At 42.2% G+C, this 72089-nt stretch overlaps 3 protein-coding genes across 4 annotated transcripts in view; 1 reads left to right on the top strand and 2 right to left on the bottom strand.

Moving 5' to 3' along the window:
• Positions 1-35137: 35137 nt before the first annotated feature.
• Positions 35138-55913, bottom strand: LOC142719522 (replication termination factor 2-like). 2 transcript variants are annotated; one of them, XM_075848785.1, is made up of 9 exons: positions 55767-55913; positions 54841-54935; positions 54177-54270; positions 51972-52108; positions 51207-51285; positions 40137-40250; positions 38836-38893; positions 38442-38528; positions 35138-35863 (listed from the first exon to the last, which is right to left on the bottom strand). In XM_075848785.1, the coding sequence occupies exons 1-9, from the start codon at positions 55833-55835 to the stop codon at positions 35679-35681; spliced, it is 918 nt and encodes a 305-aa protein (XP_075704900.1). In that variant the 5' UTR covers positions 55836-55913; the 3' UTR covers positions 35138-35678. The 2 variants fall into 2 exon arrangements, with proteins under 2 accessions (XP_075704900.1, XP_075704901.1); XM_075848786.1 differs by having other exon boundaries at positions 35138-35860.
• On the top strand, positions 43203-48848 carry LOC142719524 (putative beta-1,3-galactosyl-O-glycosyl-glycoprotein beta-1,6-N-acetylglucosaminyltransferase 7). Its single transcript, XM_075848788.1, has 3 exons — positions 43203-44199; positions 46791-46886; positions 47749-48848. Exons 1-3 carry the CDS (start codon positions 43236-43238, stop codon positions 47967-47969), a joined length of 1281 nt encoding a protein of 426 aa, XP_075704903.1. The 5' UTR covers positions 43203-43235; the 3' UTR covers positions 47970-48848.
• A 9526-nt stretch (positions 55914-65439) lies between the features above and the next one.
• The window catches only part of LOC142719525 (cas scaffolding protein family member 4-like), a 9907-nt gene continuing 3257 nt past the window's right edge, over positions 65440-72089 (bottom strand). Inside the window, exons 3-7 of the mRNA XM_075848789.1 lie at positions 71814-71945; positions 70126-71451; positions 68682-68759; positions 68267-68347; positions 65440-67844 (exon numbers count right to left, since the gene is read on the bottom strand). Of these exons, the coding sequence (XP_075704904.1) occupies positions 67428-67844; positions 68267-68347; positions 68682-68759; positions 70126-71451; positions 71814-71945 (2034 nt within the window). The 3' untranslated portion in view covers positions 65440-67427. The remainder of the gene's footprint in view (positions 67845-68266; positions 68348-68681; positions 68760-70125; positions 71452-71813; positions 71946-72089) is intronic.

Below are 72089 nucleotides of genomic sequence, written 5' to 3'. Positions count from 1 at the left end.
TGACATCATTACAGTAGGTGGTCACCCAGCTTTCCCAGCTGTACACATGGGCTGGTTGTAGTAGTGCGGCAGGAAGAAGGACTGATAACGCATCAGAAAAACGTGACCAGAAACTCGATAGGTCCCCTGTTTAACAAGGCAGATTTGCCATGCAGGAGTCTGGAAAAGTTTGGTGACTGTAGCCGCCATATTGTCTGACACATTTCACGCAATGGCAACAACCGGCCGATGTCTACCAAAAAATTCTCGGTCAGGTTATTTTTTTTTTAATGCGGCCGGTCATCGACTGTCAGGGTAATTTACGTGGCTCTTATTTTGTGGTTCTCGCCGTGGCTTTTGCAGCAATTTTCATTATTGTGCCAAAACCACAACTTTTTTGTAGTAACCGCGGCGGTTTTTCCGCAATTCTGAAAATCTTTGCATAAAAAAATGCAATGAAAACTGCGTAAAAAAAAACCCAACTCCTGTAAATGTCCGCAAACTACACATGTACGGCATGATCGGCTAATATGGATGATGGCGCGGCCACAACTCCTGCGCCCACGCCATTCCTGCATGTTTCCGGCATGAGGTACTTTCCTCCTGTGCTGTAAAATGTACAGCGTGGTGCAGGAAGGGGTTAAGAAATGGCTAAATACAGGACGACTGACATAGTGGGAATCGACATAATAGTCAAATACTGCGTCATGTGACTGCTATTAAATGGCTCCGGGCGCCAAGAGGAACCTTCCCGGCGTTCAGAAAATATTAGTGAACTGTTCGTTAGATGATTTATTATACATCTATGCAAAAAAAATAAAATATATGGAACTGCCCTTTAAGCAAGATCATGGTACAATAAAGTCATGCTAGTAAAGGGGGTGGAGCTTGGACAACTTTTTATTGGAAATAAAAGTTTTGACTTTCCTCCCCTCGTGACTTATCTCTGCACTCAGCAGCTGTCGCCCTGCGGGACCCAGTGTCTCTACATTACACAGATACCCTATGTGGACAACCCCTTTAAATTTTGGACAATGTAGATTGATAGGAAAGGGCGGCGGGGTGCGGGGGCTTCACAGATGGTGCTAATATGATTGCGAGCTTGTATATAATAATGTCACAATGGGCTCCTACATGTTTAATGAACTCCACACCTGTCAGCACGTTATAAAAGTAACGGCACCCGGGGTGCGGGGTTATAAACTACGGGAAGAGATCTCCGTCCTGACCGCAACAGCGAGAAAAACTTTACTACAAATCTGTCAACCAATAGGGAGCATTCACACGGTTTTTCAGCCGCACGGCATAATGACGCGTGATTTTACCGGGATTTACAGTGGTTTGGCAGTTAGTATAGAAACCGACGCGAATCGTGGTAAAACCGCAGAACCGCATTGTGTGAATACATCCATAGAGGAGGGAAATCCAAAAATTCCCCGTAGATGGGAAATCTACGTCCCTGAGTCGTCGTCAAGTTGCTCAAACTTGGATTCAGATGTCTCTCAGTTCTATCTGCTCTTTGGAAAGCTGGGTGACAACGCGATAGGGTGACTTCACTCGTGCCGAATGGCCTCATCTTTTTGCCGTGCGGCCGATAACTGTTCTGCAAAGCCGCGCACGTTTTACCACAATTTGCGATGCGGATTTGGCTTCTACCGGGTGAAATAAGTTGCAAGAACTTGTTTTATATGGAGGCGGTTGTGCGGCCGAAATCCGCATCGCAAAACGGTGGCAGTTGGAAGTAGCGCGCACATGGTTTTGCCGAACGGTTTTTAACCACACGGCAAAAAGATGGTGCCGTTCGGCACGTGTGAGTCGCTTTATCGCGATTTTCATAATTGCGGCAAGACTGTGGCGTTTTTTAAATAATGATACTTTTTTGTTGCAATCAAAATTTCTGCAACTTTTTGATACAATTGCTGTTTCAATTTCTTACCATATTCAAAATCCATGCTTGCGGTCAGTGAATATGAACACAATAGTTTACACTCCGAATCTAAAAACCTGTCCTGATCTAATACTTCTTACAGGTGAGGGTTTGTTATATATGTGTAAGGGTATGTTCACACACACTATTTACGGACGTAATTCGGGCGTTTTTGCCCCGAATTACGTCCGAAATAGCGGCCTAATAGCGTCGGCAAACATCTGCCCATTCATTTGAATGGGTCTTACGATGTTCTGTCCAGACGGTCATTTTTTTACGCCCCGCTGTCAAAAGACGGCGCGTAAAAAAGACGCCCGCGTCAAAAAAGTGCCTGTCCCTTCTTCAGACGTAAATGGAGCCGTTTAACGTCTGTAATGGACGCAGCAAAAAGCGCCTCAACATGCCATTACGTCTGAAATGACGGTTCTGTTTTCTCCTGGAAAGAGCCTCGTAATTTCAGCCGTTACGGACGCTGCCGTGTGAACATACCCTTAGGGCGGATTCACACGAACGTGAATTGCGTCCGTGCAGGCCGCGTGGTTTTCACGTGGCTCGCATGGACCAATAGAAGTCTATGGGCCAGTACAGACAGTCCATGCTTTTTGCGCAGCGTTTGTCCGCTGCGTAAAAAGCGCGACATGGTTAATATCTCAGAGTTTTTCGCGCATCACGCACCCATTGAAGTCATGCGAACTGCCTGTTTCGCGCACCAGCTGTCAAAAGGATGAATGTAAACAGAAAAGCACCACGTGCTTTTCTGTTTACAAACATCCAAATGGCGTGTCATAATGATGGCGGCTGCGCGAAAATCACGCAGCCGCGCATCATATGCTGCTGCCTTACGGAGCAGGTAAGTGGCTGCGCGTTTTGCGTGCGCAAAAACGCCACGTTCATCTGAATCAACCCTTAAGTCTAGAAAAGCCTCTGTGAGCTAAACAGCCAGGACTCCAGACTGATACATTTACCTGCACTGATGCATTGTAACAAAATCGGGAGATTTGTGCTGCTGATGTATTTAGCTCACAGAGGATTGTCCTGACTCAGTAAATATTAGGTCAGGATGGGTTTTCAGTCTCTGGATGTAAACAAGAAAGTTCCCATTCACTGATAGCAAGCAGAGATCTTACAAATGTTGAGGAATTGAAATACTAAGTATACAGGAAAGTTTCAGAACTCCTTGTACCATGTTTAAGCTTTCTATGCATAAGACTGGATGATCCTTTAAGACAATGCGACGCCATCGTGAAACAGAAGGGATCGGGGCGAAGACGGGCGCAGAGGGAAGGGGCCACTGTCACCCTACAAGCAGCTTCCTACTGTCTACTAGATTGCATGAAGGGACCTCATATATTGTTGTACGGGGGGCCCTCTGCTGCCCGTGTCCTCCTCTGGGTGGGGGTGATGTATGGGCTCTTCAGCGGCCAGGACCCCCGCCAATGCTGAACCCACCCCTTATTGCCTACTACTCCACCTATGATGTCCAGCTCCTACAATTCCTCATGGTCAGTGCCGGATCCTTACTGACGTCCGTTGTCATGAGAAACATGGATGGAACTGTGTCCCCAGAGATAAGCGGAACCACTGCTGTCTGACAGCCGCTCCTCTCCCATCCCATTAAGTTGGCATGTTAGAGATTTGATCTTGGGCTGGTCGGCCGTCGTGTCAGCTGGCAATTCCTTTATGGAAGGTCTCTGGTGACGGAGGGATCTGCACAACTCTCAGCGTGCAGCAGCGGTCATCTGCCGCCCGTCACTTCTCCGGGCAGCTCATTATCATAGGGCCCTGGGGTTATGATGAAGCAGTTTGAATGGATTACGGCAGCTCTGCTATATATTAGATTATCCCTAAACCAGCTCCATGCCCCAGGCCTGATAGACCTCATTTATCTCTCAGCGGGCCGGCCCTTCACATCTTACTGCCCCGGCCCTTTCATGCCTCCCCTATGGCTGATTAATCTTGTCACCCCCATCATCCTGATACAGCGTCCGTATGGAAGCAGAAAGTAGTCACTTTTACGTATCCAAAAAAAAATCTCCACTTTAATCGGCACGGTAAAATTCCTTTAATCCGGCAGCCTAGTCCGAGGAGGGTGCCGGATTATCTGAGATTTACTTGACATCAAGTTTCCTCATCATTTATTGGTCCTACTGTTGCTATAAAACATATTTGACAACTTTGATACATAAGCTCCTCCCCTAAATACAGGCCACACCCCATAATGATCGCTTGGGTGTCACCATTACAGAGCTGCTTCCCCATAATAACTGACGGAGTGCCTCCATAACATAAAAAGTCCTGGCTGTCAATCTCTAAATGTAAATAAGCACGTTTCCATTCACTGACAGCAAGCAGAATTCTTATAATTGGTGAGGAATCGAAGCGCAATGTATATTAGAAAGAGGCAGAACTTTTCACAATACGATGATTAAGACGTTTGCATAAAACTGGAGGGGTCACATGCCCCTGTGATAGCCAAGTCACAACCTTCTGCAGATGCCGCATTGCACCGCAGACCATCCTATCACAGGATGTCAATAACACTGCACAGTGCAATTTCTTGTTTTATATGTTGCAGTGCAGAAATTATATTATTATAATATGCAAATTACTCTAAGCAATTAAAATCCTTTAATATTCAGCCGTTCATCTCATGTACAGATACTGAGCGTCAACCATGCAGGGCAGCCATTGGTGTCAGGTCGGTCATCCAGCTTTCCCCAGCCTCTGAATGACCTATAAATCTACATTTTACATACTGATCTTCCTGTGTGAGTGTCAGTCTACACTGTCGTTTTAGAATTCTATTCATGAACCAGAAAGCTCAGGATGAACAAAGCTATGGTTGAACTAATTCTAGAATGTATAACCGATGCAGCTCTGTGGTTGTAATTTACGGGGAGAGATCTTTCTAAATGTTTGCTCATGTTTTAAGTTTTCTTCTCCTTTGCGTTTTCTTTTAATAATCTTTTCGGGAAGAGTCACGATGAATTGGCTATGTTCACACGGAGTATTTTGGGGGAGGAATATCTGCCTCAAAATTCCGTTTGGAACTTTGAGGCAGATATTCCTCTCTCTGCACGCCGATTTTCGCGGCAATTATCGCGCCGTTTTTCGCCCGCGGCCATTGAGCGCCGCGGGCATAAAACAGCGAGATATACGCTTTCTCCTGCCTCCCATTGAAGTCAATGGGAGGTCAGAGGCGGAAGCGCCCGAAGATAGGGCATGTCGCTTCTTTTTCCCGCGAGGCAGTTTTACTGCTCGCGGGAAAAAGACGCCGATGCCTCCCATTGGAATCAATGGGAGGCGTTCTCGGGCCGTTTCTGCCGAGTTTTGCGACGCGGTTTCCGCGTCAAAAAACTCGGCAAAATACCCCGTGTGAACATAGCCTTAGGGTATGTTCACACGGCCTATTTACGGACGTAAATCGGGCGTTTTTGCCCCGAATTACGCCCGAAAATAGGGCCTCAATAGCGCTGACAAACATCTGCCCATTGAAAGCAATGGGCAGACGTTTGTCTGTTCACACGAGGCGTATATTTACGCGCCGCTGTCAAATCACGGCGCGTAAATAGACGCCCGCGTCAAAGAAGTGACCTGTCACTTCTTTGGCCGTAATTGGAGCCGCTATTCATTGACTCCAATGAATAGCAGCGCTAATTACGGCCGTAATAGACGCGGCGTTCAAGCGCCTGCACATGCCGGTACGGCTGAAATTACGGGGATGTTTTCAGGCTGAAACATCCCCGTAATTTCAGCCGTAACGGACGCCCTCGTGTGAACATACCCTTAAGTGTGAGAACAAAACCGAGCTGTCGTCCTTCCATCAAATTTAAGGTTACCCTTCATCACATGATGTATCAATCCGAGGAGCTTTGAAACAGGACACCTGTAGTAGCAAAAATAAGTCCGTGGGACGTGTCGGGTGATATACCTGAAAAAAAAAACATGCCACAGCGTTCAAGATGAGACAAGGTCTTCTGATATGAAGTGTAAAAGTGTCTGCATTTTGCTGTTTTTTAATATTTTTTCATTTAAGATTCATATAATATTTGCAGTTTACACAGAAAGGAATTTGATATTGTTACCTGGAAACAGTCAGCAAGCTGCTGCTGTCAGATTTGTCATAGTTATTATGCGTACAGAACAACAAATGGAAATTGGCGGTTAAAAAATTGAAGATACAATACAGAACTTTATAAGTGCAGGATGCAGGCAGGGACGTTACCGGAAAGTATTTTGGGGCCTGATCGCAACTGCAACCGTTACGACCTCTATAGCTGCGCCATACAAGCAAAAGAGAGCGGTTTAGTATTTTTCATACGATCGTGTGAATGAGGTTCTAATCTGAGTGCGTTGGGATATTCTTGTGTTAATGAGCGGATTCTGTGTATTCATACAAACCATAATTAGCACTAAAAAAAGTAAAGCCATTATAAGATCTGTCAACAGCAGCGTACTTGTTGGCTGCTTCCAGATACAAGATAAATGTTAATCTAAACTGCGCACAGTAAAATATGCAAACTAAAAAAGTTATAATGACCGACATTCTTACCTCTAAGCTGTTAGGGGTGTGTTAGGCAATAGGCTTGTTGAGTGCAGCTCTGGAGTATAACACAGGAAGTAACTCAGGATCAGTACAGGATAAGTAATGTCATGTATGTACACAGTGACTCCACCAGCAGAATAGTGAGTGCAGCTCTGGAGTATAATACAGGATGTAACTCAGGATCAGTACAGGATAAGTAATGTAATGTATGTACACAGTGACTCCACCAGCAGAATAGTGAGTGCAGCTCTGGAGTATAACACAGGAAGTAACTCAGGATCAGTACAGGATAAGTAATGTCATGTATGTACACAGTGACTCCACCAGCAGAATAGTGAGTGCAGCTCTGGAGTATAACACAGGAAGTAACTCAGGATCAGTACAGGATAAGTAATGTATGTACACAGTGACTACACCAGCAGAATAGTGAGTGCAGCTCTGGAGTATAATACAGGATGTAACTCAGGATCAGTACAGGATAAGTAATGTAATGTATGTACACAGTGACTCCACCAGCAGAATAGTGAGTGCAGCTCTGGAGTATAATACAGGATGTAACTCAGGATCAGTACAGGATAAGTAATGTAGTGTATGTACACAGTGACTCCACCAGCAGAATAGTGAGTACAGCTCTGGAGTATAATACAGGATGTAACTCAGGATCAGTACAGGATAAGTAATGTCATGTATGTACACAGTGACTCCACCAGCAGAATAGTGCGTGCAGCTCTGGAGTATAATACAGGATGTAACTCAGGATCAGTACAGGATAAGTAATGTCATGTATGTACACAGTGACTCCACCAGCAGAATAGTGAGGGCAGCTCTGGAGTATAATACAGGATGTAACTCAGGATAAGTACAGGATAAGTAATGTAATGTATGTACACAGTGACTCCACCAGCAGAATAGTGAGTACAGCTCTGGAGTATAATACAGGATGTAACTCAGGATCAGTACAGGATAAGTAATGTAATGTATGTACACAGTGACTCCACCAGCAGAATAGTGAGTGCAGCTCTGGAGTATAATACAGGATGTAACTCAGGATCAGTACAGGATAAGTAATGTAATGTATGTACACAGTGACTCCACCAGCAGAATAGTGAGTGCAGCTCTGGAGTATAATACAGGATGTAACTCAGGATCAGTACAGGATAAGTAATGTCATGTATGTACACAGTGACTCCACCAGCAGAATAGTGAGTGCAGCTCTGGAGTATAATACAGGATATAACTCAGGATCAGTACAGGATAAGTAATGTAATGTATGTACACAGTGACTCCACCAGCAGAATAGTGAGTGCAGCTCTGGAGTATAATACAGGATGTAACTCAGGATCAGTACAGGATAAGTAATGTAATGTATGTACACAGTGACCCCACCAGCAGAATAGTGGATTCAATGTTAATAATAAGAATTGTAGAAATTTCTATTTTATTTTGTCACTGTATAAAAATGGAACAAGAAATAATAAAATTTGACTATTGAATAAATACAGAAAATCTGAGGATTTTGGGGACAGGTTTTAGTTGTAAGGGAAACAAATAGGGGATGGGATTTTCGACATTAAAATAAATTCTTCTTAAAGGGCAATTACCCATAACATTAAATGATCACTCGTATTTATCATCCTTTTGCGTGTTTATTTAAATCTTGTGTTTCATTATTTCTGGTTGACAACCACTAATGTCAGATAATAGGCATGTGAGTGTCAGTCTTCACTGTGTTCTGGTGTTTTATTCAGGAACAAGATTGATCAGGATGGGCTGTTTGATAGGTCTAGAATAGAACATATTTTAGGACAAGATCTACATTTTACATGGACAGGCGACGATTTCTCACAACTGAACTGTGATTGCATCGCAACCTGCCCTAATAGGAGAATAACCTTTTAGGGTATGTTCACACGGCCTATTTACGGACGTAATTCGGGCGTTTTAGCCCCGAATTACGTCTGAAAATAGCGCCTCAATAGCGCTGACAAACATCTGCCCATTGAAAGCAATGGGCAGACGTTTGTCTGTTCACACGAGGCGTATATTTACGCTCCGCTGTCAAATGACGGCGCGTAAATAGACGCCCGCATCAAAGAAGTGACCTGTCACTTCTTTGGCCGTAATTGGAGCCGTTATTCATTGACTCCAATGAATAGCAGCGCTAATTACGTCCGTAATGGACGCGGCGTTCAAGCGCCTGCACATGCCGGTACGGCTGAAATTACGGGGATGTTTTCAGGCTGAAAGATGCCCGTAATTTCAGCCGTTACGGACGCCCTCGTGTGAACATACCCTTACTGTGTACTGCGACTGCAGGCTATTGCTCCCTTTTATCAGCCATCTTAGACTGGAGAGAGGCTGACTGTAGAATTCTTTAAAGTGTGATGTGTGACCATGATTGCAGAAATTCCCCTGCCCCCATGACAACTACTGTAGATCACATATCTCCAGTGGTAAGAGCCTCCTGAAACCTTTACATCCTGATATCAGCCGCTCCTCTTATAACGTTGTTGCACTATTATAATCTGGGCACTATAGGGTTACCGGCCCTTTAAAATATCCAATGAATTCCACACCTTCTGGCCATACAGCCCATGAAGTACCAGACAAGTCAACGCCACCAGGTACCCCCAGGAGAGACACTCAGCCACAGGTCATGTCTGCCACACTCAGCCCTCTGGGGTATCGTTTTTAGGTTTTTGGGTCTTTTTAAAGGGGACAACCCCACTTAAATTTGCTCCTTCCACCAATTCCACTCAGGACAGGATAAGGTGAATATTAAATCTAAACGAATGCAAATTGATAAAAAAATTATTATTTTGTAACCTGCGTTCCAATGTCACCCCTCCCCCACCCCATACAGAAGAACACTTAGGCCTTCTAATGAGCTCCTGCGATCTGCCCCGGGCAGGGCAACCATATTGCTGAGCAATGCATTGTGTGACCCGAGGCGACGGCAGAGGTTCCTATCATTCCATATCTCTCTGATGACGTCAGGACGGTTCGGCAGGTTCTAAGGAAACCCCCCAGGACTCGTCTTCAGCTGACAGACAGGCTGGGGTCGTTCGACCAGACGGGTCCTGACAATGGCACATAATTACCCATGGGGTAGAGGTAGAAGTGGTCCTGTCCTAATGGTCCTACAATAGGATAAGAAGGGACAAGTGGTGGGGGTGGGCATCCTAATAGTCTGCGCTGAGCCCTCTGGTGCGTAAGGGGTTAAGGTTTTTGCCTTTCAAGTTTGGTATTGAACAAAGTGCTGTAAAAAAGTCTCACTTTAGGGTAGGAAGTGCTGAAATCCAGGGCTAGGGGCAGTGGTGTCGCTATGGGGGGGGGGGGGGTGCACAGGTTGTAGTTGGACCCAGGACCTGAGCGGCCCAAAGGCCACATGGGGCGGAAAAGGGCAAATGATGGGGGTTGTGGCATCAGGGCCAGACACTTTATTGGGTAGGATGTTCTGATTTTCAAGTAGTGACACAATTTAGACCCAAAAACTGCATCAAAAAGTAGCTTGTTAAAGGGCCGGCGCTTCCCTATGTTACAAATCATGAGCGTTCCGCAACTTTCTAATTAACTTTGCGTTTTCATTCTTGACTTTTTTCAAGATCTGTAATTGCTGTCAGCGAATGGGAACATTCCTGTTTATATCCAGAGACTAAAAAAAATAGCTGTCCTGTGCTCGTTACCTCGTTACAGTGTATCAGAACTCTCTCATGTCCTGTCATTAAACCATTGCAATCTTAGGATGTAGGATTTCTGGGTGTTCTGTCTCCCAGCTTTCCCAGGATCCTGACTGACAAATCTGCCCTAACCATAATGGCTGCCACTTTTTTTTTTTTTCTTCAAAACCCGAGATTGTTCTTTTTCCTTCCGGTGCGAAAATAAAAAGTCTAAATGTGCCACAAAAAAGCGCCCAGGGATGCGACCTATGGTAAGCCCACTCCGAATGGAGAAAGGACCCCCAACCCTCCAAGATAAAAGACGCAGCAAGGGTCACGGACAAGGGGCTACTCCTCGCCCATGGAGACCCATCTGTGCCCTGCGTCTGCCTAGGCTGCCCCCCCCCCCCCCATCACCCCTCATGAGTCTGAGACGAGGTAGCTAGGAGGTAAGGGAGCCGAGGGTCACATATCCCCTCCCCCCCCCCAGACCATCTGGAGGGACATCCCATATGGGCACTGTACCCTAAAAAGTCCTAAAGACAGAAACCTGGAAAAAGAGAACCCAAAATAGCGGCCATATTGGTTGTCCCCCCGATAAACGTCTCTAATACAGGAGGACGACTTAATGACTTGTAGTTCGTGCTGGTGATTTTTTTTTTTAGGGGAAATGCCTGGAAATAAAAATTCTTCCGCGGTTTAGTAGCGGAGGGCCGCAGCCTTTTACAAGAGCCCTTTAAGGCCGTGGACACAATGTTTCTTGCACAACAATATACAATTACCTGCCGGAATATACAAAGAGAGCGCGCAAGCAGCAGTATCCCAGCAGGCGGCGCTGCCCTATAAAAGGCTTTTATTGGGATATGAATGGCGGCTCCTGTACGCCGGCCCCTTCTGTAAGGTCTGCACCTCTGCTAATGTCCTGGGTTCCTGTGTACAGTAAACACACAGCACAGCGGGGCGGCTCTGTCATTGTAAATGGCTTTATTTTGGGTACAGACCCTCCGACCCCCCCCCTCCCCCAGACAATGTATATTGTTACCATAAAACAAGGGGCGTCCATTACAATAACGGACTCTACAGCAAGAGCCCCGCGTGACCCTGCAGACGCCAAGCCCAGAACTTCAGGTCTCTTGTCCAGTTCTAGAATCTTATAACCAATAGTAATAATTGCTACAAAGTTGCTAAATTCTGCAACAGTTATTTGCTCCTCCCATTAAAGGAGAACAGACCAAAAAAAAAAAAACAACTGCAAAACAATCTACTGTAAAGCAATCGGCATCCGACTGGGGTTCCTCAGGCCCATGGGGGGAAATTATTCTAAGGGCCGGTGGAAAGTGATTGGTTCCAAAGTAAGCTCAAATGGGGTTGTCTTCTGCTCGAGCAAATTGTTTGGCCAGGACCTTGGCCCGTCGGGTGATATTTTTGCAGCCTAGCGATCCATTTGTGGCAGTCCCATAGCCCATAGTAGTTTCCAAAAACAGCCGATCGATTATTATGGTTATTAGTGGTGCGATTAGGTTACCAAAAACAGTCAGTAGTCCTGCTGGTGGCCATAATGGCCTCTTTAGGGCTTGTCACTTTAAATTTCTGAGGCCGTATCACTTTCATCCGCTTGGATATAGATGATACACTTGTAGTCTAATATCTCAAAATGTTTTATTTGTAGCTGGTTAAGTACCCTTTAAATACCCCGATCATGTGATTGACACCTGCGCAGTAATCATATGATCGCCATAAGTTGCCTTTTTTATGACCCCCCCCATCCTAGCACCCACTCACCCGGTAACACCCAGAAATTGTACCTCCTATGATTGCGATGGTGTTTAATGACAGGACATGAATTTTAGGGTAATTCTGTCCTCCGCAGGTGTGTGTTCAAATCCTCCGGCTCCAGGCAAAGTTATTTTTATTGTCAGCTATAATTAAGCACACAAGCTGTACGAGGCGCTGACATCAGCAATCAAAGGAGGAGTGTCAGCGTTTTATGCCCCCCCCCCCCCCCTGTTCCCGAGAACAAAGTCAAAGTGTCGGGTGCGGAGACATAAACATCCACGGACAAATAAAATACGGTGCTGGCCCTAATAATAACGTAGGTGCCCTGATAATTCAGCCATTACAACCAGTCATTAGATAGGGTTTCTATGATATGGAAATCAGCATGTAGAAGCTCCGCCCACTTCCTATGCAAAACCTCGCCCTGAATCACCCACATTTCTTTCAAGAGCCTCGCTCAATTTTTTTTTATTCATTGCCTCTTGGGACGTCATAAATCCAATGTTTTTTGGGGAATATTAAGGACATTAAACTTAAAGAGGAACTCCACTTAAATATCTTTTATAATTACAGTTCCCCTTTAAGAAAAATTTGGCTACATTAAAAAAATATACACAAGCCCCAGCTTTAAAAAAAAAAAAAATCGGACAGATCAGGGTCCCATTAGCGACGTGTTGGCACCTTTTAGGCTGAATTCACATGAACGTAGCCTATCCGTCCTGTCTGTGCGCTGCCGGGAATTTCGGGCGAAAGACTGTGGTGCAGTTTTTCACCCGGAATGTCCGCTGCGGAGAACTGCAGCACTTACTCTCATGGCAGGAGACCGCTACGGCCTGTGATTGGCTGCAGCGGTCACATGGGATGAAACTTCATCCCGGGAGGCAGCGCTGGAGGGAGGAACACAGACTAATTATAAGGGTTCTTTTTTTTTTTTTTTTGCAGAGTTGCGTTTTTTTTGCGGCAGAATCGCTGTGAACCCAATGCAAAAAATGCAACAACGGCGATTAGTTGCGGGTTGTACCTCCCCATGGAGTTCAATGGGGAAAACCCTCAACAAATAAGCAGCGATTACGCAAATACAATTCACATGCTGCGGAATAAAATTCCGCACCGCGGGTCGATTTCTGAGCGTCTTTCCGCTCCCTATTTACGCAGAATGTGGATGACATTTGTTCTCTCTCTTCCACTTCGCTGCTACTGGATTTGCTGAGGATTATCCACAGCGAATTCCGTTGCGGAAAATCTGCAGTATTTACGCAGCGTGTGAACTGACTCCAAGGGTATGTTTTCAGCCGTTTTTCGGGCCGTAAACGACCGAAAAATTGGAAGCAGAACGCCTCCAAACATCTGCCCATTGATTTCAATGGGAAAAACTGCGTTAAAACGGCCGCGTTAAAAAACACCTGCGAGAAAGGAGTGCATGTCAAATTTTTTAACCGTTTTTGGAGCCGTTTTGCATTGACTCTATAGAAAAACCGCTCCAAAAACTACCACAAATACCTGCAACATCCCTGACACTAAATTACAAATTACTTCTTGGGGCTAAAGTAAAAAAAAAAATTCAGTTCAAAAATATTTTTCGAGTTAACAGAGTCTTTTTCTAATCTTTTCTGTCTATCTGGTGGAAGCGATGAGTGAACGGTATCGTCACGTGTGGCATTTATGGACACCGCTAAATCAGGAAGAGGCCGCTTATACCTCGTGGGTGAAGAGGTTTTTTTTATCGAAATAGAAAAAGTTATATACCTGATGCAAAGGATTCTGGGAAATGTAACTAAATTAAACCAAATTCCATTAGGTTCTCTAGGGCTATATTTTTGTGTCTCCCCCTAAAGGGCTAAAAAAGTGAAAACTGCCCTGAGTGCCAATGTGTGATGCCCAGAAGGGTTGTCACTCTCTTGCCTTCATATATGTCTTTGAAGTAAGATTTTTGTCTTTGATACTTTTCAGAATTGCATCCCGGTCCCGAAGGGGTAATGGATCATGGGCCATGAAAAAGGGATTTAGGGCTTTTCTTCGTTGTCTTTACTCTAATTGACTCAAAAATCTTTATACACGGATGCTGATTGTACATACAATATAATGTCAATATGAAAAACTCTCCATACACGGAGCAATGTTTATTTCCCTATAACAAAAAAACAACTTCACTTAAGGTAGTGGGACAAATGCCCAAAATGCCCTGGACTCAATAGCTACAATGGCCGGAATCACTATAGACTGAGCATATTGTTAAATTGAGTAAAAAATATTTTTAAGCGGATGAAAATTCAAAAATAATATCGATTTTTGACTTAAAAAAGACAAGCAAACTTGGTCATCGTCTGTGTATCGCAGAAATGGCGATAAAAGGAGCTGGTTAATCCAATAAGATACCAATCACGAAAGTAGTCATCATCCTACTGCACGTAAACTTGTCATAGGAGTCCGAGAAAGTGTTGCGTGAATAGTTGTTCATCGGACACGTCCAGGAACGTAACGTTGTATATTGTCCATTGAAGTGATGCCCTCAAGATCTGCGCCACTGGTCACCGAGCCCAACCAACAATCCCAACTGATCGACGTTTTGCCAGATATCTGTCACATGGTGGCAGCCTCAATAACAATGCCACCCAGCAGTTGCCCAAAATAGTTGACATTTTTAACTGTATCTTGTCGTTTTTTGACCATGTCCTGTGGTTTCGCACTCTTGATGTTAACTAAATTTTACCGTAAGATGCAGTGTCATGCCCATGGCCGCGGGCCGTCAGGCTCACTCACCTCCTGACGCCCGCAGCCATGGATCTGCGAGCGCTGGCCCAAGTCTCCTCTTCAGGAGACGCCAGCGCTCACTTCCGCTCACATCGGCCGGGTCCCATAGGGTGCGCATGCACGCTTGTGCCTTCCCTTAAAGGGGCAACGCGCGCACCAGACTTTCATGATTAATTAGCCCATAGCACCCTGGACTATAAGAAGGGCTCAGCCCCTTCCTCCCACACCTGAGCGTTGCTGTCGTACCCGAAGTTTGTCTATGCAAATGGTCTCATAGTGGTTCCCAGTGTTCCCTGCTCCTGTTTCCCGTGCTATCCTGGTCTAGTGCCATGCTGAGCTGTAGTCGTGCTGTGCTGTATACCACGCCTGTCCTGCTTCTCCACGCCTGATGTCTACCTGCTACCTAGTCCCAGCCAAGCCTGCCTTGCTACTGTCCGAGCTGCCACAGGTACCCTATACGAACTATAGACTTTAACCTGCGCCCTGGCCAGCTGCCATGCCGCCAAGGCGGTACGGCGCAGTGGGTCCACGAACCCAACGTGACATCCTGTTTTCCAACATAAATCACTCTTCTTGGCTCCACTCTCTTTTATTAGTAAATAATATTTTTTTTCAAAAAGTAATTTCAAAAATGTTTTTGTTTCTACATATATGAAAAATTCTAAATTCTCTTACTGACCTCCAACTAAAAACATTTTAGTGTCGACTAAATGGTTACCAGACTAAAGGTAGAACTTTCCAACAAGCTTTGAAATATTTCCAAGTGAGTGTTAGGTGATTCAAAAATGTCACTACCCATACACATAGAAAAAGGGCAAGCATGCTGTGTCTATGGCCAGCTTAAAGGGGTTGTCTTCTTTGGACAAACCCTGTTAGAAGGGTCCCCTAACAATAAGACAATTTAAAAGTCTCCCCCACCTGGAAACCCCAGCGATCAGCTGTGATCTATGGGGAAACCTGGCAGTAAGTGCTCAGTTTCTCTGCAGCACCACCACAGGGGAAATGAAGTATTACACAGTGTCCATTCATGTCAATGTGTTGTCTGTGTAATACAGGACAGGTCCTCCCGAGAGAGAGACGCTCTATGTAATCACTCTGGCCAAGAGATGAGGATCCTGAACAGAGGACCCCCCTCTATTACCCAGAATTCCCTAGTAGGGTGTATAATATGGGTTTTCTAAACTAGATAACCGCAATAATGGAGACAAGATTCAGTCAAGAAAGTTGGAGATAAAGAGAAGGAACACCTGTAAAGACAAGATGTGTATGATAAGTTATGATGCCATCACCTGGGGCAAAGGTTTGTACTGTTGACCTCTGATCCCTTCCTCCTGACCTCTCCAGTTTAACAGATTAACCCCAGAGTGTCAGCGGCCAAGAAGACATGGGTTCTTGGAGGTCAGATATCAAAAGCTGTTTTTTGGAGACCCTCACTCTGAAACTATTAAATGCAAGCCATAAATCACACGATCATTTTCCATTTGTGCACGTTTAGACAATGAGACCGTATAACACATAAATCTGCGGACGTTCGTAAGTTTTCCACTTTATAAATTTTAACCATTATTCAATAAAAAAAAAATTATTTTTTTTTTGCAAATTAATGAAATTTCAAAATCTTTACCAATTTTTTCCATGACAAATTATAATTTGTGTCAACAATCGGAGATGTCTGTTTTTGTATTGTAAGATTGTCATGGTCCTGAAACAGAACTGGAGACGTTGGGACATCTTAAGATATAATATCACTGCCTCATATTTTATTTTAGTTTTTTATTTTAAATCAATGATTTTTCCACAAAAATGATATTGTCCTAATATGGAAGTTTCCGCTCAAAAATGGACAGTCGTTAATTAATTAATCTCTATGGGAGGTTGATTAGTATTTTAGGCTCTCACATGTTGGTGTGGTTTTTTTTTTATGTTTTTAGAATTGCAAAAAAAATTAGCTAGATATTCGGAAAAATTCTAGAAGTGAATTTGGATTACGTGTTGTTGAAAAAGAAACAAAAATATTTTTCCTAAATTTTTATTTTGCTATGAAAACACGTTTACACGGTGACCAATGGCAATACCCAGTTAGCAAATGGTCACGTGATTTTGAGATACACAAAAACAAAAAGTGTGGGTGTCGTAGGGAATGTGACAATCGCTCCTGACTTATTTTCATCGCAACTGATCTATAGTCACATCCAGTTTAGATGGAAGTATTTTTAGATGATTCCAAGTAGGTTACCTTCTGTGTATAGGCCCAAAAAAAATACTTGCAGTTAGATGTTTATTATTTATTTTTATTTTTTTGGGGGGGGGGGGGGGGTCACCAAAACCTTTTCAATTTGGTGTATTTTTGCTTATTTATTTTTTTACCCAATTTTTTTTTTTTTTTATTGTATTTTTTTTTTCTTTTTAGAGTTCCCAGGTGTTTTGGGGAAAAAAATATAAGTCTTTTTTTAATTCAGGGTATTTTTACTTCTGTATTTTTTTTTTTTTTTACTTTTTTATTTTAATATATTTTGGCTTATTTGTTTTTGGGCTGCATACCCCATCTATTTACACGAGCGTGAACAATTTCCGTCAACAAAAAAAAATGAACGTTTTTTTTTATCCATATTAATTTCTGTCTTCCGTTTTTTTTTCCTGCATCTCTAACAACTGATTCGTGAAAAATGGACAACACATGGATGTCATCTGTGCGCTGTCCATTTTTTTTCACACACCCATAGACTCTAATGGGCGAATCTGGTCCACAAAAACGGACTAGAATAGGACACGTTGCAAGTTTTTTCGCAACGGACAAACGCTGTGTGAAAAAACATGGATGTGTGAATAGCCCCGTTGAATTGCACAGGTCAGCGTGTTGTCCGTTATTAAAACAGACCGCACACGGACGAGAAATATGTTTGTATGAATAAGTCCTAAGGCATTGGTATTTTTTATTTATTTTTTTTAGATCTGGGTGTTGTTTTTAGGTACATAATAGGACAATAAAAAGATAAAAACTTCCATCAAAAAAATGAAATATAATTGGATAATATTTCCTCAATCACATGTTAAAAAACCTAGTATACAATTTTGGAATATTAGCTTGTCTATAATTGCTTACATTTTGTCTTCATCCCATTTATTAATTTATTTAACTATAAAAAAAAAAAGTATTTAAAAAAAAATAAAAAAATTTAGGTCAATAATTTTGTAACAATTTTGTAAAATTTTGTAAAAAGATTTAGTAAACCAGTCAGTCTGAAATCTTTCTCATCGGCCTGTCCTTGTCTAATATATGCTACAAAAACCTATTAGGGAAATTATTGGTTACTAAAGGGATTGTTTTTTACAGTTGAACTCCCAAACTGGACGATGGGTGTTGAAAGCGCACACTCTATTTTCTCAGTTATCTCCGGGGCTAATTCACCTGGGCTGTCCATCACAAAGTGATGTCACGCTGCACCTTTGTGTATAGACAATGGTTTTTCCTTTGTTGTCACAAGTAATTTTAGTTTAGACAGGTATCAACAGATTAATCACATAAAAGAACTCTGGATATTGGCATGTAAATGACCGGCCGCCTCACAAGAAAACCTTAATTAACATATAAATGTTCTGTTTTGTTTTCCCTACCTGTTTTTTTTAAGTAAAAACATAGCGTAGCAAGGCTAGATTTATGGTGGTATTGTATGGCCAAACTGGGCTTTCAAGGTAATTCGGTTACAATATTTTGGCAGCTTTGAAGGGATTAGGAAAGTTCAATTTAGTACAGTATTACACTAAAAAAGCAAAAAAAATTAAAAAATATTCCAAAAAGACTCCAGATTTCTAGATCTGAAAAGATAAAAAAACATACAAACTAAACACCGTTAGTAGACTTTAATGTATGGCTCCTGGCCCTATAGAAGAGAGGCAGGAATTTTATTTTCATAATTCAAAACAGCAGTTTTTTTTAAGAAAATTAAAATAAAAATTAGAAAAAATGGCAGAATTTATTTTTTTAGATGAAATAGAAATGTAACGTGATAAAACGATAACATCCACTCCACCAATAAGGTTTAGTAAGACGTTATTAAATTCCATAAAACCTATAGAAGAAAATATCAATTGATGGTGAAAAAATATACTGGGAATTTGGCCCATGGTTAAATATTTTATAGGTTATTTTAGTTAATTAAATATGAATTGAAATCACTTTTGATGAAAATAATAAGGCGTGGATCTAATTCATATATTTCCTATCATACTAAATTAGGATTATTTCCTAATTAGGCCCAGTTCACACTGTGAAAGTAGGTATTTTTTTTTTAAAAAAAAACATAATTTTTTGTTTGCCAAAACCAGGATTGAATTTTAACTTTCTGGATTCTAAACATAATAAAATTAGAAATAAAAAATAATTTATCACCTTTTTTTAATCCAATGCTGGTCGTCTCAATTACAAAAACTGCGCCGAAGACCAGGCCTAAAATAAATCCTTATTGCGCAAATGTGAGAATAGCTTCACAATGATCAATATGATCGCCAGTAGTTTGACCACAAGTAAATGCTGCTTACGTTTTCATTTAAAAAAATCATTCAATAAAATTTTTTTTTTTTTTATGGTTTTCAAATATATTTTATGCAGAAAATTTGTTCAATAATTTTAAAGTTCAATTGTTAGGGAAATCAGGTCCCTGATTGTTCTTGGGGTGAACAACTTTACCGACTAACGACTTCTGCTGTAACAATAGAGAATAGGGGTGGATGTGCTCATGGCTCTGTTTGTTATGTATTGCTTGGGGACGGTTGAGTTGTATCTGGTCTCTAGTCACCACACAGGCTGCATTTCAGTCTTGAGACATCCCAGTGACTCCAAACGTTTCAAGCATTCCCCAACGTGTGGATACCTGCGCTGATACAATTGTTGACAAACAGACCTGTTTCCCAATCTACGCTCATCAAGGTTACACCCAGCCGCGAGTCTATGAAATAAAATTGGAAATAAACCAAGATTAGAAATAAAGTTATTTTTATGTGATTACAGGGCAGCATTGAGTTATTTCATGTCAACGCATTATAGATTATAGGGACTTTATAATATTCTGGGAATACGCATGAGGGGAGGATCTCTGCATTGGCTTCATCTATAATCCGTAGAGAACGGTCGGAATTAATGTTGCGTATTTTTAAATTGACACATAAAATAGAACTACAATAAAAATATGTAAAATTAGTTTCATGTGTTTTTATTTTAAAAAAAATATTTTTTATATATAATCTATTATAAAATAAATAAAATATATATACATTGAAAAATAACTCTAACTGCGATATATACAAAATTTTAAAATACTATAAAAAAATTACTAGAAAATGAAATAAAAATATATACACATTTTTCTACATATATTTATTTATTTATTTAAAAAAAGTGAAAGTGGCCTTTCGGATGAGTTGCTTGCGCGCATTTCTAGCTAAAAGCCAAGTACAAGTCAAGAAAAGCGTAAAAGTTTGAAGCAAACGTTAAACTTCTGAGTTTGTTACCTAGAGCGATGATAATGGAAGGTGTGAAGCAGCAGCCTCTGGTTGAACTCTGGAATAAAGCAGGCGTGGATCTAGTTGTTTCTAATGTTTTTTAAATACCACTTCTTTTTTTTTAATTATTATTAATGCAAACGAAGACTCCTAAATGACAATCAGAGTTCAAAGCATTAACTTATACCTGGAGGAAAAGATTCCCTGACTTGCAGCATAGTATATATTCCTATTATCCTCCCTCTTCTCACCCTGCAGAGTATAGGAGATCATAGTACAGAACAATATCTGATCATTGTAGAGGAGTATTAATACTATTCATCTATAATTATTATTATTATTATGTAATATTTATTATTATTATTATTATTATTATTATTATTATTATGTAATATTTATTATTATTATTATTATGTAATATTTATTATTATTATTATGTAATATTTATTATTATTATTATTATTATTATTATGTAATATTTATTATTTTGTAATATTTATTATTATTATTATGTCATATTTATTATTATTATTATTATGTAATATTTATTATTATTATTATGTAATATTTATTATTATTATTATGTAATATTTATTATTATTATTATTATTATTATTATGTAATATTTATTATTTTGTAATATTTATTATTATTATTATGTAATATTTATTATTATTATTATGTAATATTTATTATTATTATTTTGTAATATTTATTATTATTATGTAATATTTATTATTATTATGTAATATTTATTATTTTGTAATATTTATTATTATTATTATTATTATTATTATTATGTAATATTTATTATTTTGTAATATTTATTATTATTATTATTTTGTAATATTTATTATTATTATTATTATTATTATTATTATGTAATATTTATTATTATTATGTAATATTTATTTTGTAATATTTATTATTTTGTAAGATTTATTATTATTATTATGTAATATTTATTATTTTGTAAGATTTATTATTATTATTATTATTATGTAATATTTATTATTATTATGTCATATTTATTATTATTATTATTATTATTATGTAATATTTATTATTATTATTTTATATTTTTTTATTATGTAATATTTATTATTATTTTATATTTATTATTATTTTATATTTTTTTTGTAAGATTAATTATTATTATGTAATATTTATTATTATTAGTATTATTTTAGATTTATTATTATTATTTTATATTTTTTTATTATGTAATATTTATTATTATTATTTTATATTTATTATTATTATTATTTTATATTTATTATTATTATTTTATATTTATTATTATTATTATTATTTTATATTTATTATTATTATTTTATATTTTTTTATTATGTAATATTTATTATTAGTTTTATGTAATATTTTTTACTGTTGTTGTTGTTATTGTTATTATGTACTATTTATTATTATTATTATTGTTATGTTATATTATTATGTTGTTGTTATTATTATTAGTTTAATGTCATATTTATTATTACCATTGATAAAAATAAATACATTATAATTACATTGATATTTATTTTACCACAAGAAACTTATTATTCGCTCACAAGCCTTAAATAAAATCCTAATTACAGTTTTGAGTCTAGAAAAATGTTTATTTCTCATAATCAATGTTGGATCTTTGCGGGTAACATTTCAACTGTGGCCAATTGTATCTTTTTTTTTGCACTCAGATTGACACATTGACTCTGCTGTTCACAAAGAATTTCTCCAGAAATGACAGGTAAAATGATCTCCTTACTGGCAGCTAATTACACCCTTCTTGAGTCTAAATTCTGTGAATTGTTTTAGATTATTATTTTTTTTTGTACATTTATTCTCGGCCTGCAACATTTTTGCTTTTTAAAAAAAAAAAAAAGTTAATTGAAAAATATTACATTGTATTAAGTTTTCCAGTTAAATTCTTTTCTGTCCCATTAGAGTCAGTCTATAGATTGTATTCACCCACATCAGTCCCTGCGTATTATATATAGATATATATAGATATATATATATATATATATATATATATATATATATACACTAATGGTAATTTAATAGGAAGCCAAATTACCAACCAGTAAGTTTTTTGTAAGCGGGACGAAAACTATGAGTCACCCACAAAACCTCTGTGCTAATAACCAAATTATAGAAGATCCTAAACCAGAAAAACAAACATTTACCCACTGTTAGGCCTTATTCACACCGTGCAGTTTTGGTGCGGTTTTTTAGATTGCATTATAGATGTTGTAGCCCGAGGCATGGGGGATGCTTGCCCTGGGTGCTGGGTACCTGGGGGGACACTAAGAAGCCACACTGCCCTGGCAAAGGTATAAAGAAACCAGGCTAAGTAAAGGGAATAACTTTTCTTCTGTTTAGGTTTTTATTGAAAAGAGGTAAAAACTGCACTAAAAATGCAGCATAAAATGTATAAAAAATAGTTACAAGATCATGACAAAACCTGCACATGTGAATATAGCCTTGAAGGAATTGTCCAGGGATAGAAAAACATGGCTTCCAAATCCAGCGCCACACCCGCCCGTAGGTTGTGTCTGGTATTGCAGCTCAGCTCTGCTATAGTTAATGGGGCTGAACTACAATACCACACACAAGCTGTGGACCGATGTGGCAGCCATGTCTGACGGTCTCCTGCCCATAATTCTCATCTGATCTCCTTGGACGTTTTTGATTATTTCTTTTGCGCGTGTTGAAAAATAGAATTTTTGTTTTTTTGTAAAACTTCGAAAAAATAAATCTCTTGGTTTTCCATCAGTGCCGTGGAGTAAAATAAAGTGCATTGGTGTTTAGTATTTTTTTTTTACTGTCAGCCAGGTGCTACAAATGATCAAAAGTTATGTCACCGGAGTAACTGTAAGTAAACTGCGAGCACAACACAGGAGCCGGCCCGCGGGACGGGCAACATTCCTAACTCCACGGATCTAGAAAGCTGAATTATGTCTGCCCGCGGGACTCGTGTGACAGATTCATGTTATATTCATGCCAATAACTCTCACAGATATAAAATAAATGTATATATGAGTCACTATCCACCCCCCGCACCCCAGGTCCAGGGGTCAGGGCGCAATGTCCATCTGGGCCACACAATGGGATATAATGATGGCGTTTCATCCCGTCACGGGCCGCTGCGTTGCTCCTGTTTTTGTCCTGATTGCAACAAACTGCAACCAACGCAACTTTATCTACCCTCATGACGCTCGTTTTTACGGCCCATAAACTTCCCTTTAACAGCTCTAAACACGGCTCAAGAAGGGACATGCGGGGGGATTTTTACGCGGCCGTTTTTCAAAACGGCCACGTAAAAAAACGCCCCGTCGGAACAGAACGCCGTTTTTCCCATTGAAATCAATGGGCAGATGTTAGGAGGCGTTCTGCCCCGAAAAATGGCCGAAAATAAGCTGCGTGAACATACCCTTACCCTCTGGTTATTTACCCCGCACTTTCTTATAATGCTGCTCAGACAGTGGGAAAGGGGGGGGGGGGCCCTGTGCACATTTACCCAACCTGGTCCCATCTTCCATGGGCCCCTCAGCTTACATAATCTGTACAGCCTCAAAACCCCAAAAATTAAATTTTCAATTTTGGTAGGAATAAGTTGTAAAATTTGTTTCCTTCAAGCTACTCTACGCTACATATATAAATGTGGACATATCTCCAGAGCTGGCTGTAGCCACCAGGGGTGCAACTATGAGGGGGGGGGTGCCGAGGGAGCAGTCGCACACGAGCCCTGGTGTCATGGAATTCTGATACGACCTGGTTTGTCTTCTATAGGAGCTGTATATTGGACTTTATAGAAAAATTGGTGCCATATATTTCTAATATCTAAGCTGATTCTATGAATGGAGACAACCTCGACATATCAAATTAGAAAAAAAAAAGTAACAGTCCAACTAATGATATTAATATGTTGTAGAGGGTAAAAGTTCAACTAAATTTAAAATGAATTCAAATTTTTGAAAATTAACTAAAACTTCATTCAAATTTGTATTTTTTTTAATTTTTTTTATTTTTTTTGAGAATACAGCAAAAAGAGAGAGAGAGAGAGAGAGAGAGAAAAATCAGTCCGGTCTCAGCAGTTACTCATTTTTTTTTTTTAAATAAATTCAGAATTTCCATAGAAATGACATCTGTGCAGCATAATATTTACTGCTGAACAGTGAACGTGAATGGAACACAATCCTGCAATTACCAATGGAATAGATTGGACATAAAATGTGGAATTTTAGAAGCTACGGATATATTTGGTAACGCGGCTCCGGTGATCTAAAAAGCAGCGTTATTAATGTTATCTCATCCACCCCACCCACAGCGCCCATAACACCCACAGCGCCCATAACACCCACAGCGCCCATAACACCCACAGCGCCCATAACACCCACAGCTCCCATAACACCCACAGCTCCCATAACACCCAGCAGCTCCCATAACACCCAGCAGCTCCCATAACACCCAGCAGCTCCCATAACACCCAGCAGCTCCCATAACACCCAGCAGCTCCCATAACACCCAGCAGCTCCCATAACACCCACAGCGCCCATAACACCCACAGCGCCCATAACACCCAGCAGCTCCACTTCACAGCAAGGACTTCAATGTCTTTTAAAAGTTTCCAAAAATTGACATAAATAACAATTTTGTGTAATTGCAAAATTAATTTTTTTTTTTAAAAAAAACCCTGAATATAATATAATTTAACCAGTTCAGGACCGGACTATTTTGAGCCTTCAGGACCAGACACCGGTCAGCCATTTTTAGCACGCGTTAGTTTCACGGCTATAACTATTTTCTATGTGTTGGGCTAGCGACATGATTTTTGCGATGTTTTTTTCGTAGACAATGGCGTTTTTTTTTGCTTTTTTTGTTTTATCATTTTTATACACATCCTTTTTGCTATTTTAGAATTTCTAGGCTTAAAGTTAGAAAATTAGAGTAAAAAAAAAAAAAAAGATTCTTTTTTACAATTTCGCTATTTTTTTCCGGTGATAACATCGTTTTACCCTAAAATAGACCTTTTATTTGTGATCGTCATTGTCTACCGTAAATTTTGATTTATTACATGTCTATTTTAGGGTAATTGGGTCAGGACAAGCTTTACAACAATGATTGGCGGAGGGGGTGGGAACGTTTTTTTGGGGTGGGCATTTTATGTGTATTTATTATGAACTTTTTTTGCACTTTCTTTAACTTTTATTTTTTTATTATTATGGTCTGTCCCCCAAAGGTCAGAAAATATATATATTTTTTACTTTTGCACCATGTTTTTCCACTGTAAGGGTATGTTCACACGGCCAAATTACGGACGTAATTCGGGCGTTTTATGCCTGGAATTACGTCCGAAATTACGGCTTGAAAGCGCTGACAAACATCTGCCCATTGAAAGCAATGGGCTGACGTTTGTCTGTTCACACGAGGCGTATATTTACGCGTCGCTGTCAAAAGACGGCGCGTAAAGACGCCTGCACCAAAGAAGTGTCATGTCACTTCTTCAGACGTAAATGGAGCCGTTTTCCATGGACTCCATGGAAAACCAGCTCCCATTACGTCCGTAATGGACGCGGCGTTCAAGCGCCTGCACATGCCGTTACGGCTGAAATGACGGGCCGTTTTCTCCTGGAAACACCCCCGTAATTTCGGCCGTTACGGACGCTGCCGAGTGAACATACCCTAACTGGGGAAATCAGGACTATTGTCACTAAGGGTATGTTCACACGAGGGCGTCCGTAACGGCTGAAATTACGGGCATCTTTCAGCCTGAAAACATCCCCGTAATTTCAGCTGTACCGGCATGTGCAGGCGCTTGAACGCCGCGTCCATTACGGCCGTAATTAGCGCTGCTATTCATTGGAGTCAATGAATAACGGCTCCAATTACGGCCAAAGAAGTGACAGGTCACTTCTTTGACGCGGGCGTCTATTTACGCGCCATCATTTGACAGCGGCGCGTAAATATACGCCTCGTGTGAACAGACAAACGTCTGCCCATTGCTTTCAATGGGCAGATGTTTGTCAGCGCTATTGAGGCGCTATTTTCGGACGTAATTCGGGGAAAAAACGCCCGAATTACGTCCGTAATTAGTGCGTGTGAACATACCCTAATAGTTAGACCCTCCACCTGCCTGCCACTAACGGCACCCGGCGATCATGTGACCAATCACATGATCACCGGGACCAATAGAGGCAGCGGCGCCGCCTCTATTCATATACACAGCGCTTCTCCTCAGTGTCCCCGAGAGTCACTGACTGTCGGGGACTTGACATTCAGCTGCCCGATCGCTCAGACGGCAAGCCAAAACCTGCGGGGTAACTACACCATGGCACAGGTTTTAAGGACCCCGACCGCCGGATGTATATACACAGCCGGCGCTCGGTAACTGGTTAAAAAATATGTATCCTGGTGTATTTTACATACAGGTCTGATTATATTTTATTATTATAAAAAATTCAAAAACATTATGTATCAATTTTTACAATTGGAGAAAATGGCCTCAAAGCAAAACAAATTTTATGACTTCGCTACTTCCGTTGTAATATATTGTGCAAATGTTCTTTTACCTGTGAATCCCTTATCAGATCTTTCCAGTCCATTCCAGATCCAAATTTTTCAAGAAAAATCGAAATAAATTCACTCGGGTTAAATAATCTGTAAATGAGTGATAACAATGTTTCCAAATATTCTACATTTATGAAATGTCAGGAACAGCGCGGGTTATATTTTTATGAAATTTTTTAATTACAACTTTTTGGAATATTTTCTATTGCTTTAAAATTTCAACAGAAAAATCCAATGGCAGCCGCAGAGAGCAATAAAACGCCACCTGATGGCAAGTTTAATATGTAACATTGAATTTATCTTAACGTGCGTGTATATATATATTACGTGTTTTGAGAAAGAATTTATAGATGTTATTGGCTTGTATTTGGCCTAATTTTTATTTTATTTATATATATAAATATTTTTTATTTTTTTAGCTTATTTTAATAATTATTCTAAGTATCTGAAAAAATATCAGTCTGACTGGGTCTTTAGTCACCAATGGGTCAACTTTGAAACAATATATATATGAAGCCGGCCATGGACACAAAAATGTACCCCAAAATTCTCGGCCTGATACATTTTCTAACCACCAACCAAACAGATTTGTAAGGTCAAAAGTGATTGTTTTGACACCATTGACAAATTACAGGTAAAAGATTGAAATTGGAGGCACGGGGTTGGAATATTTTTGTGTCTACAGGATAACCTCCATATTAGGAATTCTTCACTTTGGACAGTCCCTACTTGTTAGAAGGTCCCTTGAGAATTACCAGATCACAAAGTGTCGTCCTGCTGGATCCCCAGCGATCAGCTGTGATCTGTGGAGAAACCTGGCAGTAAGTGTTGGGTTTCTCTGCAGCGCCACCACAGGAGAAATGAAGTATTACACAGTGTCCATTCACATCAATGTCTTTATGTAATGCCGGACCGGACAGGACAGGACAGGACAGAACAGGACCGGACAGGACAGGACAGGACAGCTCCTCCCACAGCAAACATTTTAATTTTGCAGCCTGTATGATTTCTAACAAAAATTTGTTATTAATTAAAAAAAATGCATAAAATTCGAAAACAAATAACAAAATTCTTACTAGTTGGATTTTTTTATATTTAATTTGTGTTTTTTTTTGTTGTTTTTTTGCTCAAATATTATATGTCCTATTATTTTTATACCTTTTATTATGAAATAAAACAAACAACTAATTGAATACAAACATAACAAGAGACTGCGAATTATAAGCGTTATAATCTGTAAAAACATCGAAAGTCGAGTCCGACGTCCCGGTCCAGTCAAAAATGGCCTTTAGATTATATTGACATGCGGCATATTATTGCAGAAAGTTCATCTGCATGTGGTTTACAGAAAGGCGCCCCCCGGCTGCAGCCACAACCCCAGCCACATGTATGGAACGGTTGCAATTATTAGAATTATTCTATATATATTTCTTTCTTTTGTGCAGTGCTGATCTCTGCCGCTGATCTCTGCCGCTGATCTCTTCTTTGGAAGCCGCATGGTTATGTTTATAATTGCAGGTTACATGGAGAGAAAACTGAACATAAAATGCTAATAATGAGTTACACAAACAAGCTGAAGTGTCAGCGTGAAGATAAACACGGCTGCTTACAATAGAGCGCCCGGGGCCTACAACTCCACCATCCAGCGCTGACGGGGGGACTCCGGCTCCTAGAACAGGCGGAGCGCGAGCTGCTCCCGAGCAATGGCCGCACTCCACACGGGCAGAACACATCTCCGGCCCCGATGCCAAGCGCACCCCCTGCTCACAAGGCCGACCGAGGTCATCAATTTATTATTTCTACATTTTTCCTGTGAGACTTATTGGAATTTAAGATAAATTGTGGAACCGTGTGAAAGATGTATAGAAATCTACAGCGCTGCTGTATCTAATCCTGTCATGTGTGATACTGGCTGCTGAGCTGTGTATCTAATCCTATCATGTGTGATACTGTCTGTTGAGCTGTGTATCTAATCCTATCATGTGTGATACTGTCTGCTGAGCCGTGTATCTAATCCTATCATGTGTGATACTGTCTGCTGAGCTGTGTATCTAATCCAATCATGTGTGATACTGTGCTGCTGAGCTGTGTATCTAATCCTACCATGTGTGATACTGTCTGCTGAGCTGTGTATCTAATCCTATCATGTGTGATACTGTCTGCTGAGCTGTGTATCTAATCCGATCATGTGCGATACAGTCTGCTGAGCTGTGTATCTGATCCTATCATGTGTGATACTGTCTGCTGAGCTGTGTATCTAATCCTATCATGTGTGATATTGTCTGCTGAGCTGTGTATCTAATCCTATTATGTGTGATACTGTCTGCTGAGCTGTGTATCTAATCCTATCATGTGTGATACTGTCTGCTGAGCCATGTATCTAATCCTATCATGTGTGATACTGTCTGGTGAGCTGTGTATCTAATCCTGTTATGTGTAATACTGGCTGCTGAACTGTGTATCTAATCCCATCATGTGTGATACTGTCTGCTGAGCTGTGTATCTAATCCTATCCTGTGTGATACTGTCTGCTGAGCTGTGTATCTAATCCTATCATGTGTGATACTGTCTACTGAGCTGTGTATCTAATCCTATCATGTGTGATACTGTCTACTGAGCTGTGTATCTAATCCTGTTATGTGTAATACTGGCTACTGAGCTGTGTATCTAATCCTATCATGTGTGATACTGTCTGCTGAGCTGTGTATCTAATCCTATCATGTGTGATACTGTCTGCTGACCAGTGTATCTAATCCTATCATGTGTGATACTGTCTGCTGAGCTGTGTATCTAATCCTATCCTGTGTGATACTGTCTGCTGAGCTGTGTATCTAATCCTATCATGTGTGATACTGTCTACTGAGCTGTGTATCTAATCCTATCATGTGTGATACTGTCTGCTGAGCTGTGTATCTAATCCTATCATGTGTGATACTGTCTGCTGACCAGTGTATCTAATCCTATCATGTGTGATACTGTCTGCTGAGCTGTGTATCTAATCCTATCATGTGTGATACTGTCTGCTGAGCTGTGTATCTAATCCTATCCTGTGTGATACTGGCTGCTGAGCTGTGTATCTAATCCTATCATGTGTGATACTGTCTGCGGAGCTGTGTATCTAATCCTATGATGTGTGATGTCTGCTGAGCTGTGTATCTAATCCTACCATGTGTGATACTGTCTGCTGAGCCGCTGTATCTAATCCCATCATGTGTGATACTGTCTGCTGAGCTGTGTATCTAATCCTATGATGTGTGATACTGTCTGCTGAGCTGTGTATCTAATCCCATCATGTGTGATACTGGCTGCTGAGCTGTGTATCTAATCCTATCATGTGTGATACTGTCTGCTGAGCTGTGTATCTAATCCTATCATGTGTAATACTGTCTGCTGAGCTGTGTATCTAAATCTATCATGTGTGATACTGTCTGCTGAGCTGTGTATCTAATCCTATGATGTGTGATGTCTGCTGAGCTGTGTATCTAATCCTATCATGTGATACTGGCTGCTGAGCTGTGTATCTAATCCTATCATGTGTGATACTGTCTGCTGAGATGTGTATCTAATCCTATCATGTGTGATACTGTCTGCTGAGCTGTGTATCTAATCCTATTATGTGTGATACTGTCTGCTGAGCTGTGTATCTAATCCTATCATGTGTGATACTGTCTGCTGAGCCATGTATCTAATCCTATCATGTGTGATACTGTCTGGTGAGCTGTGTATCTAATCCTGTTATGTGTAATACTGGCTGCTGAACTGTGTATCTAATCCCATCATGTGTGATACTGTCTGCTGAGCTGTGTATCTAATCCTATCCTGTGTGATACTGTCTGCTGAGCTGTGTATCTAATCCTATCATGTGTGATACTGTCTACTGAGCTGTGTATCTAATCCTATCATGTGTGATACTGTCTGCTGAGCTGTGTATCTAATCCTGTTATGTGTAATACTGGCTACTGAGCTGTGTATCTAATCCTATCATGTGTGATACTGTCTGCTGAGCTGTGTATCTAATCCTATCATGTGTGATACTGTCTGCTGACCAGTGTATCTAATCCTATCATGTGTGATACTGTCTGCTGACCAGTGTATCTAATCCTATCATGTGTGATACTGTCTGCTGAGCTGTGTATCTAATCCTATCCTGTGTGATACTGTCTGCTGAGCTGTGTATCTAATCCTATCATGTGTGATACTGTCTGCTGAGCTGTGTATCTAATCCTATCATGTGTGATACTGTCTGCTGACCAGTGTATCTAATCCTATCATGTGTGATACTGTCTGCTGAGCTGTGTATCTAATCCTATCATGTGTGATACTGTCTGCTGAGCTGTGTATCTAATCCTATCCTGTGTGATACTGGCTGCTGAGCTGTGTATCTAATCCTATCATGTGTGATACTGTCTGCGGAGCTGTGTATCTAATCCTATGATGTGTGATGTCTGCTGAGCTGTGTATCTAATCCTACCATGTGTGATACTGTCTGCTGAGCCGCTGTATCTAATCCCATCATGTGTGATACTGTCTGCTGAGCTGTGTATCTAATCCTATGATGTGTGATACTGTCTGCTGAGCTGTGTATCTAATCCCATCATGTGTGATACTGGCTGCTGAGCTGTGTATCTAATCCTATCATGTGTGATACTGTCTGCTGAGCTGTGTATCTAATCCTATCATGTGTAATACTGTCTGCTGAGCTGTGTATCTAAATCTATCATGTGTGATACTGTCTGCTGAGCTGTGTATCTAATCCTATGATGTGTGATGTCTGCTGAGCTGTGTATCTAATCCTATCATGTGATACTGGCTGCTGAGCTGTGTATCTAATCCTATCATGTGTGATACTGTCTGCTGAGATGTGTATCTAATCCTATCATGTGTGATACTGTCTGCTGAGCCGTGTATCTAATCCTACCATGTGTGATACTGTCTGCTGAGCCGTGTATCTAATCCTACCATGTGTGATACTGTCTGCTGAGCCGTGTATCTAATCCTATCATGTGTGATACTGTCTGCTGAGCTGATTTATTATAAATTGGATGTGATCCGGTTCTTTTCTAGATTTCTCTTTGTCCGGTCGCGCCACTTTGTCCTTATCACTGCAGCTGCTGCAGAACCTCATAAGGCTGTTTCTTTCAGGACTGTTCACAAGAACCAGATAGACCAGACCTGGGCGAATGAGTCAGTGTGAAGCTTTAGTAACACCTTGTACGACGGCGGGAGGAATGGTCGCTGTTCAGACGTCTCGCTGAGTCAGTGGCTTCTTGAGACGTTCCCGCGCTCCAGTCATCGGATGACTCATCTCCAGGCGATAGAAGGAACTTCTAGAGAAATAAATCTCGCCATTGTGCGTCGGTTTTGTCCGCGATACACTGAAGCCATTTTTTTATTTATTTTTAAGGACATTGAAAAACTGCGTCCCAGAGAAGACTGGAAACGAATATAATTCTAGTGAGATGCCGCCCTCCAGTGGCCACAAGAGGAAGTGCTGGTATATATGACCAAGAACTGGTGCCACCTGCTGTGAACAGGAGTGTAGCTATAAGGGGGGGCAGAAGAAGCAGTCACACCTGGGGCCCTGATATCTGAGGGGGCCCAAGGGCTTCTCTGCCACACAAGTAGACTCCAGTTATATAAACGGCACATGGCAGGTGGGGGGTCCTGGTACAGATTTTGCATTAGGGCCTATGACATGTGAAGAATACAACTCCCAGCGGCAGGTAGGACATACTGGGAGTTGTTGTTTCTCAATATCTGGAGTACCAGTAGGGGGAGCTATCTCATCAACGCTCAAATATCAGTGCAGAATGTGCCCGTCTATGACCACCTTGCTGTACGTGAACCCCGATAAATGGTAAAGCAGCGATTATTGGCCGACGCAGCCGCAGATTTATCAAAAACATAAAAATAAGGTGTTTTTTTTATAAATAGTTAATTTTTCCGTTTTTAATCTCCCAAGCAGGTCGGTGTAAGATGCGTGATGGAGTCTGATGTCTACAACAGCTGAACCCATAGACTAAGAGATGGTGGTGGGCATCAGGGCAGCACAGCGGGTGCTCCTAACAGGGACCCGGAAAAAAAAAAAGGGGACACACACGCCCCCCGCAGCTAAACTGGAGCATGGAACGGGCCCATTACATTGTGGGAACCGTTCCCTTCTCCAAAGTAACGAACGCCGGGACCTTCTTCTTCACAAGACGGACGCGGAGGTTCTGATGATTTATGCGCCGCTGCTCTCCTGCGGAGAAGAGGCGCCCGGCAGGAAGTGGAGGCCGGAGAATCCGGGAGCAAAGTACAAAGGGGTCTGAATTAATATTATTTATTTTTTTCAGGTCAGGTCTGGTCTGGGGTGTAAATTAATTTGGGGGTCTAGTCGAGGCTGCATTAACTTAGGGGTGTGTAATCATTAAGGGCTCTTGTGAGTTTGAATTAATTTGCTGTCTACACAGGGGACGTGCGGCGAGGAGGCGGAGACTTTGTCCAGACGCGCCGCGGAACTACATCTTGGTGAGTGACTCCGCTGTGTAAAAGCCCCCCTGAGACCACTACCAGCTTGCGTCTCACCCCTCCCCTCCCGTAACTTTCCATGGTCACCCTCCGGGAAGGGGGGCTGACCCTTTCTGATGGTGGTGCCACAATCCACAAACAAGACTTTATACAGGAGAGCTGCTCCAAAAGGGAAATAAACGCCACCTAGCGTTCAAAGTGATGTACTGCAATAATCTACAACGTCACAGAAAACCAACCAGATTATTATTTGAAGTCAGATTAAAGCGTCTCTGTCACCCCATTATAAGTGGCCTATCTTGTACATGATGTGATCGGGGCTGTAATGTAGAGAACAGTGGTCCTAGTAATAAAGCGTCTCTGTCACCCCATTATAAGTGGCCTATCTTGTACATGATGTGATCGGTGCTGTAATGTAGAGAACAGTGGTCCTAGTAATAAAGAGGCTTTGTCCCCACATTATAAGTGGCCTGTCTTGTACATGATGTGATCGGCGCTGTAATGTAGATAACAGTGGTCCTAGTAATAAAGAGGCTGTCCCTACATTATAAGTGCCCTATCTTGTACATGATGTGATCGGCGCTGTAATGTAGAGAACAGTGGTCCTAGTAATAAAGAGGCTGTCCCTACATTATAAGTGCCCTATCTTGTACATGATGTGATCGGCGCTGTAATGTAGATAACAGTGGTCCTAGTAATAAAGAGGCTCTGTCACCACATTATAAGTGGCCTATCTTGTACATGATGTGATCGGCGCTGTAATGTAGAGAACAGTGGTCCTAGTAATAAAGAGGCTGTCCCTACATTATAAGTGCCCTATCTTGTACATGATGTGATCGGCGCTGTAATGTAGATTCCAGCAGTGGTTTTTATTTAGAAAAACGATCATTTTTGACGGAGTTATGACCTATATTAGCTTTATGATGAGTTTCTTAATGGACAACTGGGCGTGTTTTACTATATGACCAAGTGGGCGTTGTACAGAGGAGTGTATGACGCTGACCAATCAGTGATCAATCAGCGTCATACACTTCTCCCCATTCATTTACACTGCACATAGCGATATAACTATATCACTATGTGACAGAGCCTCTTTATTACTAGGACCACTGTTCTCTACACTACAGCACCGATCACATCATGTACAAGATAGGCCACTTATGTGATACTGTCTGCTGAGCTGTGTATCTAATCCTATCATGTGTGATACTGTCTGCTGAGCCGTGTATCTAATCCTATCCTGTGTGTTAGTGTCTGCAGAGCTGTGTATCTAATCCGATCATGTGTGATACTGTCTGCTGAGCCGTGTATCTAATCCTATCCTGTGTGTTAGTGTCTGCTGAGCTATGTATCTAATCCTATCATGTGTGATACTGTCTGCTGAGCTGTGTATCTAATCATATCATGTGTGATACTGGCTGCTGAGCTGTGTATCTAATCCTACCATGTGTGATACTGTCTGCTGAGCTGTGTATCTAATCCCATCATGTGTGATACTGTCTGCTGAGTTGTGTATCTAATCCTATCATGTGTGATACTGCCTGCTAAGCCACTGTATCTAATCCCATCATGTGTGATACTGTCTGCTGATCTGTGTATCTAATCCTATCATGTGTGATACTGCCTGCTGACGTGCTGTATCTAATCCTATCATGTGTGATACTGCCTGCTGACCTGCTGTATCTAATCCTATCCTATGTGATACTGTCTGCTGAGCGGTGTATCTAATCCTATCATGTGTGATACTGTGCTGCTGAACCTGTGTATCTAAGCACTCGCTACTGGTTGTATTGGCCACATTACCGGTGTATCCAGGGCCTGGTCTAGCTGGTATAACACGGACTGCTCAGCTCGTGGCGGTCACATGACATATTACAGGCGGATCTCACATTCGTTGTGTAATAACCGGATAAACAGCAGAACATGAGATTACGGTTTAATTTTCCCATCTAGGACATTACATCTTTACAGCACTCTCTTAAAGGGGCACTCCACCTCCTATCTTAGGGACATCATCGGGGTTTATGAGGTGGGACACTGGACTCTGGCCACTAATAATCTCCATCTCATAGTTTGTCCAGAAGCAGCACGGACTGGCCATGTGGCGGAGATTCTTAGTTACGGAAAAAGGTCGACCAGTGCTGAAGACGTGTGGACTTCTTGTTCTGGGAGTTGGTGAAGGTCCCGGGTCACACAGCCCCTCAGATGGTAAAAGTTGGAATACCCCTTTAAGAACATGGTGGGTAAATAATCTTCAAGCTGCTAAAACAAGAGATGAGCATTATATTTGTGGTAACCGCTCCTGTACAATGTATGAGGCCATAGTGTAGCCCGCGCCCCCCAGTAATATTGGGGTGATCTCACAAGCCCCAGATAAAGCATTACTCCCACAATAAGAAAAACACAACAAACTTTCTACAAACGTCCTTCCTTATAGTGGCGCTGAGGGCGCGTCCGCGTTTCCTTAGAAGTAATAAGCTGTGTGGGTGACCCAGTTGGACGATTGATCCTTGGTGCGCTTGGCAGAATTGTGAGAGGTGAAGATAGATTTATACGCCTCGGATTTCTTGTCCATGATGAGGAACGGCCTTTTGGGAGCCGATGATGATGAGGATGATTGGACAGCCTTCTCTGATGAATCGGGTTCTGCTGTAAGAAAAGACAAAAGAAGCCATTACAAACCGGTGAGGATACATCATATAACTGTACTGATCCTGAGTTACATCCTGTATTATACTCCAGAGCTGCACTCACTATTCTGCTGGTGGAGTCACTGTGTACATACATTACATTACTTATCCTGTGCTGATCCTGAGTTACATCCTGTATTATACTCCAGAGCTGCACTCACTATTCTGCTGGTGGAGTCACTGTGTACATACATTACATTACTTATCCTGTACTGATCCTGAGTTACATCCTGTATTATACTCCAGAGCTGCACTCATTATTCTGCTGGTGGAGTCACTGTGTACATACATTACATTACTTATCCTGTACTGATCCTGAGTTACATCCTGTATTATACTCCAGAGCTGCACTCACTATTCTCCTGGGGGAGTCACTGTGTACATACATTACATTACTTATCCTGTACTGATCCTGAGTTACATCCTGTATTATACTCCAGAGCTGCACTCACTATTCTCCTGGGGGAGTCACTGTGTACATACATTACATTACTGATCCTGTACTGATCCTGAGTTACATGCTGTATTATACTCCAGAGCTGCACTCACTATTCTGCTGGTGGAGTCACTGTGTACATACATTACATTACTTATCCTGTACTGAGCCTGAGTTACATCCTGTATTATACTCCAGAGCTGCACTCACTATTCTCCTGGGGGAGTCACTGTGTACATACATTACATTACTTATCCTGTACTGATCCTGAGTTACATGCTGTATTATACTCCAGAGCTGCACTCACTATTCTGCTGGTGGAGTCACTGTGTACATACATTACATTACTTATCCTGAGTTACATCCTGTATTATACTCCAGAGCTGCACTCGTTACATCCTGTCTTATACTCCAAAGCTGCACTCACTATTCTGCTGGTGGAGTCACTGTGTACATACATTACATTACTTATCCTGTGCTGATCCTGAGTTACATCCTGTATTATACTGCAGAGCTGCACTCGTTACATCCTGTCTTATACTCCAGAGCTGCACTCACTATTCTGCTGGTGGAGTCACTGTGTACATACATTATTTATCCTGTAGTGATCCTGAGTTATATCCTGTATTATGCTCCAGAGCTGCACTCACTATTCTGCTGGTGGAGTCACTGTGTACATACATTACATTACTTATCCTGTACTGATCCTGAGTTACATCCTGTATTATACTCCAGAGCTGCACTCACTATTCTACTGGTGGAGTCACTGTGTACATACATTACATTACTTATCCTGTACTGATCCTGAGTTACATACTGTATTATACTCCAGAGCTGCACTCACTATTCTCCTGGTGGAGTCACTGTGTACATACATTACATTACTTATCCTGTACTGATCCTGGGTTACATCCTGTATTATACTCCAGAGCTGCACTCACTATTCTCCTGGTGGAGTCACTGTGTACATACATTACATTACTTATCCTGTACTGATCCTGAGTTACATACTGTATTATACTCCAGAGCTGCACTCACTATTCTGCTGGTGGAGTCACTGTGTACATACATTACATTACTTATCCTGTACTGATCCTGAGTTACATCCTGTATTATACTCCAGAGCTGCACTCACTATTCTGCTGTGGAGTCACTGTGTACATACATTACATTACATTACTTATCCTGTACTGATCCGGAGTTACATCCTGTATTATACTCCAGAGCTGCACTCACTATTCTCCTGGTGGAGTCACTGTGTACATACATTACATTACTTATCCTGAGTTACATCCTGTATTATACCCCAGAGCTGCACTCACTATTCTGCTGGTGGAGTCACTGTGTACACACATTACATTACTTATCCTGTACTGATCCTGATTTACATCCTGTATTATACTCCAGAGCTGCACTCACTATTCTGCTGGTGGAGTCACTGTGTACATACATTACATTACTTATCCTGTACTGATCCTGAGTTACATCCTGTATTATACTCCAGAGCTGCACTCACTATTCTGCTGGTGGAGTCACTGTGTACATACATACATTACTTATCCTGTACTGATCCTGAGTTATATCCTGTATTATACTCCAGAGCTGCACTCACTATTCTGCTGGTGGAGTCACTGTGTACATACATTACATTACTTATCCTGTACTTATCCTGAGTTACATCCTGTATAAGGGGGAGTTCACACAGAGTTTTTTTTACGCGGAAACCGCATCGGAAAACACGGCACAAAACGGCCGAAGATGCCTCCCTTTGATTTCAATGGGAGGCAGAGGCGTTTTTTTTCCCTGCGAGGGGAAAAAACGTCTCGCTGGAAAAAGAAGGGACATGCCCTATTTTCGGGCGTTTACGCCTCTGACCTCCCATTGACATCAATGGGAGGCAGAGAAAGCATATGTCGCTGCATTTTTTTCCCACGGCACTCAATGGCCGCGGGCGAAAAAGGCAGCGAAGATTGACGTGAAGGCAGAGCAAAATCGGCCTCAAAATTCCAATTTTGAGGCAGATTTTCCGCCTGCAAAAAACTGAGTGTGAATGCGGCCTTATACACCAGAGCTGCATTTATTTTGTGCTCGGCAGATTTACCGGTGGATTCGGTGCTGGACACAAAACTGATTTTGTCCCTTGTGTTGGTTTTGCTTCCGTTTGTTGTCCCGGAGGGTCCCGCAGCAACTGAGGGGGAAAAAAACCTATTTAACCATTGAAGCGAAGAATGGAGATAAATAAAAGTCCATTAGTCCAGAAATCCTGATGATCCGACATGGGACAGAAATTGCTCCCTAGTATAATAACAGGAATATACGGGACGATCCTTGGGCCGGATCTTCCAGGAAACCAAAGGGGCGCAAAGCCCAAAACTGGCGCACCCCGAGATGATGGTCGTGCACATGACTAATATCTGCTTTGCTTCCCTTAGAACTCCTGGATGATGAGGGTGGTAGTACATCCAATGGTTTGGAACACGTCCATACAGTCTTACCTTCCTCTGTGTGATCGTTCGCAGCGACTCTCTCAGCTGGTTTGGCCTTCTTGGATTTCTAGAAGCACAGAGGATTTCAGCATTATAAGAAACAGATCACATAATACATTTCCATTTTCAGAATATGAGTGGGAGAGAAGAAACCGTAGATCTGTCCCGGAGCACGGACCGCCAGGTAAAAAGGAGGGCGAGTCGTTTAATTTGGCGTAACATGTATCAAAATGGCGCCCGCAACATAATAGATTTGGCGCAACTCATGGCCTACCAGACGCTTCTTGTCTTTCTGCCGCCTTTTAAGGGTATGTTCAAACGTTTGACGGGGAAACCGTGCAAAAAAAAAAAACGTCCGAAAACACCCCCCCCATTTCAATGGGAGGCAAAGACGTTTTTTTTCTCCTGCAAGCGAAAAAAAAAAAAAAAGCCTGCGGGAAAATGCATCATGCCCTTTCTTCAGGCGTTTCCATCTTTTACCTCCCGTTGACATCAATGGGAAGCAGAGAAAGCGTTTTTTTCCTGCGGAGCGTAACAGCCGCAAAAAACCTGACAAAAACCACGGCGAGTGTTCTGCCGGCAGGTCAAAATCGACCTCAAAATTCCTGAAGGAATTTTGAGGCCGATTTTTCCGGCTGCAAAAAAAAACCTCAGTGTGAACAGGGCCTTAGGTTGTTTTACATGTTACCAGTACTTTGTACAAAAATAGCGCTAAACCGCGATAGATTTGGCGCAAGCATTGCAAGTTAAAGCCCCGCCCTTTAAAGCGTTTGGTCTTCAAATCCGTCATATAGCAGAACTAGATTAAAAATAGCACATGTGACTTGCGCCTTTCGCCGCTCTGCAGACGCGTTTCACTTTTCGATAAATGTGCCCTGAAATGTTCCACCCCTTTATATCCCGACACGGCGCCCCGGCTGAATCAATCACTTTATAGCAGACTTTGCTTCAATCCCTCACCATTTCCAAGATCTTGGTTTGCTGTCAGTGAATGGAAACCTTCCGTGTTTACATGGAGTGGCTGCTCAGGCAGTTTTCACCGCTGCTGCGCTTGGCTCACAGAGTACTGTATACGCAGATAGTGTAACAAACCTACAGTTGTGTGAGCAGCACTAGACCACGACAGGATTTCAGCCTCTGTGAATGTATCAACGTAGCAAGCAGAGATCTTGAAAATGGTGAGGAATTGAAACGCAAACCTATTCAAAAGTTGCAGAACCTTTGGCTACACAAGGATAAGACTGGACACCGGCCCTTTAAGTCTATGTGGATACCGCCATAAATCCTACGGGCGGCTGCCGCCGCCTCACCTTCTCCATCTTGGCTCTTAATCTTCTTTCTTCCATCTTCTTCCTCAGTTCCTCGATTTCGTCTTTGTCCCCATTCAACACAATGACGTCGTCGTCCTTAAAGATCTCGCCGCACTGACGGTCAGGGAGAAAAGGAAGGGAATTTTTTATTCTTTTTGGCTTCTTTTAGCAACCGTCATATCCCGCGTGGACGTCAGACGAGACCCGTGCAGAAGATTTTACATTTGTGGCGCTCATCAGTTTTGCATAAGTAAAATATTCCTAATGCAAATTTTTTTTTTTTCTAAGCTGGGTAAATTTCCCCAAAACCTGCGACCACAGAGAAGACGAAAGGACAGAGGCGCGGAGGACGCAGAAAGATCAGGAAACAGACACGGGGTGAGACCGTGACCTCAAACCACGGCCATCTGGTCGCACATGAATGTAAAGAGAAATCCCCCTAAAATCCACCATCTAGTCTGAAGCCAATTCTGACACTTCCGATCCCTCCCATAGGGGTGACAACGAATAACGTCCGCCTTAAGGTCAGTCACCCAGCTTTCCAATGACCTGAAATAATATTATATGTCTCTTTGATTACAGCGCTAGTTATATAGAAAGTATGGCTGAAAAAGCGCTTATGTCCATCAAGTGTCAGTCTTTACTGGTATTCTGGCATGCTATTCCAGCAGGATGAGCAGGAGAACATGTATGTGACTAATGATATTCAGATTATTGTTTATTAGGGGTAAACGCTCTTTAATGTGCAGCAGCTTGTATGGAAGGATCGCGGTGATGTGAGGATTACTGCAGGCGCACGCAGCCCGCACAGCTTTCATCCCTTTTAATGAAACCCAAAAGGACGCCCGAGTGTTCCCAGGGGCCCCCAGGAGCCGTCGGAAAGGAAATGCAAACCGTGCTTGGAAACACAATCTCTGCTGTTCATGCCTGACACAACAACAGCGCCCACAACTCGTCCGAGACGTCTGCAGCACAGAAGGGTCTGGTCCGGGGGTGAGGAGATCTCAACAGGTGAGTGACCCAGTCCCGTCATTATATCATAGGAGGAGAGTGATGTCATCAGCATTATATCATAGGAGGAGAGTGATGTCATCAGCATTATACATGTCGAGTCATTATATCATAGGAGGAGAGTGATGTCATCAGCATTATATCATAGGAGGAGAGTGATGTCATCAGCATTATATCATAGGAGGAGAGTGATGTCATCAGCATTATGCATGTCCAGTCATTATATCATAGGAGGAGAGTGATGTCATCAGCATTATACATGTCGAGTCATTATATCACAGGAGGAGAGTGATGTCATCAGCATTATACATGTCCAGTCATATCATAGGAGGGGAGTGATATCATCAGCATTATACATGTCCAGTCATTATATCATAGGAGGGGAGTGATGTCATCAGCATTATGCATGTCCAGTCATTCTACCATAGGAAGAGTGATGTCATCAGCATTATACATGTCCAGTCATTATATCATAGGAGGGGAGTGATGTCATCAGCATTATGCATGTCCAGTCATTATATCATAGGAGGGGAGTGATGTCATCAGCATTATGCATGTCCAGTCATTATATCATAGGAGGGGAGTGATGTCATCAGCATTATGCATGTCCAGTCATTATATCATAGGAGGGGAGTGATGTCATCAGCATTATATCATAGGAGGGGAGTGATGTCATCAGCATTATACATGTCCAGTCATTATACCATAGGAAGAGTGATGTCATCAGCATTATACATGTCCAGTCATTATATAATGAGGAGAGTGATATCAGCATTATGCATGTCCAGTCATTATACCATAGGAAGAGTGATGTCATCAGCATTATACATGTCCAGTCATTATATCATAGGAGGGGAGTGATGTCATCAGCATTATACATGTCCAGTCATTATATCATAGGAGGAGAGTGATGTCATCAGCATTATACATGTCCAGTCATTATATCATAGGAGGAGAGTGATGTCATCAGCATTATACATGTCCAGTCATTATATCATAGGAGGGGAGTGATGTCATCAGCATTATACATGTCCCGTCATTATATCATAGGAGGAGAGTGATGTCATCAGCATTATACATGTCCAGTCATTATATCATAGGAGGGGAGTGATGTCATCAGCATTATACATGTCCAGTCATTATATCATAGGAGGAAAGTGATGTCATCAGCATTATACATGTCCAGTGCTTAGTCTCTGATAATGGATTGTCTAATCACTGGTTATAGAACACTTCAGAAATTATTATCCTTTATATATTATAAATGGTGGAGAGTAGATAGATAGATAGATAGATAGATAGATAGAAAGAACTAATAATATTACTACTTGGAGATGGTTGTGGGGCTTTAGGGGTATAAGGCTGTTTTCCTGTTAGCTCTCAGGTTGCAGGACTTTCCTTCTCACTGAACTTGGATGTTCCTTGTCTGTATAGATAATTCTGTGGTGACAGATGCAGTGTAGAAAATAGTGTAGAAAATAATACAAATTGAGATTTCTGGTCCGGACAGACATCTAAGATAACCGCATCCAATCATAACCGCCACTTCCTGTTTTCAATTAAATATATCAACTTTATGCTGAGGCATCTGTGGACAAACCCTAAACGTGGTGCGCTTGGTGGCACGCGGCTGACATCCTCAACCAGCACAATTGGTAATGCAGCTTTGGATGTAGAAAAAAAGTAATCTGTTTCCATGGACAACATGGAAAATTGTGAATACAGCTCTGGATGGTACTGGAGAATGAGAATTGTGAATGCAGCTCTGGCTGTGAGTGGAGAATGAGAATTGTGAATGTAGCTCTGGCTGTGACTGGAGAATGAGAATCTTGAATGCAGCTCTGGGTGGCACTGGAGAATAAGATGTAATGTGATTATTATGTAACATTATATTGTATACTTTTAGGCCGAGTTCACATGTTGCGGATTTGATGCAGATCTCACCCAAAAGGTTAAACGCTGCAATGAAAATCTGCGACGTGTGAACTCAGCCTTAAGGTTTCTTAACTCGAGTTATTATTTTTGGATTTCCACACAGGATTATAAAATAAAAAACCCAATGAAGCGAATACCCCGGCAGAGCGGACAATGAGCCTCCTTGGATGCGCCAAGTCAGGGTTCATAATATGCGTCGGACTCTCCATCGTCCTTTTGGCCATAAACAACATTAACCAAATCGAGAACGACCTGAACGCTGAGGCGGAGATCAAGGAATGCGGCTTCTACCCCGGAGAACTGTGCAAAGCGTTATATGAGGGGAAGCCTGCCGCCCTGGTGGTGGGAAATATATGTCAAGAAGCCCTGCCCCCGAAGAGAGAAGGGCCGATCATCCTGGAGTCCAATTGCTCGACCCTGATCTACGACCTGCACTTTATAACGGAGCCGCTGTCAGCGGAGGAGGCGGACTACCCCCTGGCGTACATCCTGACCATACATAAGCAGCTGGACATGTTTGTAAAGCTGCTCGCCGCCATCTACACCCCGCAGAACATCTACTGCGTCCACGTCGACCGAAAGTCTCCCAAGACGTACGAGCGGGCGGTGCGCGGGCTCGCCAGCTGCTTCCACAACGTGTTCCTATCCTCCCGGCAAGAGACGGTGGTCTACGCTGGGTTTTCACGACTACGCGCCGATATCAACTGTATGGAGGATCTCGTCCGCTCCGACGTAGCGTGGAAACACGTCATCAACTTATGCGGCCAAGACTTCCCCATGAAGACCAACAGGGAGATCGTACAGTATCTGAAGGGCAAGTGGAGCGGGAGTAACCTGACGCCGGGCGTGATCCAGCCGCCGCACATAAGGTACCGGACACAGGTCACGTATAAGGAGTTTGTCCATATGGGGAAGTCCTACGTCTATCCCACCAAAGAGGAGAAGGCTGGTCCGCCGCATAACATCACGCTCTACTTCGGAACCGCCTACTACGCCCTGACCAGGAATTTTGTAGAGTTTGTACTGACCGACCGAAAGGCGAAGGATCTTCTGGAGTGGTCGCAGGACACGTACAGTCCGGACGAGCATTACTGGGTGACCCTCAACAGGATGAAAGGTGAGAGATGTTCAGGGGAGCCCCAATAGCGTCTCAATTCAGCACTATTATATCCTCCAGACATTACATCATATATGTGACTGATATCAGCCGCTCCTCTTATATCACTCCAGCACTATTATATCCTCCAGAGACATTACATCATATATGTGACTGATATCAGCCGCTCCTCTTATATCACTCCAGCACTATTATATCCTCCAGAGACATTACATCATGTGTGTGACTGATATCAGCCGCTCCTCTTATATCACTCCAGTACTATTATATCCTCCAGAGACATTACATCATATGTGACTGATATCAGCCGCTCCTCTTATATCACTCCAGCACTATTATATCCTCTAGAGACATTACATCATGTGTGACTGATATCAGCCGCTCCTCTTATCACTCCAGCACTATTATATCCTCCAGAGACATTACATCATATGTGACTGATATCAGCCGCTCCTCTTATAACACTCCAGTACTATTATATCCTCCAGAGACATTACATCATATGTGTGACTGATATCAGCCGCTCCTCTTATATCCCTCCAGTACTATTATATCCTCCAGAGACATTACATCATATGTGACTGATATCAGCCGCTCCTCTTATAACACTCCAGTACTATTATATCCTCCAGACATTACATCATATGTGTGACTGATATCAGCCACTCCTCTTATATCACTCCAGTACTATTATATCCTCCAGAGACATTACATCATATGTGACTGATATCAGCCACTCCTCTTATAACACTCCAGTACTATTATATCCTCCAGAGACATTACATCATATGTGACTGATATCAGCCGCACCTCTTATAACACTCCAGTACTATTATATCCTCCAGACATTACATCATATGTGACTGATATCAGCCACTCCTCTTATAACACTCCAGCACTATTATATCCTCCAGAGACATTACATCATATGTGACTGATATCAGCCGCTCCTCTTATAACACTCCAGCACTATTATATCCTCCAGAGACATTACATCATATGTGTGACTGATATCAGCCGCTCCTCTTATATCACTCCAGTACTATTATATCCTCCAGAGACATTACATCATATGTGACTGATATCAGCCGCTCCTCTTATCACTCCTGTACTATTATATCCTCCAGAGACATTACATCATATGTGTGACTGATATCAGCCGCTCCTCTTATATCACTCCAGCACTATTATATCCTCCAGAGACATTACATCATATATGTGACTGATATCAGCCGCTCCTCTTATATCACTCCAGCACTATTATATCCTCCAGAGACATTACATCATGTGTGTGACTGATATCAGCCGCTCCTCTTATATCACTCCAGTACTATTATATCCTCCAGAGACATTACATCATATGTGACTGATATCAGCCGCTCCTCTTATATCACTCCAGCACTATTATATCCTCTAGAGACATTACATCATGTGTGACTGATATCAGCCGCTCCTCTTATATCACTCCAGCACTATTATATCCTCCAGAGACATTACATCATATGTGACTGATATCAGCCGCTCCTCTTATAACACTCCAGCACTATTATATCCTCCAGAGACATTACATCATATGTGTGACTGATATCAGCCGCTCCTCTTATAACACTCCAGTACTATTATATCCTCCAGAGACATTACATCATATGTGTGACTGATATCAGCCGCTCCTCTTATATCCCTCCAGTACTATTATATCCTCCAGAGACATTACATCATATGTGACTGATATCAGCCGCTCCTCTTATAACACTCCAGTACTATTATATCCTCCAGACATTACATCATGTGTGACTGATATCAGCCACTCCTCTTATATCACTCCAGTACTATTATATCCTCCAGAGACATTACATCATATGTGACTGATATCAGCCACTCCTCTTATAACACTCCAGTACTATTATATCCTCCAGAGACATTACATCATATGTGACTGATATCAGCCGCACCTCTTATAACACTCCAGTACTATTATATCCTCCAGACATTACATCATATGTGACTGATATCAGCCACTCCTCTTATAACACTCCAGCACTATTATATCCTCCAGAGACATTACATCATATGTGTGACTGATATCAGCCGCTCCTCTTATCACTCCTGTACTATTATATCCTCCAGAGACATTACATCATATGTGACTGATATCAGCCGCTCCTCTTATAACACTCCAGTACTATTATATCCTCCAGAGAGATTACATCATATGTGACTGATATCAGCCACTCCTCTTATAACACTCCAGTACTATTATATCCTCCAGAGACATTACATCATATGTGTGACTGATATCAGCCGCTCCTCTTATATCACTCCAGTACTATTATATCCTCCAGAGACATTACACCATATGTGACTGATATCAGCCGCTCCTCTTATATCACTCCAGTACTATTATATCCTCCAGAGACATTACATCATATGTGACTGATATCAGCAGCTCCTCTTATAACACTCCAGTACTATTATATCCTCCAGAGACATTACATCATATATGTGACTGATATCAGCAGCTCCTCTATTATAATCTTCAAACTTTAGTGTTACCGGCCCTTTAAACCGTGAACCTTATTTCTTTCTTTCAGAATTTCCAGGATCAACACCTGACGCTGGGTGGGGGGGAAACATCAGAGCTGTAAAATGGCGGGAACAGGAAGGCGTCTCCCACTCGGGCTGCAGCGGTAACCTATGTTTTATATTTTGTACCTTTTATAGGAGATAAAGTATGTGACCCCCGGCCAGAAGCCAAAACACAGGATGCGGCCGTTTTGTGATTTGAGTCACAATCTAATAGAAGTGAATGGGGAAAGCCGAGTCGCCATTCACTTCCATAGGAGCACGACTGTCACGTGATTGGTTTAAAGAAACACTCCGGGAAAAACGGCCATATTGGGGGGAGATTCACTAAGCGCCAGAATTCTGTCAAAAATTGTACCCAAAAAAAAAAAAAAAAGTACCGTACATGGCGAGTCCCAAATGTAAGTGTTTTAGACCCGTTCAGCAGCTTCCTCGACCGTTTTGAAAAGAGTTTAGAAAACGGACGCGGCTACGAGACTTAAAATGCGCCAGATTTTTTAACGTGCTCCGCAGGCCTGGGAGACGCTGAGACGGCACCCTTCCGTACATCGGCGCGATACACAGACGTCGTTGCGCCGGCCTGCACAGAGACTGTATCCCAGCGTTTGATTGGCTTCAGGACTAACGTGGCCTGTAGCCTATAATATGGCAGAGCAGGAAGCTGATAGCTCCCTGCTCCTCCATAGTATCGGTGTCCTGAAAAAACTGATACAAATAAATGTGTCAGTCGCCCGAGGATCCGGAGCACCGGGCCTAAAATCCAGGGTTTCTGCCCTAGATGCCCAATGCCACCGGTCTGGACAACTGGCGTCCACAGTCCTGGTTCAAACCACTGTCTGCCAGTTAAGGACCACTGGTCTAGACTGTATACAATTGTAACAAACCCTCAGCCGTGAGAAGTATTAGGTCAGGATGGGTTTTTCAATCCCCAGAAAACACTATTAATACCATGAAATGCTTTCCCAGGTCATTACGTCAGGGACATCTGCGTGTACGGCCTGGGAGATTTGCGCTGGTTGATCGATTCTCCGCATTTATTTGCGAACAAATTTGACCCGAGTCGTTACGGCCTGGTCACGGACTGCCTGGAAAGACGTTACAGACTCCGGGTCCTGGACGGGGTGGAGGTCCCGGTGAAGCAGAGCTGGTATTTCCAAGATGAGTACTCGACCATGAGCTGGCAGTGATGTGAGCACAGCGCCCCCAGGAGGTAAAACGCATTTCGCCATTTCAATACATGAAGAGCAGAATGCAAATAGAACGGGCGGATTTGTCGCGTTCTGGCCATTTGCATTGGAGGCTCTGGAGGATGTAACCCGATAACACCCAGAAATGGGACGCTCATCAGAATTTCAATAACTTTATTAACCCCTGATGGGTGAACATCACATGGAGATAAACAACCAATCATGGACGAGCTCATTAACATTGGATCAGTCACGGCCGGACAATCATTCAGGAGTGACGAATAAGTCTAGAAACCTGCAAGAACCCCTCAAAACTGGACTCGGATTGCAAGCTCCTGCGGCCAGAGACCTCAGTCATTACTCACATCCTTAAAGGGACAGTACGCCAGTCAACCTCCCACCCATCTGCTGTGTGGTTGAGAGAAATCTTTAAATTCCTTGTTATCAGCCAGGGTAGAAGCAGACTATAATGTAGTTACCTACTGTTTTCTGTTATCAGCCATTTCTGTCTGGAGATAGGCTGACTAGTGAAGGATAAGTGATAGGAAGTGTAGAATCCCCCCTGTGCCCTGTGATCCCTACTTCATGTCCCAGATCTCCAGTGCTGAGAACCTTCATTGACATTTACATCCTATGTGACTGATGTCTTTGTAAATCTGCTCCATTGTGCCTAATGACAAACTCAGCTCTGCTACATCTGCAAAAACACTATAAACATGTTATCACCAAATACAGCTGATCTCCGCACATCCAACGATCCCTCCAGCACCAGAGACAACCACATATGTTACAAGTGGACAATTCCGGCTATGACATGAAACCCGCACTAGGTCAGCGCGCCGGACGAGGTTATAGACCGATCTAAACAGCCATTTAGTTAGTACAATAAACCTGTTAGTTATTTGGGGTTTGTTTATTTTTAATCGACCGATTCAGAATAAATGTGGCGATAGATAAACTATAGAGCGGGGGGTGGAGCTTCACCACCGCGCTAGGAACACGGACAATTCAGCCATAGACATCTATAGGATATACGATGTCTTCTAGGTGGGGGTACCAATTCTTGGTTCCCCACCTGTTGGGAGAAAGGGGGTCCACATGAAAGAGAGAAGGATACAGGAGGAGAAGCACGTGCACTGCTCGCTCCATTACAGTCATGAGTGATAGGAACAGCCGCTACTTCCATAGACCACAATAAAGAGAGAGACGTCTAATGTAATCCTAAAGTGCAAAGACAACACTAACTGGAGTGCAAAAAATCATCGCAACCATGGACTACTAGGAGATTCAGCTGTGAAGCCTGCAGTATTGCGAGTACAGCTCTGGAGTATAATACAGGATATAACTCAGGATCAGTACAGGATAAGTAATGTAATGTATGTACACAGTGACTCCACCAGCAGAATAGTGAGTGCAGCTCTGGAGTATAATACAGGATGTAACTCAGGATCAGTACAGGATAAGTAATGTAATGTATGTACACAGTGACTCCACCAGCAGAATAGTGAGTGCAGCTCTGGAGTATAATACAGGATGTAACTCAGGATCAGTACAGGATAAGTAATGTAATGTATGTACACAGTGACTCCACCAGCAGAATAGTGAGTGCAGCTCTGGAGTATAATACAGGATATAACTCAGGATCAGTACAGGATAAGTAATGTAATGTATGTGCACAGTGACTCCACCAGCAGTATTGTGAGTACAGCTCTGGAGTATAATACAGGATGTAACTCAGGATCAGTACAGGATAAGTAATGTAATGTATGTACACAGTGACTCCACCAGCAGAATAGTGAGTGCAGCTCTGGAGTATAATACAGGATGTAACTCAGGATCAGTACAGGATTAGTAATGTATGTACACAGTGACTCCACCAGCAGAATAGTGAGTGCAGCTCTGCAGTATAATACAGGATGTAACTCAGGATCAGTACAGGATAAGTAATGTAATGTATGTACACAGTGACTCCACCAGGAGAATAGTGAGTGCAGCTCTGGAGTATAATACAGGATATAACTCAGGATCAGTACAGGATAAGTAATGTAATGTATGTACACAGTGACTCCACCAGCAGAATAGTGAGTGCAGCTCTGGAGTATAATACAGGATATAACTCAGGATCAGTACAGGATAAGTAATGTAATGTATGTACACAGTGACTCCACCAGCAGAATAGTGAGTGCAGCTCTGGAGTATAATATAGGATATAACTCAGGATCAGTACAGGATAAGTAATGTAATGTATATACACAGTGACTCCACCAGCAGAATAGTGACTGCAGCTCTGGAGTATAATACAGGATGTAACTCAGGATCAGTACAGGATAAGTAATGTAATGTATGTACAGAGTGACTCCACTAGCAGAATAGCGAGTGCAGCTCTGGAGTATAATACAGGATGTAACTCAGGATCAGTACAGGATAAGTAATGTCATGTATGTACACAGTGACTCCACCAGCAGAATAGTGAGTGCAGCTCTGGAGTATAATACAGGATCAGTATGTACACAGTGACTGCTGTGTCTGTGGATTATATCTGTATCTATATACCTCTCTGCGGTCAGATCACTACCTGTATGGTGATTCTATTTCTCGGTGTTGTTACGGAATTTTAATTGTAACGTTTAGCCACAATTGTGTTTCTGTTCGGCTTCAGTATAAACATTAATTAGGCATCAACAGACCCCGGGCAGCAGTACACGGCCATATCTGTGGCCCTCGAGGGCAGCCGTGTAATAATAATGTAACACAATCTAATCTGAGTGTCGTTTCTGGACCGTGCAGAGCAATAATGAATCCGCTGCCAGGGTGCGATGATCCCAGAGGAGGAGCCGCTAATTATGTTACAGAACATAAATAAAGGATTATTAACAAGACGCCTTAGCGACGGCCCCGGGGGGGGGGGAAATCCGACCGTTTACAGAGCGGCTAAACCACTTTGTGTTACTATAATGATCGCAGCTTGGTACAAAATGGCAAGAACAAAAACAGAAAAGCGCTCAACAACCGTCTGGTGAAATCACTGCAACTAGAGACTCCGTCACCATCCCCTAGATCAGCACACTTCTTTCCTGAAATACTCTGTGCTGCTAGAGAACCCCGTATCTTCCACTAAGTCACTCTCAGTCTGTGACCTCCCACAAGATCAGCACGCGGCTCTCCTGAAATACTCTGCAGACAGCGGCCACATTCCAATAATACACTCTATAGGGAGGGGCACTTTAAGACACTTACCTTATGGCATATGTCGGTCTTGATCTCCTTTAGCGCTCTCTCGGAGAACACGCAGCCGCACTGTCTCAGCGCACAGAAACTGGAAGAAATTAAGGCAAATTACAGGAGATACTAATGGCAACCTCGTGTAGATGCCCCTACTTAAAGGGACCCTGCATTATGACATGTCCCCTTTAAATGGGTTTTATGTAAATAAATCTTAGTCTTTGTATTTTTACATTTCTGCAACTTTCTAACATACTGGGTCTTTCAATTCTTTACCATTTTAAAAGATCTCTGCTTGCTATCAGTGAATGGGATAATTTTTATTTACAGGTTTCCGGAGGCGGACAACCTGTACTGACCTTATACTTCTCACAGCTGAGGGTTTGTTACAATTGTATCCAGTCTAGACAATCCTGTGTGGCCTTAAGGCATCAGCAATGCATCTCTCCTGTCCTGATAATGTATTACATCGTATCGCTGCAGGTCAAATGTATCAGTCGGAGGTTGTTTAGCTTATACAAGATTGTCCAGACTGGATACAATTGTAGCAAACCCTCAGCTGTGAGACCAATTCGGTGAGGATGTTTTTTGGCCTTGGAATGTATTTGAACGTAAAGAAGAATTTTTCCCATTCACTGACAGCAAGCAGATTACATTAAAACAATCAAATATTGAAACACAAAGTATATTAGAAAGTTTTTATTTTAAATATCCTGCAGTGAATCCCACAGAATGTTAGAGAGGGCGCAATACTCCAAAATGGTTTTGCTGCGCACATACCGGTGTTTGCCGTTCATTTCCAGGCCCACGACAGGACAGATGAACTGCGCTCGCTGCTCGTCATACGTGTCACCTTTTGTATTGCCTTTGTCGCCTGTCCACGCCGGGTTGTCACTGAGGTTGAGCTCAATCACGTTCTGCCGGGACACAATGTATTATGAGAAGATGCGCTATATCACAATGCTGCTTCTTTCCTGTTGGCTCTCAGGACCTCCTATGTCACTGCTGGTTTAATGTTTGCAGGAGGTGAAGTGTTTGTAGCAGGTCCTGTGCAGGAGTCGACTACATCTCCCAGGTTATGCTGCATTGAACCACACTGCATTATGGGATGTTAGCTAAGCAGTTAGGGGTGTCTATCAGTGCAGTGACGATGAGTACCAAGCAGAATTCTAAATGCAGCTCTGGATGTGACTAGAGTATAAGATACTGGGTTACTCAAAATTCTGTGTAGATTTAAAGAAAAAGAATTAAAATAAGCCTTTGCTGACTCCTTATGTGCAGTCACTTTCTCTTGTGATCTTTGCGGTTTGTGCTCCAGACTTCTCTTGCCTTCTGGGACATGAAGTAGCTGTCTGATAGCTGCTATGGAGCTGCTTAATCTGTCATCTGGTCACCCAGAGGCTCCTCCCCCGCTAGTAAATCCCTGTGTGAAGACCCTTCCCTCTTCATGAACATTGCTTGTTTGACTGAATCTCTACCTGTGAAGTGTGAGACATGATGTGCTGTAGGGATGTCACGATACCAGAATTTGGACTTTGACACCGATACTTAGTGTAGTATTGCGATACCAAAACGATACTTCGCCAACAATAATAATAAAAAAAGTTCTTCCGTTGTCTGTTGTGAGTCGCAGGGTGAGATGATGATGATGAATTTTGAAATTCCACGTGCCTCACATTAATAGTAATTAACCCCATCATGTTCCTCAGTCATAATGGACAACATTGGGTTAATGTGAGGTACATGATGGGGTTAATTACTATTAATGTCAGGCACATGGAGGTTGAAAATTCATCATCGCGCCTCGCGCCCCACATTAAACATCATAAATGACCCTATAAATTTGTTGTGCAGGTTATTACGGTCGCGACGATACCGAATGTGCGTATATTTTATGTATTGAGACTTATTTTAATCTTCATTGTAAAAAATGTGTTGTTTTTTTTAATGACTATTTTTTTAGCTTTAATGTTCTGGCATATATGTATATACTGATAGTAATGTACGGTTACATCTATATACTGATAGTAATGTACGGTTATATCTATACACTGATAGTAATGTACGGTTATATCTATATACTGATAGTAATGTATGGTTATATCTATATACTGATAGTAATGTATGGTTATATCTATACACTGATAGTAATGTACGGTTATATCTATATACTGATAGTAATGTATGGTTATATCTATACACTGATAGTAATGTACGGTTATATCTATATACTATGCACAGGCAGTTGTTAGGACAGACCTCAGTATGCCTTAACAACAGGAAATATGGTCAGAGGGCGCTGGGGTCCTTCAATGGACCCTGGGCTGTCTGCCCATATATGGTATGTGCCTCGATCGCATCACAGGGATTCCCCCTTCTCATTTTCCCCTTGTATGCTGTGGTCAGCTTTGATCTCAGCATTCAAGGGAATAGCGGCGGAGATGAGTGGTTAGAGCGGGGCTGCGGCTGTGTAATAAACCATTGCCCCGCTCCTGACAATAAGTGTGTGCGCGCGCGGTCAGCATGAGGTGATGCGGCCGGCGCTGCACTAATGAGCGTCAGAAGACAGAACAAGGGGGTGTTTTGCAGTGCGCACGCCATGTTCAGTGCCGGTGCTCGTTAGTATAGCGCCGGCCACATCACCTCATGCTGCGCCCTGTCAGGAGCGAGGCAATGGTTTATTACACAGCCGCAGCCCCGCTCTATATTCTTGTGTTACATTACTAAGCTGTGCGGCCGCATCGCATCATACTAGTGGCTACATTCATGTACTACATCACTGCCGCCGCACAGCTTAGTATCGAACCGTTTGAGGTTTAGTATCGATATTTCAATGCATCGCTCAACCCTAATGTGGTGTCCGCAATGTTGATGTCTCCTTTAGAGATGGGTCAGGAAGTAGCTAACTTCTGCTACTTTTCTGGAATTAGTATAACTGGACGACGACGACGTGAAATCACCTTCATCTGTAAAATAGAACTTTACCTTGATGCTCTTGATATGGGCGGCAGAGTCCGCATGCGGTTTGTCCGGGGATTTGTCCAGTAAGAACTCAATGACGGCCTCTTTTTTGTACAACCTGTGGGGAGACAAGACGATGGCGTGATGAGCGGATGTAATGGGCGTTTAGTAACGCATCTGTTATCAGATATAACTGCAGTAGGAGGGTATACAGCGTTTTAAAAAAAACTTAAATAGTGCCCCCTATAGGCGCCATATTTTTCCACCATTAAATTCAATAGGGAAAATGGTAATCGCAGATTGCAATAGCAGGTTTTACATGTGGTCCTGAAATTATTTCCAGAGAAACGACTTCTCACAGCTGAGGGTTTGTTGCAGTTGTATTCAGTTTAAGCAAGGCTGTGAGCGAGCTGTATTAATCTCCCTCCTGTCCAGTTTGTTACATTGTATCAGTGCAGGTAGAGTGTCTGGATTCCATATTGTTTATTTCACAGAAGATTATCTAGACTGGATAGAATTGTAGCAAACCCTCAGCTGTGAGAAGTATTAAGTGGGGATGTGTTTTTAGCCTCTGAATGTAAACAAGAATGGTCCCAATCATTGACAACTATCAGTGATCTTGAAAAGGGTGAGAAATTATACAATGATTAAACTTTATTGAGATTCAGCCCTGACAGACGGTCCGCACCTTCCCAGCTCGCAGGTCACGATCGGCCTCTTCAGCTTCTCTTGGCTCAGGGTGCAGTAATACCAGCGGGCGACCAGCTCTGCGTTCTTATCAATCTGAAACAGACAAGAAACAACGTTGAGGCACGAGACGGTCAGACGGGACGTCCAGGACGCTCCTCCATTCATGGGGCACCGACTGCAGCTCCTGTAAATGTAAAGAGGTATTTCCCCTCAGAAAGACACAAATCCCCAGAAAACAAGACGTCCTGAAGTCTAACATGACCTGACGTAATCCCACTCATAAGATCTGGTCCTGGGAAAGCTGGGTGACAACATGGATGCAATTTTAGCTCCCGCTGGGTTACCCAGCTTTCCCAGACCCCCCCCCCACCCTTCGCAGGTACATTGCTGTATAGCACAGGGCATGAAGAGGGGCAGCGAGGGCGGACGCAAAGAGGAGAAGGGGGGCAAGCGAGGGCGGACGCAAAGAGGAGAAGGGGGGCAAGCGAGGGCGGAGGCAAAGAGGAGAAGGGGGGGCAAGCGAGGGCGGACGCAAAGAGGAGAAGGGGGGCAGCGAGGGCGGAGGCAAGGAGGAGAAGGGGGGCAGCGAGGGCGGAGGCAAGGAGGAGAAGGGGAGGCAAGGAGGAGAAGGGGGGGCAGCGAGGGCGGACGCAAAGAGAAGGGGGGCAGCGAGGGCGGACGCAAGGAGGAGAAGGGGAGGCAAGGAGGAGAAGGGGGGGCAGCGAGGGCGGAGGAAACGAGAAGGGGGCAGCGAGGGCGGAGGAAACGAGAAGGGGGCAGCGAGGGCGGACGCAAGGAAAAGGGGGGCAGCAAACGACACAAGTCATATATTAGCAGCATACCACTCTTCAGCCCCTGGCATGCTGGGTCTTGTGGTGCCACCACAGCTTAGGAGCCAGGATTTGTACCCCACCCCGTCCTCACCTTCTCCACCTTCTTAGGCCCTTTCACCAGCTCGTGGCGCTTGGGGATGGTTCCTCCGTCACAACCCATCTCACGGCTCTCAGCGACCACAACAAACTCTGCCTGTAAACACAAAGACTTCCGCTTCCGGTATCATGTGACTCTAATGCAACGCCATTTCCAGTTTACGTTACTCCTCAGCTGTCTCCGGTCAGCCATCTTGCTGCACCTTCCGAAGCCAAGTCTGTGACATTTCTGAGGCGGCCCTCTTGGACTGTTCCTCCTGATATGTAAGACCTCGGAGGTTAGGTGACAATTTTGTGATTGTGTCATTAAAATAACAAAATTCAAAGTCTGGTGACACAAACAGGATGGTTTCATTGTGTCATAACACATTTCGGCTCTTCGGCTAGTGTGAACTACAGGTCCCGGCATGCTTTGCTCCATCCTCTGACTCGGATAAGCAACGTGAGTCTGGCAAGGCATGCTGGGAGCTGTAGTTCAACTACTGCTGGGCAGTCACAGGTGCCTGACAGAACCATATTATTCCCATGGTCGTTTTGTGTGGACCCCTCACTTTTTTTTAGGCTCTATTATCCGGGTTTATTACGTCAGAAATCAGCTTTTTGGGTTTAAGGTGTATCATTTCAGGAAAAAGTAGTAATAGAATCCTTCCTCTAAGAAAGTTCCAAGAACTATTACAGGTCAGTATATTATAAATGATAATATATGAAAAATCCACTATGACTGAATGGAAAATAACCATTATAATGGCGTCACCTTAAATACATCACATTAGATCATACGGGAAATTCAGAAAGGTGGATAAAGTGCCATTACATTACTTATCCTGTACTGATCCTGAGTTATATCCTGTATTATACTCCAGAGCTGCACTCACTATTCTGCTGGTGGAGTCACTGTGTACATACATTACATTACTTATCCTGTACTGATCCTGAGTTACATCATGTATTATACTCCAGAGCTGCACTCACTATTCTGCTGGTGGAGCCACTGTGTACACACATTACATTACTTATCCTGTACTGATCCTGAGTTACATCCTGTATTATACTCCAGAGCTGTACTCACTATTCTGCTGGTGGAGTCACTGTGTACATACATTACATTACTTATCCTGTACTGATCCTGAGTTACATCCTGTATTATACTCCAGAGCTGCACTCACTATTCTGCTGGTGGAGTCACTGTGTACATACATTACATTACTTCTCCTGTACTGATCCTGAGTTACACCCTGTATTATACTCCAGAGCTGCACTCACTATTCTGCTGGTGGAGTCACTATGTACATACATTACTTATCCTGTAGTGATCCTGAGTTATATCCTGTATTATACTCCAGAGCTGCACTCACTATTCTGCTGGTGGAGTCACTATGTACATACATTACTTATCCTGTAGTGATCCTGAGTTATATCCTGTATTATACTCCAGAGCTGCACTCACTATTCTGCTGGTGGAATCACTGTGTACATACATTACATTACTTATCCTGTACTGATCCTGGGTTACATCCTGTATTATACTCCAGAGCTGCACTCACTATTCTGCTGGTGGAGTCACTGTGTACATACATTACATTACTTATCCTGTACTGATCCTGGGTTACATCCTGTATTATACTCCAGAGCTGCACTCACTATTCTGCTGGTGGAGTCACTGTGTACATACATTACATTACTTATCCTGTACTGATCCTGGGTTACATCCTGTATTATACTCCAGAGCTGCACTCACTATTCTGCTGGTGGAGTCACTGTGTACATACATTACTTATCCTGTACTGATCCTGAGTTATATCCTGTATTATACTCCAGAGCTGCACTCACTATTCTGCTGGTGGAGTCACTGTGTACATACATTACATTACTTATCCTGTACTGATCCTGGGTTACATCCTGTATTATTATCCAGAGCTGCACTCACTATTCTGCTGGTGGAGTCACTGTGTACATACATTACATTACTTATCCTGTACTGATCCTGAGTTACATCCTGTATTATACTGCAGAGCTGCACTCACTATTCTGCTGGTGGAGTCACTGTGTACATACATTACATTACTTATCCCTGTACTGATCCTCAGTAACATCCTGTATTATACTCCAGAGCTGCACTCACTATTCTGCTGGTGGAGTCACTGTGTACATACATTACATTACTTATCCTGTACTGATCCTGAGTTACATCCTGTATTATACTCCAGAGCTGCACTCACTATTCTGCTGGTGGAGTCACTGTGTACATACATTACATTACTTATCCTGTACGGATCCTGAGTTACATCCTGTATTATACTCCAGAGCTGCACTCACTATTCTGCTGGTGGAGTCACTGTGTACATACATTACATTACTTATCCCTGTACTGATCCTGAGTTACATCCTGTATTATACTCCAGAGCTGCACTCACTATTCTGCTGGTGGAGTCACTGTGTACATACATTACATTACTTATCCTGTACTGATCCTGGGTTACATCCTGTATTATACTCCAGAGCTGCACTCACTATTCTGCTGGTGGAGTCACTGTGTACATACATTACATATCCCGTACTGATCCTGGGTTACATCCTGTATTATACTCCAGAGCTGCACTCACTATTCTGCTGGTGGAGTCACTGTGTACATACATTACATTACTTATCCTGTACTGATCCTGAGTTACATCCTGTATTATACTCCAGAGCTGCACTCACTATTCTGCTGGTGGAGTCACTGTGTACATACATTACATTACTTATCCTGTACTGATCCTGGGTTACATCCTGTATTATACTCCAGAGCTGCACTCACTATTCTGCTGGTGGAGTCACTGTGTACATACATTACATTACTTATCCTGTACTGATCCTGGGTTACATCCTGTATTATACTCCAGAGCTGCACTCACTATTCTGCTGGTGGAGTCACTGTGTACATACATTACATTACTTATCCTGTACTGATCCTGGGTTACATCCTGTATTATACTCCAGAGCTGCACTCACTATTCTGCTGGTGGAGTCACTGTGTACATACATTACATTACTTATCCTGTACTGATCCTGGGTTACATCCTGTATTATACTCCAGAGCTGCACTCACTATTCTGCTGGTGGAGTCACTGTGTACATACATTACATTACTTATCCTGTACTGATCCTGAGTTATATCCTGTATTATACTCCAGAGCTGCACTCACTATTCTGCTGGTGGAGTCACTGTGTACATTCAGTACATTACTTATCCTGTACTGATCCTGAGTTACATCCTGTATTATACTGCAGAGCTGCACTCACTATTCTGCTGGTGGAGTCACTGTGTACATACATTACATTACTTATCCCTGTACTGATCCTCAGTAACATCCTGTATTATACTCCAGAGCTGCACTCACTATTCTGCTGGTGGAGTCACTGTGTACATACATTACATTACTTATCCTGTACTGATCCTGAGTTACATCCTGTATCATACTCCAGAGCTGCACTCACTATTCTGCTGGTGGAGTCACTGTGTACATACATTACATTACTTATCCTGTACTGATCCTGGGTTACATCCTGTATTATACTCCAGAGCTGCACTCACTATTCTGCTGGTGGAGTCACAGTGTACATACATTACATTACTTATCCTGTACTGATCCTGAGTTACATCCTGCATTATACTCCAGAGCTGCACTCACTATTCTGCTGGTGGAGTCACTGTGTACATACATTACATTACTTATCCTGTACGGATCCTGAGTTACATCCTGTATTATACTCCAGAGCTGCACTCACTATTCTGCTGGTGGAGTCACTGTGTACATACATTACATTACTTATCCCTGTACTGATCCTCAGTAACATCCTGTATCATACTCCAGAGCTGCACTCACTATTACTGCTGGTGGAGTCACTATGTACATACATTACATTACTTATCCTGTACTGATCCTGAGACACATCCTGTATTATACTCCAGAGCTGCACTCACTATTCTGCTGGTGGAGTCACTGTGTACATACATTACATATCCTGTACTGATCCTGAGTTACATCCTGTATTATACTCCAGAGCTGCACTCACTATTCTGCTGGTGGAGTCACTGTGTACATACATTACATTACTTATCCTGTACTGATCCTGAGTTACATCCTGTATTATACTCCAGAGCTGCACTCACTATTCTGCTGGTGGAGTCACTGTGTACATACATTACATTACTTATTGAGTACTGATCCTGAGTTACATTCTGTATTATACTCCAGAGCTGTACTCACTATTCTGCTGGTGGAGTCACTGTGTACATACATTACATTACTTATCGAGTACTGATCCTGAGTTACATTCTGTATTATACTCCAGAGCTGTACTCACTATTCTGCTGGTGGAGTCACTGTGTACATATATTACATTACTTATCGAGTACTGATCCTGAGTAACATTCTGTATTATACTCCAGAGCTGTACTCACTATTCTGCTGGTGGAGTCACTGTGTAAATACATTACATAACTTATCCTGTACTGATCCTGAGTTACAGCCTGTATTATACTCCAGAGCTGCACTCACTATTATGCTGGTGGAGTCACAGTGTACATACATTACATTACTTATCCTGTACTGACCCTGAGTTACATCCTGTATTATACTCCAGAGCTGCACTCACTATTCTGCTGGTGGAGTCACAGAGTACATACATTACATTACTTATCGAGTACTGATCCTGAGTTACATCCTGTATTATACTCCAGAGCTGCACTCACTATTCTGCTGGTGTAGTCACTGTGTACATACATTACTGATCCTGAGTTACCTCCTGTATTATACTCCAGATCTGCACTCACTATTCTGCTGGTGGAGTCACTGTGTACATACATTACATTACTTATCCTGTACTGATCCTGAGTTACATCCTGTATTATACTCCAGAGCTGCACTCACTATTCTGCTGGTGGAGTCACTGTGTACATATATTACATTACTTATCCTGTACTGATCCTGAGTTACATCTTGTATTATACTCCAGAGCTGCACTCACTATTCTGCTGGTTGTTATTGGAAGCAGTCAGCAAGCTTGTGCACAGACACCCTCCCCCCCCCTCCCCTAACAGCTTCGCTGAGTTTCTACAATGCACTTACAGAGTGGATATCCATTTTGACTTATAGAGGGGGATCTTGAGCGGAGGACCCTCTCTGTGACGTTCTTATTCCATAATATGGCATATGGACAGGTGTTGTCTTTGAGACAACCCTTTCAAAATGAATTGCACGTCATAAAAAATTACATATTGCTTTTATTTATGTCAGCACTAGAGGGCAGTATACACTAGTACAAAGAATTAGAGTGCTGTATTGGTCTGTACATGGAAGAGAAATTTAACGGAAATCTCCACCATCACCTGAAAGTTGCCCAAAAGAAACTTCATAGTAAAATAGAATAACTGACTGGTTTGTTGTTGTTTTTGTTTTTTTTAAACTAGGATTTGACTTAAATGCTAATGGCAGCAACATGACAGGAGCCACGTGATCGAGTGATCAGACATTTTTAGAGAAATTCCGAGTTCAGTCACTTAATTTGCCTAACTGGTTCCGGGCACTCGGAGAACACAGGAATGTCTTTACCAGGTTGGTTTGGGAGTTGCGGCCAGGGGTGAGGCTTATGAAAAAATGTTGGTAGCGTGTCCTTCTATGCATCCTAACAGATTACTGTGGCTTCTATTGAATGGTCTATAGAATGCTTCTTTATTCCATATCAGGCTATAGAATGCTTCTTCATTCCATATCGGGCTATAGAATGCTTCTTTATTCCATATCGGGCTATAGAATGCTTCTTCATTCCATATCGGGCTATAGAATGCTTCTTTATTCCATATCGGGCTATAGAATGCTTCTTCATTCCATATCGGGCTATAGAATGCTTCTTCATTCCATATCGGGCTATAGAATGCTTCTTTATTCCATATCGGGCTATAGAATGCTTCTTTATTCCATATCGGGTTATAGAATGCTTCTTTATTCCATATCAGGCTATAGAATGCTTCTTTATTCCATATCAGGCTATAGAATGCTTCTTTATTCCATATCAGGCTATAGAATGCTTCTTTATTCCATATCAGGCTATAGAATGCTTCTTTATTCCATATCGGGATATAGAATGCTTCTTTATTCCATATTGGGCTATAGAATGCTTCTTTATTCCATATCGGGCTATATAATGCTCCTTTATGCCATATCGGGCTATAGAATGCTTCTTCACTCCATATCGGGCTATAGAATGCTTCTTTATTCCATATCGGGCTATAGAATGCTTCTTTATTCCATATCGGGCTATAGAATGCTTCTTTATTCCATATTGGGCTATAGAATGCTTCTTTATTCCATATCGGGCTATATAATGCTTCTTTATTCCATATCGGGCTATAGAATGCTTCTTTATTCCATATCGGGCTATAGAATGCTTCTTCATTCCATATCGGGCTATAGAATGCTTCTTTATTCCATATCGGGTTATAGAATGCTTCTTTATTCCATATCAGGCTATAGAATGCTTCTTTATTCCATATCAGGCTATAGAATGCTTCTTTATTCCATATCGGGATATAGAATGCTTCTTTATTCCATATTGGGCTATAGAATGCTTCTTCATTCGATATCGGGCTATAGAATGCTTCTTTATTCCATATCGGGCTATAGAATGCTTCTTCACTCCATATCAGGCTATAGAATGCTTCTTCACTCCATATCAGGCTATAGAATGCTTCTTTATTCCATATCGGGCTATAGAATGCTTCTTTATTCCATATCAGGCTATAGAATGCTTCTTTATTGTACATTGCTATATAGGAGGATCTCTTTATTGCATATTATTCTATAGAATTTTCTACATTGAAGATTGGCCTATAGAATGCTGCTTTATTGTATATCGGTCTGCAGAATGCTCCCTTTCTTGTATATTGTCTTTTAGAATGCTTTCTTTATTGTATATTGATCTATAGCAGGGGTCTGCAACCTTCAGCACTCCAGCTGTTGTGAAACATGTCATTGCATGCTGGGAGTTGTCGTTTCACGACAGCTAGAGTGCCAAAGGCTGCTTACCCCTGGTCTATAAAATGCTCCCCTTGTTGTAAATTGGTCTATAGAATGCTACCCTTATTGTATATTGGTCTATATAATGCTCTCTTTATTTGGTATTGATCTATAGAATGCTCTTTTCACTGTATATTGGTCTGTAGAATGCTCTCTTCACTGTATCTTGGTCTGTAGAATGCTCTCTTCACTGTATATTGGTCTATAGACTGCTCTCTTCACTGTATCTTGCTCTATAGAATGCTCTCTCCACTGTATCTTGCTCTATAGAATGCTCTCTTCACTGTATATTGGTCTATAGACTGCTCTCTTCACTGTATATTGGTCTATAGACTGCTCTCTTCACTGTATCTTGCTCTATAGAATGCTCTCTCCACTGTATCTTGCTCTATAGAATGCTCTCTCCACTGTATCTTGCTCTATAGAATGCTCTCTTCACTGTATCTTGGTCTGTAGAATGCTCTCTTCACTGTGTATTGATCTATAGAATGCTCTCTTCACTGTATCTTGCTATATAGAATGCTCTCTCCACTGTATATTGGTCTGTAGAATGCTCTCTCCATTGTATATTGGTCTGTAGACTGCTTTCTTCACTGTATCTTGCTCTATAGAATGCTCTCTTCACTGTATCTTGGTCTGTAGAATGCTCTCTTCACTGTATCTTGCTATACAGAATGCTCTCTCCACTGTATATTGGTCTGTAGAATACTCTCTTCACTGTATATTGGTCTGTAGACTGCTCTCTCCACTGTATATTGTTCTATATATTGGTCTGTAGAATGCTCTCTTCACTGTATCTTGCTCTATAGAATGCTCTCTCCACTGTATATTGGTCTGTAGAATACTCTCTTCACTGTATATTGGTCTGTAGACTGCTCTCTCCACTGTATATTGGTCTATATATTGGTCTGTAGAATGCTCTCTTCACTGTATCTTGCTCTATATAATGTTCTCTCTACTGTACATTGGTCTGTAGACCTCTCTCTCCACTGTATATTGATCTATAGAATGCTCTCTTCATTGTATCTTACTCTATAGAATGATCTCTCCACTGTATATTGGTCTGTAGAATGCTCTCTTCACTGTATCTTGGTCTGTAGAATCCTCTCTTCACTGTATATTGGTCTGTAGAATGCTCTCTTCACTGTATATTGGTCTGTAGACTGCTCTCTTCACTGTATCTTGGTCTGTAGAATGCTCTCTTCACTGTATATTGGTCTGTAGAATGCTCTCTTCACTGTATATTGGTCTGTAGACTGCTCTCTTCACTGTATATTGGTCTGTAGAATGCTCTATTCACTGTATTTTGCTCTGTAGACTGCTCTCTCCACTATATATTGCTCTGTAGAATGCTCTCTCCACTGAATATTGGTCTGTAGACTGCTCTCTTCACTGTATCTTGCTCTAAAGAAAGCTCTCTCCACTGTATATTGGCCTGTAGACTGCTCTCTCCACTGTATATTTATCTATAGAATGCTCTCTCCACTGTATCTTGCTCTATAGACTGCTCTCTCCACTGTATATTTATCTATAGAATGCTCTCTTCACTGTATCTTGCTCTATAGACTGCTCTCTCCACTGTATATTGCTCTGTAGAATGCTCTCTCCACTGTATATTGGTCTGTAGACTGCTCTCTTCACTGTATCTTGCTCTATAGAATGCTCTCTCCACTGTATATTCATCTGTAGAATGCTCTCTTCACTGTATCTTGCTCTATAGAATGCTCTCTCCACTGTATATTGGTCTGTAGACTGCTATCTTCACTGTATCTTGCTCTATAGACTGCTTTCTTCACTGTATCTTGCTCTATAGAATGCTCTCTCCACTGTATATTGGTCTGTAGACTGCTCTCTTCACTGTATCTTGCTCTATAGACTGCTTTCTTCACTGTATCTTGCTCTATAGAATGCTCTCTTCACTGTATATTGGTCTGTAGAATGCTCTCTTCACTGTATCTTGGTCTGTAGAATGCTCTCTTCACTGTATATTGCTCTGTAGAATGCTCTCTTTTTTTGTGTTGATCCATTAATGTTGCCAGCTAGAATGTCCCAAAGAATAGTCCAGCATGGTGGCTCAGTGCTCAGCATCAGGGGTCCTGGTTTCGAATCTGACCCAATACAACATCTGTTCTCCGTGTCCTCCTTCCTCCGGTTTCCTCGCCAAAAACATCCTCATTGGGTAATTGGCTTTCTTGAAATTGGCGCTAATGTGTATCTAAGATATGAATAAAGGATTGTTAGCCCCAGTGGGACAGGGACTGATATGAATGGCAGGATATATTGGCGCTACATGAGCAGTGCCTGCCAGAGTGCCTCCTTGAATAGTGCCAGCCCAAGTGTCCCCATTAATCGTGAAAGTCCCTAAACACATTCACTTTGTCCACAGCTTTCCTCCACAAGCTGCCGACTAGCAGAGGTAAGCGTCTTACCCCAACCCCCATTGGTTTGTAAAGGAAAGTACACAAAAAAATTACAGATAAAGAATAAACTACTTTTTAAATATTCTTTTATATTAAATACAAATTCTGTAAAAATACACAAAGATGACAGAAATTCTGTACAAATTTCCATTTAAAAATAAATTTACATTATAAGGATGTACGCAGCACCTCCATGTTGTATCCGGCCCATAGGGATGGGTTGGCCGGGGACCCGTCTTACTGGGGATCACGATAGACATTATGCCTCTCGTGTGTGTGTGTGTATATATATATATATAATCTTTATGTGAACTTGTCACCTACCCAAAGACCGCAACCTTCACGAGAATGAGGTTCCTTGTGACTCATGCCCCAGAGGTTAAAGGAAATATTTTCTTCCACTTGAGATGGATTCCTACACCGAAAATCCCCTTGATGACTCAAACCACCCGTCATATATATTAAATGAACAATATTTTAGTTATTTTTATTTAATAGCCTATTAGATTTGACCCTGCCTCTACATTTGCATATTTTTTGACTATCAAATGTGAGGAAAAGCATGTATGTTGCTCTGATCAAGTAACAAGCAACTGTTATGGAGCATATTAAGAGGGGGCACCAGTTTGACTTGGTCACATCCTCCACCATGGGTGGTGTAAACCTTCTCAGAGATCCCCATAAGAAGAGAGAACCAGACCAAGTGTCACCAAGATCTCCTACAAAGATTTTGAGGAGGATTAAAGGTACCCAGTCTTTATGTCTTGGATTAAGAGTAGGTTCTGCCTTAGGTTTGCAATATGTCCTCTTATTTTGGGTTGGGACTTTGGCCTTCTGTCTTGGGTTGGGACTTTGGCCTTCTGCCTTGGGTTGGGAGCTTGGCCTTCTGTCTTGGGTTGGAACTTTGGCCTTCTGTCTTGGGTTTGGTGCAGGGCCTTCTGTTTTTGGTTGGGGTTAGGTTCTTCTGTCTTGGTTTGGGGATAGGTCCTTCCACTTGGGGTTGGGAGTAGTCTCTTAGATCACGAGTATAGCATTCTTTCTTGGGTTGGGACTAGGGTCTTCTGTCTTGAGTTGGAAGTAGGGCCTTCTGTCTTGAGTTGGAAGTAGGGCCTTCTGTCTTGGATTGCGACTAGAGAATTTTGTCTTGGTTTGGGAGTAGGGCCTTCTGTCTTGAGTTGGAAGTAGGGCCTTCTGTCTTGGATTGCGACTAGAGCATTTTGTCTTGGTTTGGGAGTAGGGCCTTCTGTTGTGGGTTGGATGCTGGGCCTTCTGTCTTGGATAGCGAGTAGGGCCTTATGTCTTGGATTGCGAGTAGATCATTCTGTCTTGGGTTGGGAGTAGGGCCTTCTGTCTTTGGTTAAGAGTAGGGCCTTCTACTTGGGGTTGGGAGTAGGCTCTTAGATCTCGAGTAGAGCATTCTTTCTTGGGTTGGGACTAGGGACTTCTGTCTTGAGTTGGAAGTAGGCCTTCTGTCTTGGATTGCGACTAGAGCATTTTGTCTTGATTTGGCAGTAGGGCCTTCTGTCTTTGGTTAATAGTAGGGCCTTCTATTGTGGGTTAGATGCAGCGTCTTCTGTCTTGGGTTGGGAATAATGACTTCTGTCTTGGGTTGGGAATAATGACTTCTGTCTTGGGTTGGGAATAATGTCTTCTGTCTTGGGTTGGGAATAATGCCTTCTGTCTTGTGTTGGGAATAATACCTTCTGTCTTGGGTTGGGAATAATGCCTTCTGTCTTGGGTTGGGAGCAGGGCCTTCTGTCTTGGGTTGGGAGTAGGGCTTACTGTCTTGGGTCGGATGTAGGGTGTGGTGGCATGCGCCAATGCCATCAAGAAGGTCAGAGTTCTATCTTTTACTATGGACACCCCCTTTCCCCTATGTATGTTCATAGCTATAATCGAATGCCTGCCATTACCCCGTGTAGATATGTAACACCATGCAGTTGCCTCTTGAAACAAGTGTAATTGGGGCTAGTACCATTTTGAGGCACCGATGAGACATTATACTCAATGATAGCGATATGTTCTCTCGCCATTCATCCATGATTGTTCCAGAACGAATAACTCGATGCTGGCAAGAATTTTGTTAGACTCCGTCCATTTTGGCTTCATCAGTCACCTTGTGTTCCTTGGCCTTATTATCTACAATCCGTTTTGCATCTCCTTGACTTCCTTCCACCATCATTCCAGCATTGCCCGGAATAACTGTGTGTAGTTGGACAGTTCATTTGTCCTACATTGAAGTTCCAGCATGGTGGCTATGTTCGGATACTGAATGGCAGCTGTCTTGGTGGCCATGGCCAGGTTCTTGAGTAGACCACAGAGCTCGCTGCTCTTGAATAGAATGTCATTGCGGGCTTCGTTGGCCTTGACGTCTTGGCAGAGCAGGTCCACCAGTTTCTGTCCCACCATAATGATCAGTTTTCCGTGGGTGATGAAGATTTCGGGTGTCTCATTTTTTATGAGACTGTCATTAAAAACACGGATTGCCTTCTGAAGCGCGCCGAAGTAAAGGTAGCAGTGCTCGGAAAGTGCGATCTTCTTGACTGGTTCTGTGGATTGTGGAGCCTCTGGTTTGGCTGTGGGAACTGTGGGCTCCTGTAGATAGAAAAAAAAAGGAATTAATGTTCCGTTTCATGATACTTTCTTCCTTATTTTGGTTATTTTATTATAACCACATAGCAGGTCTCTAATAAAATGCTATCCATAGACATTAAAGGGACATCGGGGGAAATATCGGTCTGAGCGATGGACAACAGATCGTTGGTGGTTCTCACCAAAAATAGTTTTGTACCTTTCTGATCCTTTGTTTCTCTGAGATAAGCATCACATTATGTGTCTGGGAGCCGCTTATCTCCATTCGGGTATAAAAAAAAAAGTAACATGCCGATCCAGCTAAATGGACATGTTGATGGGGGAATCAAAGGGAAATTACTGTCGGTTGAATGATTGCTTGTTTGACAGCACACCTATGTCTGGCCACAATATAGATGATCTAATCTCATCCAAACCACGCTTACTTTTAAGAAGCCTGTGCCATTTTTCTTTTCGGGGTCATCTCTTGAAATTATCCTGGAATCAGGTTTCAGCCATCCTTTCCTCTAAAATAAAATAAAATATGGTCAAGAAAATCATGAAAAATCACAATATTTGTTAGCCACCAGGGGGAGCTGTTTCATTGAGATCTATGTATACAGTTGATTTTGCGTCAGGAAATTATCAGCACAAGCTATAGACCTACTGTCATGGTCTCTCTGGTCACTGCTCATATACGCAACACCTCCAACTGGCTATTAGCGGTACTGCAGCTTATATAACAAAGATTTCTCAGGCAAAAACCAAAAATCACGCAGCAGTGGGAATACCCGGGATTCAGTTATGGACATTGTCCCTTCATTGTGAGAATAATATCTACAAGAAGTAGCAGGCCTTTACCTTTTCTTCAGGACTTGTCTTATTTTCCAGCTGCTGAATTGGTGACAAGCTCTGCATTTTCTCAAAATCCTCTTTTTTCTATAAAATAATTTAAAAAAAATGACATCATTAAATATTATTACAATAAACTATTGTTTGTGATATACAAAAGTCCAGCTGGCCATGCACTAGAGATTTTGGAAGACTGATATTGACCGTTTTCTGTTGGCGTCTTTTCGTGACACTAATGAGCGTGGCAGACGACTGAGGGCAGATATCTGTGGAAAAGTTGATCTGCCTTTGGATTTTGTCGGTCGTTTTTGGATTCAGTCCTGAAAAGTCGTTCATGATCTCCATCCGATCAATAGAGGCACGGATCAAGGCAGAGATCGATTGGTTATTGGTCATTTAATCCTATGACATTGTCCTCTAAAACGACCTTCACAGACCAACCGTGAATGACAAGTTATGCAGAAAATCCCTAATGTATGGCCAGATTTATCGAACTGTCCAGCCTTGTATGCGCACAAAGTCATGTCAAATACTCATCACCCTACACCGAGGAGAACCTGTTTTTGAGTTCAAAGGGGTTTTCCGCTTTGGACAATCTCTACTTGTTACAAGGGTCTCTTGACAATAGGTTAATCACAAAGTGTCCCCCTGTCGGTAAACCCAGCGATCAGCTGTGATCTGCGGGGAAACCTGGCAGTAAGTGTTCAGTTTCCCTGCAGCGCCACCGCAGGTGAAATGAAGTATTACACAGTGTCCATTCATATCAGTGTTTTGTCTGTGTAATACAGGGCAGGTCCTCCCGAGACGCTCTATGTGAGCGCTCTCCACTCTGACCAAGATATGAAAATCCTGAACAGAGGACCCTCCGATATTACCCAGAATTCCTTAATAGGGTAAATGACAAAAGGGGTTTCCTAAACTGGACAACCCCTTAAACAATTGTAGTCTGTGTCTATGGATATTGGTTTAGTGCGTCTTCTTTATTGGTTTTCTCTTCATAGAAGTCTATTTCAATATCAACCAACATTATCAACCCTAAATTGGAGAATCATTTGTGCTTCAAAATGCAGCCAATCCCTTCACTAGAAACCAGTGAAATGACTGATTCTGGACCCTATAGACATACTTCAGATGTTAAACGATACTTAAAGGGTAACTAGACGTTCAACAAACTTCTGACAAGTTTTTATTGGTGGGGGTCCGAGCACTGGGTCCCCCACCAATTACTAAAACGAAGCGGCAATAGAAAGTCTATGAGCCCGTACACCACTACACCGGTTTTCCGGAAAAATCCGAACAGACACGAAGCGCTTCTGCCGCTTCGTTTTAGCGATTGGTGGGGGTCTCAGTGCTCGGACCCCCACCGATCAAAACTTCTGACATGTCACTATGATACGTCAGAAGTTTGAACGTTTAGTTACCCGTTAAAGGACGGGGTATATCAAGCATTTACCTGAAGGTAGACATATCCACTATCTTCTAGGGCTTTCTGCCTGGAGAGATGATGTTTTTCGGCCTTGGTTTTATTGACACATGACTCCTGAAGGACTCTGGTTTCTTTGCGGAGGGGGACATATGGCTTTCGGCTCACCGTATGTTCCTTCGCAGGTTTCGGCTTCTTCTCATTTTCTAGCTTTTTGAATAGAAGTTTTCCATTTGCTATGATAATAGACACAAATCGCTTCATGTCATCTGGAATTGTCCTGGCAGCCATAACAAACTGGTCAAGGTCGTCGGGTGTCGTATGAGGTTTGTTAATGACCAAAGCCTGCAACGACCAGCTGCAAAGATTTATAGCTTCCTGATTTTGAGAAAGGGTTTGGAAGGAATCTGTAAGGGTTTGTAGTTGGTTATTAATCCTCATTTGGATGTTGGTGTCCGTTAGGTGAGAAGCGTTGACCTTGACGCTCTGGGCAAAGTCTGTGAACTGTCCTAACGATGAGATAATGCTGTCTACGGCCATGTGGATGTCTTCCAGGTTGGCTTCCATGTTTTCCTGAAGCCTCCATTTGCTGCTCACAAAGATCATAAGGCTTGCTATGGAGCTAGACACCCGTTCTTGAAGTTCAGTGATCTTCTTGATGGCTACTTCTGGTTCTAGAGTCACTTGGGTGGTGCTCTCATCTGGAACGGACAAGGTGAAGGACTCACTAGAAGCATTGGATAAAGTAGATAAGGTGCTGGTGCGACTTTCTGAGCTGGACACGGACAACCTATCTTGATCAAGTCTATGTGGAGAAGGTTTGGAATTCCTTGGGATTGGTGGAGGAACGTCATATATCCTCTCAGTGTATGATTGGCTATTCATCTCAAATTTTGGTGGAGACCCAGCAGATGACCCTCTCGGGATATCGTAAACATTTTCCTTGGACTCTACATGCTCCAACGTTTGTATCCCGAAAGTAGATGAGACTTTCCTTAAACTTCCATTTTGATGTGGAGCAGAAATATCCCGGGACGCTGGGACATCATAGAGACTTTGATTAGCCATTGGTGATGGTTTACTTTGCTGTGGTGGGACGTCATATATTTGACTTGATGTACAGTTAGAATGGACTGGTCCATACCGCGTCGGAGGCACGTCATACACCATACCTCTGTCTATAGATATCTTTCTACAGCCGCCTTTTAAAATATTTCTCTCAGGGGATAGTGGGATGTCATAGATCCAATCTGACTTCCGGGGGTTTGGTAGAGTATTGTAATGAGGACTCGCAGGTGGCGTTTCACTTCTGTTCTTCTGATGAGCCAAGTTACTCGTTGGGGGGATGTCATACACCTGTAATAGGTACAAAGTGTTCATTATATGAGAGAGAATACATCACCATGGCCAATAAATGGCAAAACACTCAGCCTTCCCTCTAGTCCAAGTTCTGACAAATTTATGAAGTGCCTTGGAGGGATAGACAAAGCAATGTAGAACTTAGTAGCCAATTTTTTTTTTCATTTTCGGGGCCATAAGAACTTACATAGACATCAATAGAAAACAACCCAAAAGGTTGAGTGCCAAACAGTTGCAATGAGAACTTGGCTCGTAAGAGTTGTCCAGCCCTGGTGTCACGCAACATTTGGCAGCATTGCAACGAAGACGGACAAGTCATGCAGACAATGTTTTACATAGTTTGTAGGTAGCAGACATACATTTGAAGCTTTAGGAGTTTTGACGTTGCCTCTTCCTGGAGTGTCCGGGCTGGATGGGATATCGTAGATTTGCTGCTCAGACAGGTTGAGAAATGGAGACCGTCCATTGACCGGAGATGGCGTGGTACCTCGCTAAAAAACAATACAAGTACAAACAAGTTAATAAAATAATAGAACTCCACAAAGTATCTCATTAGCAACATCATCTACCGACCATACACATATCAAATCAGTGTCATGGGATGAAGGTGGAGCACCGTCTGATGAACCTCTTAT

Source organism: Rhinoderma darwinii, unplaced genomic scaffold (genome assembly GCF_050947455.1).
Source record: "Rhinoderma darwinii isolate aRhiDar2 unplaced genomic scaffold, aRhiDar2.hap1 Scaffold_484, whole genome shotgun sequence".
In the NCBI taxonomy this organism is placed as follows: domain Eukaryota; kingdom Metazoa; phylum Chordata; class Amphibia; order Anura; family Rhinodermatidae; genus Rhinoderma; species Rhinoderma darwinii.
Note: the sequence above shows the minus strand (reverse complement) of the source record. Positions and strands in the feature narration are given on the sequence as shown.

What these genes read in the sequence shown, in the direction of transcription:
- LOC142719524 (XM_075848788.1), top strand. Translation starts at nt 43,236, where the DNA reads ATGAGCCTCCTTGGATGCGCCAAGTCAGGGTTCATAATATGCGTCGGA. An exon ending in GACCCTCAACAGGATGAAAG is followed by an intron (nt 44,200 to 46,790) that starts GTGAGAGATGTT and finishes TCTTTCTTTCAG; the next exon opens with AATTTCCAGGATCAACACCT. An exon ending in CTCCCACTCGGGCTGCAGCG is followed by an intron (nt 46,887 to 47,748) that starts GTAACCTATGTT and finishes ATGCTTTCCCAG; the next exon opens with GTCATTACGTCAGGGACATC.
- LOC142719522 (XM_075848785.1), bottom strand. Translation starts at nt 55,835, where the DNA reads ATGGGTTGTGACGGAGGAACCATCCCCAAGCGCCACGAGCTGGTGAAA. An exon ending in GTGACCTGCGAGCTGGGAAG is followed by an intron (nt 54,271 to 54,840) that starts GTGCGGACCGTC and finishes GTCTCCCCACAG; the next exon opens with GTTGTACAAAAAAGAGGCCG. An exon ending in TAAGAGCCAAGATGGAGAAG is followed by an intron (nt 38,894 to 40,136) that starts GTGAGGCGGCGG and finishes CTGTGCTTCTAG; the next exon opens with AAATCCAAGAAGGCCAAACC.